At 47.8% G+C, this 71,780-nt stretch overlaps 2 protein-coding genes across 7 annotated transcripts in view; both read left to right on the forward strand.

Moving 5' to 3' along the window:
• Positions 1–10,578: 10,578 nt before the first annotated feature.
• Positions 10,579–43,842, forward strand: cngb1a (cyclic nucleotide gated channel subunit beta 1a; the record flags this gene model as incomplete). Its single annotated transcript, XM_079737034.1, has 35 exons — positions 10,579–10,659; positions 11,031–11,067; positions 11,158–11,197; positions 12,245–12,332; positions 12,450–12,469; positions 13,104–13,206; positions 13,316–13,340; positions 13,545–13,632; positions 14,036–14,136; positions 14,303–14,339; positions 14,742–14,802; positions 14,933–14,957; positions 16,373–16,470; positions 16,805–16,890; positions 17,264–17,404; positions 17,780–17,821; positions 32,915–33,062; positions 33,335–33,359; positions 34,389–34,482; positions 35,616–35,672; positions 35,760–35,899; positions 36,241–36,483; positions 36,746–36,954; positions 37,096–37,146; positions 37,226–37,312; positions 37,417–37,481; positions 37,876–37,998; positions 38,164–38,305; positions 38,420–38,579; positions 38,931–39,028; positions 39,318–39,401; positions 39,831–39,949; positions 40,775–40,921; positions 41,941–42,115; positions 43,660–43,842. The coding sequence occupies 35 exons, from the start codon at positions 10,579–10,581 to the stop codon at positions 43,840–43,842; spliced, it is 3,423 nt and encodes a 1,140-aa protein (XP_079593160.1).
• A 2,285-nt stretch (positions 43,843–46,127) lies between these two features.
• kifc3 (kinesin family member C3) overlaps positions 46,128–71,780 on the forward strand; it is a 28,698-nt gene continuing 3,045 nt past the window's right edge. For 2 of the 6 annotated variants that reach the window (XM_079736811.1, XM_079736812.1), the window contains exons 1-18: positions 46,128–46,250; positions 58,430–58,550; positions 60,036–60,178; positions 62,166–62,331; positions 62,834–62,937; positions 63,385–63,450; positions 64,031–64,177; positions 64,611–64,892; positions 65,914–66,087; positions 67,119–67,266; positions 67,548–67,678; positions 67,793–67,904; positions 68,331–68,512; positions 68,829–68,933; positions 69,343–69,473; positions 69,859–69,982; positions 70,420–70,549; positions 70,989–71,218. In XM_079736811.1, coding sequence (XP_079592937.1) covers positions 58,469–58,550; positions 60,036–60,178; positions 62,166–62,331; positions 62,834–62,937; positions 63,385–63,450; positions 64,031–64,177; positions 64,611–64,892; positions 65,914–66,087; positions 67,119–67,266; positions 67,548–67,678; positions 67,793–67,904; positions 68,331–68,512; positions 68,829–68,933; positions 69,343–69,473; positions 69,859–69,982; positions 70,420–70,549; positions 70,989–71,218 — 2,457 coding nt within the window. In that variant the 5' untranslated portion in view covers positions 46,128–46,250; positions 58,430–58,468. Of the gene's footprint in view, positions 46,251–58,429; positions 58,551–58,666; positions 58,903–59,067; positions 59,233–60,035; positions 60,179–62,165; positions 62,332–62,833; positions 62,938–63,384; positions 63,451–64,030; positions 64,178–64,610; positions 64,893–65,913; positions 66,088–67,118; positions 67,267–67,547; positions 67,679–67,792; positions 67,905–68,330; positions 68,513–68,828; positions 68,934–69,342; positions 69,474–69,858; positions 69,983–70,419; positions 70,550–70,988; positions 71,219–71,780 lie in introns of those variants that run through there. The other 4 variants (XM_079736816.1, XM_079736814.1, XM_079736815.1 and 1 more) reach the window with 4 other exon arrangements.

The raw sequence follows: 71,780 nt of genomic DNA on the forward strand, positions 1-71,780 counted from the left end.
GATCTCTCCCTTCTGGCCGTTGATTTGACTCATAAGCTCCTCAACTTGTGTTGTTGCAATATCATCTCATCCACTCGAATCCTCTCGCCCCTGTGAAATCTATGGATTTTCTGGGGGGGGGGGGGGCGTCGAACGCACCCAGACAGACAGACAGCCGCTGAGCTTGCCGGGTCCTTCTGTTGTCGTATTGATTTGAATTGTTATCCTCCCTCTGGATGAATATGTGATGGACGTGTGGTGGACATGGTGGATGAAGTCTTCCATCTGACCCAGAGGAGGACCGGTTACATTGGGACCTGAATGTTGTTTATTTACCGCGAGGACAACACGGTCAGATCCTCCGAGACGCTGTCAGAGTCTGACGATGAGGAGAGGGATGAAGTCCGAGGAGAAGTGAGAGTCACAAGAGGAGGCGGAGGGGAAAGAGGAGACGGGTGTTGGGCAGAGCGCATCAGGGAGGAGGGAGTCGCTGTTTTAGACCTTGTCGGCCGCTGCTCTGGGAGGCGGCGAAAGGAAGAGCATGTGTTGATTGCAAGTGCTTTGTGAAGCACCTCATGATTCACCTTTTAAACAGCCCTGAATGAGATCTGCCCTTGGCTTCGGAAAAAGGTTCCCACGAAGCCAATCAGGGGGAATGTCAGAGACCCTTCAGTCTATTTACCTCTTCTACTGCACATTTTGGCATCATCACAGTGGCCTGCAGTTCCATCACAGAGACACACAGTGAGAGAGAATTATACCTAATCAATTCCTCTTCACATAACAAAACCCTGAGCCCATGAGTCAAAGCACATTTTTGTTTACAACTTAAAGTTTACACGTTGCAAAGAAAACAGGCAAAAATAAAAAGATTATAAAAATGATTGCGGAAGAAGCTCGATTAGTGCCATAACAAAGAATCAAACTGCTATGAATGGCTGTGGTTGTGGCTGAGCATTCTACCCCAATACAAGCTAGCTCAATTATTTAGATGTTGCTGCTGCTCACCTGCCAGAGACTCAAACTAATGTATGCTAGCTTTGCACATACTGGCGCATAGCATCACAGTAGCACCAGAACACATGCTAGTTTGACCTCAAACCCCTGAACTCTCTCCACTCATGCATTTGTATGGGAAAATTGGCAGAATCTGCAAAACCCATTTGTTATTACCTCGGAAAAGGGACTTGGAGTTTCACTGGCCTTCAAACATGTTCAGTGTCGGTACCTTGAACATTGATAAAATGGACTGAGTTATTTAAAGACAGCTGATAACAAAAGTGTGCCGGCCTTGCAACCAATGATCATGTTATTATTGAAGATTATACAAAGAAATGGTATCGAATTGAAGACTTAACAGAATTGTAGTTTGTCATTTTGTGAGGCAAATAACCCATCCGTTTATTTTGAACCACGCTCACCTTGTAACTCAGCAAAACTCTGCCTGGTATTTCCGATTCTAAAGTTGCTATTTGCTCTGAAGAATGGAGATGGGAGAGAGGAAGAGGATGATCGATGGAGGGAGAGATAAAGAATCAGAGGCAAAGTGAGCCAGAGCTAGAGGATGACAGAGAGGGGAAGAGTAGGGGGGAAGAGCGAGTGAGGGAGCCTGGGAGATAAGGGAGAAATGGCAGGGATGCCGGGGTAGAATGGGACGTATGGGTAATGGGGGATGTGGACGTGCTGCCAGGACTCTGATCTCATTAAGAGAGCGAGCTTACGAGAGAAAGAGGTAGAACGGTACAACAAGTGTGAGAGAGAGGGTATGAGAGGGGGGGACAGAGAGGAGTGGTGATACACGAAACACAATTTTTTCAGATATTTTATAACAATTATAAATAACAGGGATAGAAGTAGATTTGAATAAATGAAAAACGCAATGTATGATCTACAGCCTAAGGGGCTTTTTTTTCTTTTCCTTTTCTTCAAAGTGAATCTGGCCTTCTTTTTCATGTACTTCAAGCATAACACAGCGACACGATGTGAACAAAATGATAAAAAAAGATTCCTCATCAATGATTCAAATCTATTAGTGGGGTTCAGGACAAGACTGAGCGTGGGGACTGGCTGATTGTGTCGGCCCGGGCTAATTCCAAGCCTGACATCTGAGAGATAGCGTGAAGCTCTTCTATCAGATCCCCCCCCCCCCCCCCACCCACCCACCCACACACGGCCCCGGGTGAGGTGATAAAAACCAGAGAAAATAACTCACTGAGTGGCAGAGGATAATATGATGGACAAGAGTGGACACTCAATACCTTTCACCGTGCGTGCTGCAGCAAGTGTGTGTGTGTGTGTGTGTGTGTGTGTGTGTGTGTGTGTGTGCTTGTGTGCGCGTGCATGTCTGTTTACGTGAAAACTTTGAGCATGTTAGCGCTCCAGGCTTCCCCGTTGATGAGAGAACGGGGGGGATGGACTGCTTGCGGTGTGTGGGGGGTGCGAGGTAACGACAGGATATGTCTTCCATTTCAGGAGAGCAAGAGTTTCAAAGGGGCTCTGCCTGGAGCGGGGATATTTATTTCCCAGCCATCATCCCCGGATCGATGCTGCCCTGCCTCCGTCTCTCTCACCGCGACATCATCCTTCTTCATATCAGCTTTTCTCTTTGTGTACCACAGCATGACAGTCGAGAAAACAGCAACTGCCCTCGTGTCAAACGCCGACCCTGGGATGGACGGCGGCAGGCGCTGGCACCGGGCCGCCCAGATTGTTTGCTCTTGGTTTGATTCGTCAAAGGGGGGCTGCCTGTAATCTCCGATTTGTCGCACACCTGTCCCCCCTTCCAGCCAAGGTCGGCCTCGCGGCTCTGCTCCTTGCCAAGACCGATCAGTCTCATTACCGGCCGCGGGTCCCCGGTGGGTTTCCGTCGATCCCTCAGCCCTGTCCCCGTCCGCTCGGCCCATCTATCGTGACATCCCCCTGCGGTCTGGGAACCGGAGATGTGGTCAAACGAAGGCAAAGGTGAAAGACGCCGGACAGAGCGGTCCGTCTGGTTTTGTGGTTTGTTTGAGTCGTTTTGGACCTCGATCGAAGAGCTTTACGGTCCGCTCCAGATTAATTTATGGTCCATTTTCATGTACGATGAGAGGTTTTTGCTTGGAAGACGTTACATAGGAACCCTGGATACCGAGTACCTACTCCTTAACATGCCGATATGAACACAGTGTTCATATACACGTTGCTGTTGAACGTCTAAATGTTTGCAATGGAATAAAAACTAGAAGGGTACTCAATTGTGGTCCAATTGGATGGGATTTAGTTTGAGGGGAAAAAGATTTCAAATTTCACTTAGCAAATGGAATGGAGAGGACATTGATGAGATGCAGTAGAGCGAGGAAGGTTACCACCTTAGTGACAGAGTTGTAATTGGATTCATGCTTTGTCTCCGAAATATCCCACTTTACCAAATAACTGTGTACAAACTTCTGTGACATAAGGTAATGTTTATGCACAAAAACACATTGAATACATATCTAATGCACCAAACCTTGATATGAAGGTGACCTTTCTATTTTGACTATTCTTTCAGAAAACATAGTAAACCAATATTGTGACATAACAAAGAAAACGTACAACCCACCATTGTCATTTTTTTCCATTACATAACTGACCAAGGTGCATCTTTTTTGTTTCAAGAGTACCAAAGAGAGTCTTTCACTACAGCCCTGACAAAAGAGCTATACAGCCACAGGAAAAGCAATACTGAGTCTACAGTCTCCCTAGTTTGTCAAGGCCATGTAGTTGCCACAAAGAAAGACACAAATTGTATAGCACTGCAGAAATAACTGCAACCATCCATTTAGTGGTCACAGCCATGGGCCCAGAGACATGAATCTGCTCTGTTTTTCCAGGTTCCATCGGTTATGTAATATAACAACCATCATTAGTTTGACATTATTTGGCTTTGGTTATGGGGTACTGATGCCTCCCGAGCAGTTTAGGGTAAATAAATCTGCCTTTTTACTTTTGCAGAAACACATGGGCCTGCAAACAGAGAGTGGTTGCCAAGATGGGTTGTATTTATCCCCCATTTCATCCACTTACATACAGGACATGAGGTAATGGTGGAGTGTGGGCCTCCTGACACCAGATCTGGATCAATAAAACAGGTAATTCCGTATATGTCTGTGTGGAAACACACCAAACTCAAGCGCAGTAAACCCATATTTTTCTGTATGTGGAGACAGCTTTTCACCTATGAGTTGTGTCACGGTTGTATCAATGCACCTGAATCTGTGAGAAACAGTTTAATTGAATCATTACTATTTATTCATGTTACATCTACTATATTACATAATAGACATAGTAGAAAGCACAGCCCAATGAAAACTAAAAAACTGGTTGGTTTAGGATTGGGAAAAAATACCAAATTTAAAGTACTACTAAATATGTGCATGACTACTGTACATTATTGATTTTATGAGAGCAATTTGATAAAACTAATATCTCTACTTCCTCTTAGAATACACCAAACTGATTAACAACTTTCATAACCATTCCAGACATGCTGCTTTTATCATTGTAGTTGAAAACTATCGTTGAGTTTAATGACATTCAAAACTATCTCTTCTAAAGTGTATTTGGAGAAGGAGGGAGTGACAGGAGAAACAGCTCTATATGAGGTGTGGACTATGATCTCCTTCATTAGAGACTGGTCGGCTAATTTAGTTCTACTTCTGAGGAGAATTACTTTTCTTTTTCTATAATTTCTGAAGATGAATAAATTACGTGTAGTCCCTAGTCAAGAGATTTATAAATTAGTCTAAGAATATTCAAATAAAACTGGTTCTCTTATTGGGACATCATATAGCAGTCATTTCAACACTTCCTTTGTGAACTCTTTCTTTTTTAGTTTCTTTGTTAATAAACAACTTCATGAAACGGATGATTGAATAATCATTCAGGCTCAATCTGAATCGATTTGTGTGAGTACTAGTTTTGCATACAAATAGCACTTACTGAATCACCATAAAGAACCTATGGTTTGAACATGTGGCATTGAAAGACCTTTCATGTCCATTCCTGATCTCCTCACAAGACAGTGGCCAGTGTTTCCCCCGGCACTGTATGGTTAAGGTGGCCGCTTTAACAACAATAGGGCCCCGCCTTGACTACCAATGTATAAAAAATATACATACATTTTTCTTTTTATTAATAAATACTGTTTAATTATTATGCATTAACAAAGTACAAAACTCTCGTAGGGAAAGAAAACATACTTCCATCAGGTACAAAATATAAAGATAAATAATGCATCGGTTATACTGTTCACAACAATAGTCCCCCCGACCACCTTGACTAAGATAATTTCTGGGGGAAACACTGGTGGCAGAGCCTCTCACTCAGTCTCAACACCAGCGAGGTACCGTCACCATTGCATCCACCACTGTAGGTTCCCGACAGCACAATAAGGGCTCTTCATCTGTGTACATCACGCTCTGGTTCCCTCTGACGGTGCCGCGCACACAGAGGCCTTCTCTTCCTCGCTCATCGCCGCGTGCGCGATCTATAGCTTCAGATTTAATTCAAGGACGTTCTCCCATCAGTGATGCAATAAGCCCGGGCTTGTCTTCAAGGAACATTGATATTCCGTAATGATCGTCGGATGACTTGGGGAAAGTCTGCCTCCTAAACAGGTGGTGATTAAGGCCAAAATGAGAAGCACATTAAATCCACGTGCCGCCGGCGATGGTGTGTCCTGTTTAAGAAACTCCCCGTTTCATTAAAGCTCTATTACGGCGTGTGCGGCTTGTTCATTAGCGGGGGGCTAATTTACCAAAGGCATTCCTATTATGAAGGGATAACTTCATAACGCCGCCCGACCGTCTCCACTCCTCCCTCCACCCCACCCACAGCACCATACCAGCTCCATCGTCCGGGGAGTAAGAGTCATTAAGAACAATACAACAAACATGGTTCTAGCAGGGGTCTCAAACTCAACTTACCTGGGGGCCGCCGGAGGAAGAGTCTGGGTCAGGCTGGGCCGCATCAAGTATTCCACAAAAAAAAGGAGCACAACTGACCCAATCTAAGTTAACAATCGGCCTATAATTTGATCACGTTGGCTATGTAATCGCTGACAACAGGACATTTCATAGCGGTTGGTGGAAACCGGGACATTCTAGCGTCCTTTGGCTTTTGTCGGGACTCAGGACACGCAATTCAAAATTGGGACTGTCCCGGCAAAACTGGGACATCTGGTCACCCTATCACAAGTGATAAAAAGGTGCGTGGCAAAAATGTGCGTTTCACAACAACGCGCGGGCCACACTAACACTAAACTTTGATGTCAAGTAGGGGGCCACAAAATATCATCCCGCGGGCCTCAATTGGACCCTGGGCCGCGAGTTGTAGACCCCTGTGAGGGTCTTACTCCTGCAGCCTCCTAGCCTGGGTAGCCCCGCCTATTCTGCCGGCGATTTGAGTCCGCCCTGCACAAGGGTCTGGAGAAGAGCAATACATTTCTTTCTGCTTCTGATACGTTTTTGCGGGAGCCAATCACCAAGCTGGCTTTGGCGCGCTATTGGCTGGTTTAACACAAGGACGACAGGGAAGCGACGGTAAGCAGCCAATCGCATACAGAGTCCTATGAACTGTGCTTGTGTGCGGGGCCACTCATATGGCTCCTTGATCACACCTCTTGTGCTGAGGAAAATGACAGCAGCTTCTCCAGACCAGCGTGCAATCTATGATTGATCTTGGTCTGGCAATAGCCAGACTAGCAGCGTCCCCCACCAGCCCACATAACACCTGTTATGCACCGGACAGGCCAAAGTTTTCTCCTTTGCCAAGAATAGTGCCACCGCCTTGTGCAATGTCCCCTGAACACGGGACATTAACCGGGATCTAAGGGGGGAAACGGCTGGTGCACGGAAAAAGCAGATAGTGAAGCCTCACAGCACGATATCTGTGGCGGTGATTCCTCTGTCAGCGCTGTGCTAACACAGAACAGGATCTGGTGATTCGGTGTAAATTGGTGTCATCACTATCCTGTCCCTGTTTCTCTGTCGTCTGCGTTTTCAGCGGATGTGTCTCCCGTGGCTCGTGTGAATTAGCATACCGCTCGGCTGGACAGAGGGGTATAATTAGCCTCTGTATCACTCAGTCACACCGCCGTGGATTGGCTAATACTTTTTTCGGGTATTAATGATGGATTTTCCTTCATTTTGTCTCGCCTCTCTGGCTCGTGGATGTGGAATCGAGGAGGAAGGCGGAGGCGACGACAAAGAGGACAGAAGAGTATAAAAGTTGGTGAAAGATGGGGATTCATTTTCTCAGGTGTCAAGCTTCTGGTAAAGATGATGTTTTAGTGAAGATAGCTTTGGTTATGGAAGACTTTTCGTGAAATCCAATGAAAAGTGGAGATGTTGAGAGCAGAAGGTGATTTATCAATAATGATCTAAATTTAGGAAATATAGCAACAAACTAAAGCACCTGCTGTTTTACTTTTGGGCAGATGTGTGTGTGTTGGGGGAGGGTGGGGTGTAGGTTTGTGTGTGTATTTGTGTGTGTGCGCGCGTGCGTTTGTGTTTGGGTTGCCAACTGTCCCGGTTCACCCGGGACGTCCCTTATATTGGGATGAATAATTGTTTCCCATACTGGATCTCCTTTGTCCCGTATGTTGACTCCTACTCTGCTCTGATCACCAGACGGCGCTCTTACAGGTACTAGAACTGCTGAACAGCAGAAGATCATGTGCTGATCACGCTACGGGTGAGCTCCTCTGTCATCCAATCACAGGCCTCCTACGCATCAGTTGTACGTGGAGCGTAAATGTGCCAATTCCTGCATGAATAGGTTTTGGTCATTTCTGCTGTTCGTCGGTTTGACATGTGTAAACTATGGACATACCTGCAAATACAGATTAAAAAAATGAATGAACAAGTGCTGTGTGTTCACACAACAACACACACCCACGCTACGGCATCGGGCTAGGACGCCACCTTCCACCCGCATTAGATGGTGAGAAAATGGGCAACCCTAGTGTGTGTGTGTGTGTGCATGTGCGAATTAACCCATCCGCCCTCCTAATAAATTACAGCACGGAGCTCAACCTTTCCACATCTGCATCGTCAACATCAGCCATGTAATCACATTCATCACATTGGCTTTGAGGCAGATGCGGTCCGACTTCATTTAAGGTGTAGACACAAAACACGTATATATATTCTAGCATCGTATCCAACCGTTATTCTGTCATATTAATAGAGCTACTCTAAATAGATACTTAGTGCCATCTACTGGGGACACAGTGAGACATCACTGGGATCTCTTCTACACACTGAAAGTGGACCAGAAACTGAACTGGGAACAGCTGTAAAGTTCCTCGCTATTTTTCTTTTCCTCCAGGTCATTTTAAACTGACTAAGCACTCCAGAAAAATGGCAACCCACGTCATTCCATTCATTTTGTCGCTGAAGAAACCATTTTGTTCCAGCGAAACTGTTGCAAGACATTATATAAAGTTCAATACTTACTATTCGATTTGTGCCCACCAATCTGGGTTTTTATTGTGGATCTGCTGGAGGAGAAACAAGGAGTGCAATCCTCTGCTGACGCTGAGGTTAACCTTGTTAGCAGCTAATCCTGCTAAAGGCCAGTGAGCAGCTTTCTATCGGGAGCTGCCGCGGTACAACTGCAGTCTGCATATTCAACCGCAGGTGGACATGTAAGGCGGAATGCTTGTGTTCTTTCTCGGTAAAATCGAGTACAATGACTGAATAGTCCAAACGTATGTGAAAACCCGTATGGAGACACGATCCCAAAACAAACAAGCATCATCCGTCTCTCCATCCATCTTTCATCCCAAAAAATCTGTCCAAACTCTGTATTGATCTTTTCCAAGAGCTATACAAAGGACTGTTTCATGTTTCCATCCAATTCTGAAACCGACCGAATATGTCTCTGCGGCCCAATGTTGTTATCTTTGTCCTTGATGTTCTTGTGTTTTTCGTATTGTATTTGTGCAAAGTGAGCAGCAACTAGACTCAAGAGTGCAGAGGAAATTGCAAGCTGCACCTATAGGTTGGTCAGCGTGTTTACATCGGATGGGTATTATGTTAGATCAGAGGTTGTCCATTAATGGACACACACCTGTCCATCCCCCCCTAATGCTATGACTGGATGACGCATATTGAGGGAGAGGGGTCAACAAAACAACAATTTTTTGTTTGATTGCTGATGATCTCTGCATCAACAAGACCGTAGTACGGTTCAGTCAACACAGAACCTTGTCGAAATGCAAATCACTCTCACTTTTTAAATTAATGGACTGAGGAGGTTTGTCTTCCATCGAAGCCACTGTAGTTCTCATGCTTATACGAAACAGCATGTCAATCCGCAAAATCTACATGATAACTATTTCAAATGAACTTATTATCAAAGCACAAATCCTTCCCATACTCCAAGGAGTTCCATGAAAACTGGGTGAGGTTGAGCGTGACGCTCTGTGGAAACGGCTGCTGCCTTCAGGTTTTCCCCCCATGAAGCAGCTTCTTCAGATGCTGCGACACTAATCTAAGCTTCCTTCCTGGCCTGCTCTGTCCTTCAGCGGCTAATCCTGTTAGCAGGAGCCAGTGCGTTATAATCCTCCCACATTGCCCAGATCCTTCGTGGCTCATAGTCTCGCAGCCTCTGTGATGCTGGACCCCTACTGAAGCCCACAGGTAAGCTTAGACCCCCCCTAGAGAGAGAGAGAGAGCTAGAGAGACACCCCACTACTTTGTAGGCTCGTAGCTACAACCGCCGTCCACTAACCTTCCATATTATCTTATTTCCCATGCTAATTAACAGCCAGCTCCGCTGCTTCCCACAGGCCATGTAAAAAAGTTTCACGCTGTTTGGAAAAATACGCTCAAGGGAAAATATTCAGGTCTTTTGTGGTGCATGGGGGGAGAGTTGGCCTACTGCGTAGACTGTGGTTTTGCTGTCAAATGCTTAGCTCTCAGCTTGTAATGTGCGCTGGCTATAGGAATTAAGCGATTGCCACTGGCTACGGTGCTTAGGTATAGGTGAGCAGGGAGCATAAGGGTTACGAGCAGGCAGCTGCAGGAGGAGGACTATCTGCTCTATCTGTTGAGTTGGCTCTCAATCTTGCTTCCTAAAAAAAGGAAAGCATCCCAGGAATAATGTGGATGTTGTCTGCAGGTTATTGATCTGTTCAAAACGCGAGGATTATTTTTGAACTGCAAGCTTTTTTGTAGCGGGCAGATTTAGAACTGAAATCTGCTGCCTCTACTGTGAGCAGTCGATGGCGACAGAAGCCCTAGGAGGTGTTCTCCATGTGTGTGTTCACACCGTACCTGAGTGGTGTGATCGAGGTTACAGAAGCTCAGCATTAATTGAGAGTGACACTTAGCGACACAAAATCCCAGCCACGCGTTGTGCGTAGCCCAGGGGCTCAAATAGTGTGTGCGTTCCGTTATAAAGTGGTTTTGTATTCGTGATTTCTTCTCTTCTTTTTATTAAAACATGAGTGGCAGAGTTTGGTGCTGCTGCATTTAGACAGCGTAATGTATTTTAAGTGCAGTGATTATGTGAGTGTGTAAAACCCCAACGTTGCGCTGGCATAAAAGGAATGTGTTTTGGGGTGCTTTCAGGATGTTAAGCTGGGTGGGTAAAGTGGTTCCCCAGCCCCCAGAGGCCTCCGAGGAGAAACCAGAAGCACAGCCTTCTGCAGCTGTAAGTACTCAGTCCACATCCTATCTGTGTGTGTGTGCACACGCGCGCGTATGTATTTGTCTGGGAAATATTAATCGTAATGATATACAAATTACATAAGCCTTGTTTATATAACTACTAGCCACTTGAAAAGGCATTTGTACACCTTCTCCTTGCACTAACAGATGTCCCCCTTCCTCTCTATAATTGAAATGTGTTCAGGTAGTCTGCATTTTGTTTGTGACCGTAGCCATGAAGTCTGATGCTGAGGCCAATCTCCTGACTTCTGTGATGTGTAGACTCCTTTAGCTGTCTTGCAGCCTTGAAGACATGTCCACTTCCCCTCATAGTGTTTTACAAAAACAATTTATTTTGTATTTTTTAATCAACAGGAGAAGAAGGTGACATTCAAGGAAGAAAGCAAAAAAGGTGCAGAAATAATATATATTTAATCTTTTCTCCTCTCATATGGCAGACTAGGGAAAATAACTCAAATAAATCATGTGTTGCCTTTGACAGCGGTGACACTAAAAGAAGAGGAGGCGTGTGAGGACAGCAGGTGAGTCTTAATAAATATTAATTAAAGAGATAGTCCCCAGTATTTAGCATCTTGCTGAATGTGCACAAAGTGTGAACTGCCGTGCATGCATGAGTTAACTTCCTTGGCAGAGGCGGCCTCGCTCATGAGTCCAACAAGAATCCACTGACGTTTCCACTTAGATTCCCTCGACAGGCCAAACAGAGAACAAGTGTTATGAGTATTTTTTTGTCCTTTCTTTATTATGTCGACTTATTTTACCTCAGCAATTTCAATGGTTGAGCACCCATTGAGACCCATTGGACTCTCAAACCCAGGCATACAAAACCATTACGGGGTTTTTAAACAATAGCGTCACTGAAATGGCTGCTACCCTGTGGACTATCTGCTCCCGGCCTTCATGCACACTTAGAGGGATTTCCAGGACAAACGGTCTCCCTGTGATAGGATCAGGAGCAGGGAAGTCTGACTCTGCACAAATTAAAAGACAGGGCTTTTTTTGCCGTCATTAGCTCAAAGTCAGTCTGGCTAATCTGCCAGGAAACTTGAGATGGTGTGGTGGTGTTTGGGCCGTGCAAAGTGTCCCCACATCTGGAGAACTGTATGTTCTGAGCTTGAGACGCGTTTTGAACACGTTGAGAAATAGCTTCAGCTTTGCGATGGCAAACAAAGTAAAGATCAGATCGCTTTTTTTATTCTGTAGGCTGCACACAAATTACTTATTTGGGAAAACGATCACCCAGGGTATAATAAAAAATAAACAATGAGGCAATAAAAATTAATACTTAACATTAGTGTTTCATTTCTGATTCGGGTGCTTTTATGGTAAATGCGCGCCACGATCTCTTGAGCGCAAACATTTTTCATCAAATAGCTTGAATCCTTCACGCAAAAAAACATAATTATTAAAGAGGCGTTTTAACACCACTTCTGAGAGTGTGTGCACCTGATAAGGCACTTAATGCTGCAGTGCATTTGTTTTCAAATAATTAAAAGAATACGTGTTATGCGATATTGATTTGCTCAGCTCTACTATGTTAAAGGAAGATGTGCTCCTTCCCATCCTAGTGCCCAGCCCAGAGTTCTGACATGGATCTCCCACAGCCTGGCCAGTGCTCTGCCCCAGCCAGCAGGACTCGCCAAGCCTGATAACAAGGTGCGTTCAGCCACCACGGCTCAAGGTGTTGGAGTGTTGCACTGTACTAGCTGAGAGAGAGAGAGATTTGCAATTCCAACTGTGACAATGATATCATGTTTCTTTCTTTATGTTCAGGAAGAAAATGAGACAATCAGGTAACATTCCTGTTTTTGTATGTGTGTGTGTGTGTCATTAGCCTACTTTTGTCAGTTGTGTGTACATCTAAACATAGTCAATGTGATTATTAGTACAGTCCGTGATATCTCTGTATGAGTTACATGTCTTTTATCTCTGGAAAAACAGCAGTCCGGAGTCAAAGTAAGTAATCATGCGGAGCAAAAGCTTTTACATTAGCGCTGTAGTATACCACGCAAAACTATAGGTCTAAATAGCAGAGCCGTTCAGAAATCCAAGCAATCATCAATCACAATGATACATAATGTAAAAAAAGTAAGTCTAAACACTCAGTGAATGTAAGCAAACCATTGTTACATTATTGGTGCTTTCGGCTTTTAGTGTCAGCATAGGGGCAATCCTTTCTCCTTAGGCCAATGTCCATAATAGGCAATACTATGGGGAGGGTTTGTATTTTGGCACTCTCCCTTATTCCTTGTTTGTTTTGGGGGCTCAAATTCACACAGAATCACATAGGCTTCACGTTTGGCTACTAAGCTTTTTTCACTAATGCCACTACTGCTTTTGCTTGACCCTACAGCGCCCTCTAGTGTACAGCATCTGAGGGATTCGTGTTCATCCCGGAAATGTTGTTGGTAATCCGTTTTTTTACAGTCAAGGTGTGATGGGCTGGATTGTCCAAGGGATTGAAAAAGTGGTGCCGCAGCCAGATGACAAATACAAGAAGCAGCCAGAGCCAGAGGACGATGTGACGGAGGTAATGAAGGAAAACCTCAAGATTCATGGACTAAATAATGCACCACTTCTTTAAATGTTTTCTCCAAAGTGACTCATCTTGATTTTTAAAGTGGTTGCTTCTCCTTTAGGTGCATTACGTCACAGATGTACCAGGTGAGAAGAACATGCATCCATCATGTGCAAATAACTCTCACTGAAGGTAAATATTGGCTGTAAACACTCTCTCTCTCTCTGTCTCTCTCTCTCTCTCTCTCTCTCTACCTCCCTTCCCCTATTCCTCTCTCTCTCTCTTCCCCTATCCTTCTCTTTCTCTCGCTCTCTCTCTCTCTTTCTCCCCTTCCCAATCCCTCTCTCTAGATGCTGAGCCCCTCGCCCACATCCCCGTGGTGGAGGTGGAATCGGAGCCGGAGGAAGAGGAGGAAAAGCCTCTCCAACTGCAGCCCAGGTCAGTATCTAAGCTGGGAGAGGTGGAGGGGACAGTGCTGTCTGACCCTCCTCAAGAGATGGGACAGTGGGGATAATGCATACTTAAACACTTTCTATGCATAGTGTATACTATGGAGGTATGTGTGTGATCAATTCTTATGGTCATAGCACAAACAGTTTGTGAATCGGTTTGTGTGCGTGTTTGTACATGCATGTGTGTGATCGTTTGTGTGTGTATGTGCATCGGTGTGTGTGTGGGTACGTGCATCTGTGTTTGTACATGTGCGTGCGAGCGTGCATGTGAGTGTGCGCGTGCGTGTTCGGCTGTGTGTGTGTGTGTGTGTGTGTGTGTGTATGTGCGTGCGTGTATATATGGGCATGTGTATACGTGCATGTGAACGTGCACATGTGCGTCCCAACAGGATGATGGAGTGGCTGAAGCAAGGCATTGAGAAGGTGGTTCCCCGGCCAGAGATCTACATCCACGTCCCCCACGAAGGAGCGGCCCAGAGTCAAAAGAAAGGTACACAGCCAGAACCTCTCTTCTCCGGGGTGTTACCTGATCCTGTAGCTTCAGCCCCCATGAGCAATGTGGCCATAGTGGCTCCTAAGCAAAAAGCGGGCAACGTTAATGAGTCAAGGGCGGCGGGCCGTTACTAAGACAAAGTGTCTCCCCTTCTTCTCCCCAGCTGAGGAGGCTCCAGCTCCGGTGGGCGACACTGAGAAGTAAGCACCACCGCATTCTGCTCATGAGTGATTTCAACTTTTGTGGTAAAGTAGACATACATCTCGCTTTATTTCTCTTCAGAATCCGAGTAAGTGAGCGGTTCGTTGATGGAAACCGATGGTTTTATAGGAGACATGATGGCATGTGTTAGACCGAGCGCCTTCTTCTAAACTTTAGTGTACAACAAGGTGCTTTATTTCAGTTTAACTGCCGTGTTGTAACAGCTAAGCACAAAATAATACTCTAAAACCCTGTTTCCAACGAGCAAGATGTTAAGCTAGTTCAGCTAAATGGGGTTGGATGCACTCCCGCCCTGCATGTTTAAAGTTCAACTCTTCCAGAGGGAGCATGTGTCCTTAACCACTATACCAGACATTGTCTAATGTTGACCTTCCCTCCAGTGTGGTAGGCTGGATCGTTGGAGGCATCGGTCGCATGCTGCCCCAACCTGTGCTGAAGAAGGTACGTCCATCATGTGGATGCGTTACAAAATGACAATAAGTAATGTCCATCGTTTTCCGCTTTGTAACGATTCATCCGGATTCATTTATGAGCATTCCTGTGTTAATGTACCGTTTGTCTTCTGTTGCAGGACAACAACGACGAAGTGGAGAACAGTGAGTACAACGCTGCTGGCTAATGTTCAGACACACTAGCACCACAGTCAGTACCAAAAAGCCTCTACCACTTCATAAAATAGGACTCGGGCGAGGCATGTTCGATATTAATCAATCTAAAAGAGAATTGAAAAGCTTCAGAAGCGGAGGTGACTGATTGGCTGACGGGTTTGTTGCCGGTGCATAAACAGGGAAGGTCTTAGCAGTCAAGCAGTGAGGACAACTCTAACCCAGGCTCCTCTTCTCATTCTGTTTCAGGAGCCATGAGAGCCCCTTAAATTAAAGGAGAAGACAGGGTTGGACAGAGTCCTTCACTCAGAAACAGATGCACTTTAGCAAAGCAAGCAAGACAATCGCACAATGGAGCCAGTTTCTGCAGACACCTGCACCCTCTATACTAAGCAGTTATTTACTCTTATTTGCCATAGTAAATTACTCTGTTAGGCTATAATGGTTTAAAATACGCCCATAGCTAAGTATATCCTGTATGATGTTTATGTACATTATGTAATACGATAGTGACCAAGATAATCCACTGTGATGTCTTCAGATCGAGATACAGTTGCAATAGGACATGCTAATGTTCGAGAAAAAATCTAAATACACTATTTAATATGTCCCTCTTTATTTAGTTATTACAAATTGTAATCTTTTTGAGCTAATTGATGTCAATGATGATCAAGTGTAAGAAATACGCAATGTAAAGTTACTTTACATACCAGGCAGCTCATATTGATGTATGAATTTATAAATTATTTTTTTTGCACCTTTCTAGTAATCAACCCATCAGTCAATCAATCAATACATTGAACTGTCCCTTCTAATACATTACACTGCACTACTTAGAAAGAATATATATCAAAATTCTAAAGATTCAGACACATCATAATGAAGACATCGTAGTCAACTGTTCAGAAATATTTAAAATGTCATTTTGAAATGTTGTTACATTGAACTTCATCGCACTATTTTCAATCACATGCCTGAAAAATGTTTACTGCAAATAATGCTCTGTGAGAATGTGTTTACTGTCATTCTCTCCAATTAAAAGCTGTGTACTACAAGCTCGCACTGCTGACTTACTGACTCTAGCTGTTGTTGAGTTTATGTAACAAGTACGCTATTCTGGCTAAATGTTCTGAAAGCATATTTCATTTTAGCGTTTGGAAGACCAAGAGGGCTTTAGGCCTATGACTCAATCACAGATGCCATAGCGGAGCTTTTGCTCATAACCATACCACATATTAGAAGCACACACGCACACACACACACACACACCGTGCAGACACACACACATACTGTGCACACACACGCAAAAACGAACCTGCACATACACACTGCACAGACAGACACCACACACACAGATTGCAACATTCAAAGACACAGTATAATCCTGCCTCCTGTGTGATGTGCAGTCATCATAGTTCAGGACCCATCAGACATGGTCCTGGAGGAGGTGGACCCTGACTGGGACCAGAAGGAGCAGGCCAAGCAGCCCCCCATGAAGAACCAGGTACGACCACAGGGCATGCCTCTGATGAACTGTCCCAGAGAGAGAGAGAGAGAGAGAGAGAGAGAGAGAGAGAGGCAGGGCAGAGAGAGAGAGAGAGAAAGAGAGACAGAGACAGAGACACAGAGAGAGAGACTGAGGCAGGGCAGAGAGAGAGAGAGAGAGAGAGAGAGAGAGAGAGAGAGAGAGAGAGAGAGAGAGAGAGCGAGAGAGACTGAGGCAGGGCAGAGAGAGAGACAGACAGACAGAGAGAGAGAAACATGTAGGACTTGTAAATTGTATTTTTTCCTCTTAAAAAATGTATATAAATATTTAAAGTTGCGTTGCTATTTGGAAGGAGTTGCCGGCGGAAGATGCGGGGACACAGACTGGCACCATCAAGGGCCAGGGGGAGCAGTCCATGTTGGCCCAGATGGAGGAGCGGTGAGGGGCTGCTAATAACACCAATCAGCCGCTGTAATCCAGTCTCATCATATCTCAACACTGCTGTCCTTCCCTTCCCCTGCATGAATTATTCATGCTATTAGTGAGGTGTCCTCCTCCTTCTCCTTTTTTACAAGACAGGATAATACGTTATCGATCCTAGATGTACAAATGGGTGTTGAAGCTCTGGAAACGTGACCTAGGTGCCACGCATCAGCCCATTTCAGAACACAGATTTATTATGAATAAGGAGGATAAAAAAAACCCACAAAAGCTGCTAAGACCTCCACAGCAGTGTTGAGCCTCACGGTATTCAAAGCGAAGAGGCACCTCCATGGCCCCTGACCCCCTGCGCTGACCCCCTGACCCCCAGGCTGCAGCGGGAGCGCCTGGAGGCGGCCCGCATGGCGGAGGACATGGCCTGGAGGGCGGCCGAGGCGGCGGTGAGACAGCTGGAGGAGGAGCAGCGCACCGCCATCATCGTGGAGGACCCGCCTCCGGAGGCCGGCGAACAGTAAGCCGCGCCTTCCTCTGAACGCTTTCACTACAGCCACAAGCCCAGGCTGCTGCTCCGTGTAGGTCCGTGTGATGGATGTGATCGCTGTACTGATGGGAGGGGTGATGGTGGTGGTGATGAGGATGGTGATGAGGATGGAGGTGGAGAATGAGGATGATGATGGTGGGGTGGGCTGTAAACAAAAGCGCTACGTAGGAATGTTGGGTTGCTGCACGCACACACACACACACACACACACAAAGACATATACACACATAGTGCTAACACAAAGGGAAACTCATGTTCACATTCACACCCTCTGTGATGCCACAGAGTTCAGGGTCAACACCTTCCGGTGCGACTCCTATAATTCTGCCTGTTTGTTTTGAAAAGACTGCCCAACATCCTGGAAGAGGAGAACGAAGATGAACCAGAGTAAGTCCGATTTTCCTTCATTAGCCTAAGCCTCACGCCCTGCCCCTACCCGTTGTCTTCCCTGGGCTAAAAGCTGGCCCACCTCTTCCAAGAGGCACCGATGTAAACACAGCCAATGCAACTCCCTGCAATCACTTGTTAAACCGATGCTATTCGTCCAGCTTTCTAGGGCCCGGGGCTGTGTTCTGCTTGGCCGCGTAGTGATAGGCTCGTACTGGAATCAATTACACCAAACACAGCAAGCCAAGTACTATTAATAACTGTTCACCAAATCGTGTTTATAATCAACGTTTGTGCACCATGCTGTTAGAGAACCGTACACATCCAGTTTTTAAAAGGCATAAATCGCTGCCGCATTCCCCTGTGACCGTTAGTCTTTCGCCTCCCCCATAGAGAGGCAGTAAAGGGTGCCAGCGAGCTCCACAGAGAGCCAGTACAGAGAGCCAGAAAGATATAAACATGGTGGAGATTAGCAGGACACCGATGGCCTAAGAGCACCGCTATTGGGCGCCACTGGGTCGAACCTGAATTTAATGGTGGTTACGGTTGATTAGTGACTGGTGATAGAAGAGAGAAAGCTATTTGTAGAGGCTAGCAGCGACAAAGAGAAATGAGGCAACTCAAATCAGTTTCAACGGAAATAGACCCATTGCAAAAACTCCCTCTTTCCCATGCATTAGCAGTTTTAACAAAGGCCATTGTGCACCTCACTTCTCGCCTAAAGCTATGCCAAGCAACTGTATCCGCCCCTTACATGGTCATGAAAGAATATGAAATTATGAAATTCAAAGAGGAAGTTCCCGTAGGGACTGAACGATTAGGATATTCAAAGTTAAGTCTCTTGTAACAATAGGATAAATACTGTATCACCTTACATTTCTCATGGATTTCAGTCATTTTTACACTCATATTTAAACACATCTTATACTCCACGTACATCATGATCGTTTAAAATTGTAACTTAATGAATGAGAAAAGTAAAAATAGTGGGATGGGAGGAGTAGAAAGGTTAGGCTAGAGGGTAGGAGGGATAAAGTAGAGCGGACGTTAAGCTGAGGGTAGAGGGGAGCGGAAGATAGGATAGAGGGGATCTTAAGGTTAGGGGAGAGGGTGGTTAAGATAGAGGTGAGGGGCAGTTTAAGATGAGGGCAGGTTAAAGTAGAGAAGAGGTTAGGATAGAGGAGTTTAGGGAGAAGGGAGGTAAAGATAAGGGTAGATAGGAGACGGGGGACATTAAGGTAAGGTTAAAGGGGACATATACCACCAGATGTGAGTGTGATTAGCCTTACAAGCCGTGGATAGCTGAGCAACGTTTACTTCATTCCACTGGGTAGGCTGGTAGACTGATCTATGCAGCACAGATCTAGGTGGACACGCCCACTAGTGATGTCATATGGGGCAGATTTTTTTAAACTGCTTGTAAGGCTAATCACACTCACACCTGATGGTATATGTCCCCTTTAAGGTTAGAGCAGTGGGGATCTCTTTGCTAATTCAAGGGAGTTTTCTTGCCCTTGTGGGGGCTTGGGTAAAGGGAGGTGTCATAAATATTTGGCCTGTTCAGCCCTTTGAGACTGTTATGGTGATTAGGGCTATACAAATAAAATCGTATTGGGGAAATTAAGGTTAGAGAAAATTGTTTAATGGTAATAAAAAAGCCACAGAAACAGACAGGATTTATCACAATTTATTTTATAAACACACTTACTATACATTTTATGCATGTTTATGTGAGTGTTTGCACATTGCAACATTTTGGCAAAGCGTTGCATCCAAACACAATCTGAAAAACCATCAGAGCGGTTCAACGTGAACCAGCCAGGACTCAACCATCTCTCCCTAACACTGTCCCTAGCACTGAACCCTAACTCCTCGAAGGACAAGGAACACTCCCACTGTGGGAAGGGAGGAACCCTTGGTGGAAGACGTTGGCATCCTAATGTGCAACAGATGGTGACAAAGTCACGTTGTGTGAGAGTAGGAGATGAATCCACAGGCCAGCGATGTTGAGCTGTGATGAGGCACCATTTCAGTTGGTCACTGAAATGTTGCCAGAGAAAAAGATGCAGTGTCACGTTAAACAGGTTATTACAACTGTAGTTAATTAACACATTATCCTAGCTCATGTAATCTTCAGCAGAGGACTACTGACCTGAAGGGCTTCAGCTGTTTAGAGATGCAGGTGTGAAACAGCTCAGGTGTGTCCTTCCCAGACTGAACACAGCACTTCAACCGCGCCTTGCAAAAATGGATGACATCAATCACTGTCATTATTCAAAATGAGGCAACATTCAGTTATTTAGCAGACCCTCTTATCCAAAGAGACTTGTAATGACATGCATTCTGACACATGTCTTTACATGTATTCTGACTTGGGGTTGGAACCCAGTACCATCTGATGGACAGCCCAACGCCCCATCCTGCCCAGTATCAGTACCATCAGTAGCAGATTCCCCTTCAGGATGCACAGCTCCAGCTCTCTCTCCTCCGTGGTCATCCCTGTAGAGTTGGGTGTCACTCGCCCCACCAGCAGGGAGGTCCTCCAGCCATCAGCTTCCCTCCTCGTGGAAGTCTGGGCGTAACAAACAGCGGTAGTTTGGCCTCAATGTCTGGCAACCGTCACAGTGGTAGTTTTTCTGCTCTGGTAACATGTGTCAGCACTTGGCTGGTAATAGCAGTGGTTTGAGTGTTCTGGTATCAGTGCTAGTTTGATGGTCTGATAACACAGCACTAGTATGGGCGGTATGATATCAAGTGGTAGTTTGATGGTCTGGTAAGACACAGCACCGGTATGGGCAGTCTGGTATCAGTGGAAGTAGACTACAGTTTATGCCAACTTACGAGTAATACTTGGCAGGTAGCCTCATGGTGTTCCTCCAGATGCATGGCTCCTCCTTCAGGTTTCAGGCAAGGTTCCTGGTCTGGTCAACACCATTAGCTGAGGCATGGGTGGGTGGTCTTCATTCTTTGGAAGGCATTCTGAACGGAAGTGCTGGATGGAGTGTAAAAGATGAGGAAAGATTAAAAGAGATTTGTTTTAATATTTGAAACCTGTGTAGGACCAAGCATCTTCAGTAATTTGTATCTCAGAAATCTAGAAGTGTGAATTCAAGAGTGTACTTCTGGTTGTCACATGACGAGATTGAGAATTCAATGTTGACCAACAGCTGTCATTTACCTTCCAAAGACCTTAAGCAGTCCCATTGTTGTCCTCCAAGGGGATCCTGGTGGGTCCTCTGCCGCCTTCACATCTGGAGCAGAAATTACTTGGAGACTAAATAAAAATGTAAACCTAGGGTATGTTCTCAAAATAATTCTTGTCAAAAGGATGGCTGAAGAGACAGATGTAGGAGAGGTTAAATGGCTTGTTTAGCGGAAGTAGCAGTAGTACTCTATATTATATTGAGGTGAGTGTGATAATCTCCTCGGAGACGGATGTCTTTACCCCACGAGGGATGTCCTTCCCCAGCAGGTCCTCCAGCACTGATCGCCATTAGCTGCCCTCCACCACGGGTCCTATTCTGGACAACAAACAGGTGGTTTCACCACAATGTCTGGTAACAGTGATACCTCAGTCAAACATCTGGTAACAAAGGTTACCAGATGCACTTGTAAAGCGGTAACAAATATCCAACTTTAAGTCTACATGTCAACGTATTGAGTAATGTATAAACTATAGTAGCAGCAGCAATAGGGGCAAAATTAGCTCACTACTCTGATGACCCAAGATATTAACTCAAATTACAGAATGAAAATCAGAACTACTGATAAGGAAAAAAAAAACTAAGAACTAAAAAAAATCTCTGGCCTTTGGCGTTGCAGAACAGCTTGGTGATCAGCCTCGGTCCTTCCTGGTGCCCCATGCCTTGCCCAAGAGATCCTGTGAAGTCAGACAGCATCTTTATAAAAACGTTCACAGCCGTCTTGTTTCATACAGGACGTACATGTGATTCAATCTCAGAAGACAACGTGCTATAACTAAATAGCTGTGCTATAACTTCCTAGCTTTATTTATTAACTAGGGACATACAGGTTGGCCGTCTTAAGAAAGGCAAACTTCCACACAATGAAGGTACTGTACCAATCACAATTGCATCATACAGGTTCAAGCAGGCAAGTACTGGAGTTGCCCCCCCCCACACAGTAGACCAACAGCTGTCATTTACCTTCCAAAGACCTTAAGCAGTCCCATTGTTGTCCTCCAAGGGGATCCTGGTGGGTCCTCTGCCGCCTTCACATCTGGAGCAGAAATTACTTGGAGGCTAAATAAAAATGTAAACCTAGGGAATGTTCTCAAAATAATTCTTGTCAAATGGATGGGTTGAGAGGTTAGGTTAAATGGCTTGTTTAGCGGAAGTAGCAGTAGTACTCTATATTATATTGAGGTGAGTGTGATAATCACCTCAGAGACGGATGTCTTTACCCCACGAGGGATGTCCTTCCCCAGCAGGTCCTCCAGCACTGATCGCCATTAGCTGCCCTCCACCACGGGTCCTATTCTGGACAACAAACAGGTGGTTTCACCACAATGTCTGGTAACAGTGATACCTCAGTCAAACATCTGGTAACAAAAACCCTTGCACTTGTAAAGCGGTAACAAATATCCAACTTTAAGTCTACATGTCAACGTATTGAGTAATGTATAAACTATAGTAGCAGCAGCAATAGGGGCAAAATTAGCTCACTACTCTGATGACCCAAGATATTAACTCAAATTACAGAATGAAAATCAGAACTACTGATAAGGAAAAAAAAAACTAAGAACTAAAAAAATCTCTGGCCTTTGGCGTTGCAGAACAGCTTGGTGATCAGCCTCGGTCCTTCCTGGTGCCCCATGCCTTGCCCAAGAGATCCTGTGAAGTCAGACAGCATCTTTATAAAAACGTTCACAGCCGTCTTGTTTCATACAGGACGTACATGTGATTCAATCTCAGAAGACAACGTGCTATAACTAAATAGCTGTGCTATAACTTCCTAGCTTTATTTATTAACTAGGGACATACAGGTTGGCCGTCTTAAGAAAGGCAAACTTCCACACAATGAAGGTACTGTACCAATCACAATTGCATCATACAGGTTCAAGCAGGCAAGTACTGGAGTTGCCCCCCCCCCACACAGTAGACCAACAGCTGTCATTTACCTTCCAAAGACCTTAAAGCAGTCCCATTGTTGTCCTCCAAGGGGATCCTGGTGGGTCCTCTGCCGCCTTCACATCTAGAGCAGAAATTACTTGGAGGCTAAATAAAAATGTAAACCTAGGGAATGTTCTCAAAATAATTCTTATCAAAAGGATGGCTGAAGAGACAGATGTAGGAAAGGTTAAATGGCTTGTTTAGCGGAAGTAGTAGTAGTACTCTATATTATATTGAGGTGAGTGTGATAATCACCTCGGAGACGGATGTCTTTACCCCACGAGGGATGTCCTTCCCCAGCAGGTCCTCCAGCGCTGATCGCCATTAGCTGCCCTCCACCACGGGTCCTATTCTGGACAACAAACAGGTGGTTTCACCACAATGTCTGGTAACAGTGATAGCTCGGTCAAACATCTGGTAACAAAAACCCTTGCAAAGCGGTAACAAATATCCAACTTTAAGTTTACATGTCAACGTATTGAGTAATGTATAAACTATAGTAGCAGCAGCAATAGGGGCAAAAATAGCTCACTACTCTGATGACCCAAGATATTAACTCAAATTACAGAATGAAAATCAGAACTACTGATGGTTCAGAACTACTAATGGTTCCACATGCTTGGTTGATGGTTGATTTTAGCTGTTGATTAATTTCGGAAGGTGACTATTCTCCACAAAAGTATCGTAAAAAAGTAATTCCTTGCACATTGGTAGGGTTTAACTGACGCTCACATCCAAGATATTTACCTCACTAGCAGTATCAATAGTTAGTATAATAGGAAAATGATACTTAGCCACATTCAGCTGCTGGGATGATCGTCCTCCATAGTATGAAAATGCCAAATTTGCTCCGATCTTATTAGCGACTCAAAAATGTGCGCGCAAGAGTATTTCAGTATGCAGTTGACTCAAAAGTATAGCGCAGTTAGCCAAGTCGTCGGTAAAATTATAAACGCACAGAAATTCGTCAACTAATGTAAGGTTTTAGAATTACGCCCTACCTAAAACACAAGACAAAGATGCCAGATGGTTACAGATAGAAATCGGATTCTGCCAGAGGACCCAATAGTGTAAACACATTGGTGATGAGGTTACACAAATGCCAATCCTGATCGTACTGCCAGATGACACAATAGGGTACCCTCGTTAGTGATGAGGTTACGCAAATGCCAATCCTACTCACTGCCAGATCACCCAATATTGTAAACTCATTAGTGATGAGGTAATGCAAATCCTGCTCATAATGCCAGTTCCCCTGATCAGGTGACTCAACATCCAACCATCTGATTTTGGCGCTAGAATGTTTTATGAAATCAATGCCAACCATAAGGAAACCAAATAAAGCGCCCATATTGGCCTCTTATGTTCTGCACTACACCTCTTGCTCAAACGATACAGCAAGCTCATACACCGCACTGCAGCATTAAAGGGTCACAAACTGCACACACCTAACAGACCTCTGCAGAAAGCTCCACACCTTCCAACTGTAATACCAACATTCCACTACAAACCAAACCAGCAATAAGTAACGTAACCAGCACCTCACCTTGAGCTGACTGAGGATGAAGATCTTGGGATCCATCGTCTCATTTCAAAATACAGCCAACAGACTTACCTTGAGTCGATCTAGTAGTTTGTTGCCGTTGGTTTATGTACAGAACTAATAATTTTAACTACACATCTAACAAATTGACTAGCAATAAACAAGGCTTAGAACTGTACAATAATCGTATAACCATCATGTTTGGTAACAACATTTAACCTGAATATCTTTAACTGATATCCCTTATCTCAGACCACTTTTGTAAATTATGTAAATATTTACAGGTATAAAGTGTATTTTTTAGAGAAACTAAAATAAACCATTAATCTTCCCTCCCCTTGACAGAGCTACAGACATGAGATGCTCTTACACCTTTTGTCCACTTCCTTGCTACTCTCCAAACGTTGCATTCACATTGCATGATTGCTGCCTTACTGATCTGGGTGTGGTGTTGATGACCAGAGATGCATGCTAGGATAACATGCCGTCTGAAGAACACAGTTCTGTAGATGTACCCCCTCAGAAGAAACCAAGTGCTCAAAAGGCTGTCGTAGCATCAGTTACACAAACTGGAACATCCTTCAGGACCGTGACAGGGACTCCCCAAAGAGAGACGCCAAGTGTAGGATGTGAAGGCTCCAACAGTTAGCGACTAGAACATAACCTAGCTCCTACTTGAGAGAAGCATGAAGCAATTTTCAATGTTCCTCTTCGTAGATCTTGAAGCCCCAGTGAGAGTTTCTTTACCTCCTCATCTGAAGAATAGCATAACTGCAGATGGAAGAGGGCCCTGGTTGGGATGTTTCCAAGATGTTTTCTGAAATCAAGTGGACCTATAAATTATAACTCTGCCTGAGAAAGGCTTTCATCTCAGCACATAAGTCTTGATCCACAGGGCCCGCCAGCCATCAACCTCCAGGGTTAGGAAGGGCAGCCACGTCGTGGACTGCCATGCTTAAGTTAACTATTTACAAAGCTCTTCTGGCTCATTTTCAAACTTGTCCAATTCTGTCCAGCCGGAGGCCATCATCCATTGTTGCAGGCATCCATTGCTCCTTCCCATCGTAGACCTTGTTTGTTGTGATGATCTGAAGCTCTTGGCCTTAATCAGTCAGTGCCTGTACCATTCACTTTGTTTCCGTGGTGATTTGGTCCAAGGGCCGAACTCATCCAGAAACGTAGCTGAAAAGTCAAAACATAAAATGGACCTCCATCTAAAACAAAACGGTTTAAATCTTGAGGGGACCAGAACCCTGGACACACTCACACATGTAGAACCCCATGCCAGTTAAAAGCTGACCACTCAGAAGTACCATTTGCCAGGTTTAGAGCTGACTACGCACACGAAGAACCATTTGTCAGGTTAAGAGCTGACCACGCACACGAAGAACCATTTGTCAGGTTAAGAGCTGACCACGCACACGAAGAACCATTTGTCAGGTTAAGAGCTGACCACTCACACGAAGAACCATTTGTCAGGTTAAGAGCTGACCACTCACACGAAGAACCATTTGTCAGGTTAAGAGCTGACCACTCACACGAAGAACCATTTGTCAGGTTAAGAGCTGACCACTCACACGAAGAACCATTTGTCAGGTTAAAAGCTGACCACTCATGAAAAACCCAATGTCAGTTAAAAAGCTGACCTTGCTCTTATGAAAAAAACGATGTCAGGTTAAAAGCTGACCACTCATACATGAAGAACCCAATTTCAGGTTAAAAGCTGACCCCGCACACAAAGAACCATTTGTCAGGTTAAGAGCTGACCACGCACACGAAGAACCGTTTGTCAGGTTAAGAGCTGACCACTCACATGAAGAACCATTTGTCAGGTTAAGAGCTGACCACGCACACGAAGAACCATTTGTCAGGTTAAGAGCTGACCACACAAATGAAAAACCCAATATCAGGTTAAAAGCTGACCACTCACATGAAGAACTCCATGCATGGTCAAACTCTGACCAGGCACACACGTGTGAAAGAAATACAAATTAAAAACTTTATAAAGTAGTATAAACAAACTATTATTTTCATTAACATTTAGGACATTTGGCATTTAACACAGTTCAGGTTAGGTGTCCTGCTCAAGGAAAAGTCTGCACTACACTAGGAGCAGCCGGACATCGAACTAGCAACCGTCCGGTTACAAGTCAACCCCCACTACCTCCTGAGCCAAGCCGTACCCGTTAACATACTCATTGTTCAACATTGTTCAGTACGGTCCGCAGTGATGTTCACGTACAAAAGGTGCCGCTTAATGAGCCCGAGGGTAGGGACAGGATTTGATGGAAGGGGTGAGGTAGGTGGTCTGTTGAGAAGGACCACCCAGTGGAGGGGTGGTGGGTCTTGAGCAGCAGGATCCTCTTCATCCCATCCGAGCAGCAGGCCGATGAGCCCTCTGCTTGCTCAGATGCAAGTCGTTCTCAGGCTGTACTGCAGAGTAATGGGCGAGGCCAACTGGGCCTGGAAGATGGGTCCCCTCAAATCAGAAACCAACCTGGAAAGACCCCAACAAGGACCTATTCTGAACTGCAATTGTGCTCTCCTCCAGCTGTGGAGGTAGAGAAACCGTCACTACGGCTTCAAGATGTATGGAGGGGAACGTTGAAATGTGCTCCATGGTTCTCAGGTGCAGGAACCAAGTTGGGTTCTAGTTGCTGAGAGGAGGAGCCCTCACATCTTGCCCCATGTGTTTCTCCGCAGGGGAGTCCCCGTCACCATCTTGAAGGACATTCCCGTTCACGTAACTGACGTTACGAAGGCCTCTTAAACACTTGGTTTCCCCTGAGGGGGCACGTCTACAGAACTGTAGACTTCAGACGGCACAGTACCCTAGTATGCATCTCTGATCACTCAGACCAGACCCCAATCAGTAAGACAACACACACGCGAAGTGATGCAAGGTTCAGGAAAGTAGAGGCGAAGTGGGCAGAATTTTTTTTTTATTTTATAGCTTTACCCACAGAAAGCCAACTAGTCGTACACCATTTACTTAGAACCTATACTGCACTACTTTTAACTATATCAATCTTCGCCCATTAACCCTAACCATTCAGACCAAACAGGAGGCCAGAATTATACCCGAAAAAGGAAAAATCTGGACTTACAGTTCGCAGTTTCTTCTTCATCGTTCAATTGGGATACTCACAGAATCTGTTTATTCTTCTTGACCTGTGAAGCAGTGCAACAAGCTGAGAGTATGAATGAAGGACTGAACAGTGCTGCTTCTTTGAACTATTCATTCGTTCCTCTTTGGCAACCATCTACTCCCACATTTCTAGAGTTGCCTACTCAAAAATATTATTTATTATATATTAGATTATTATTATTATTATTATTATTATTATTATTATTATTATTATTATTATTATTAAGCTTTTGATATTTTCCATTAACTTTGTTACCATGGAAGTCAGTGGGCTTCAATCTTCAAATTTATTCTAGTTAGATTTCATTAAAAATTGAAACCAATAAATTTTTTACTTAACAAAAATCCCAAAATAACCATTGATGCAAACATTAAGGGTTCAATAAATACATGACTTTACCAACGCATTGACTCTGAACCTCTAAAATCAGCCACACAACCCACATGAACACATCCACTTAAACCACCCGAATAGTCCAATATCCCCGATGAAACACTCATTTAAAACAGTTCACCTCCAATTACACCCAGAACTAACAGTATTAAACATATCAAGTCGGCCTCGTAGAAAATAAACTACTCACAGCTGCTCCAGATCTTGCGGTCCATTTTACTTCGAAAAGTGTTCGTGACCTCGCGGTTCACCTGGAGAACAGAAGAACAGATCTATCATCAGTCACTCATTACCGGTAACCGGAAGATTCCCACCACGTTATGGTTCAAGGACTTAACCATTATTAAGATTACCGTATATTGGAGACATTAGACTGATAACGGTTGGGGAAACCAAAATATCATTGGTTTACTGAACGAGACTCAGCAGCAGATGGATCAACGCAAACAGCGCGAGCTGCCACAGGTGACCTCATTTAACACCAAGCGGGGACCTGATTTAATTAGTGCATCATCTAATGAAAATGAGAATCATGTAAAAAGCCAGATATATTCTGTCCCATTTAACTTCAAAGATTGCTCTTCCACAACCCTCAATTGACTTCCATGTGAATAGCTTATTAGAGACTTATTTGTCACATTAAAGTCAATTCAGTTCTGTCTCTCTGCCGTCTAGACAGACAGAGGCATTGTACACCGTCATTTTCCCGCTTACGTTTACCCTCTTATGATGACGGCCATTTTAAAGTTTGATTGACGTCTCGTGCTTCCATGAGTTTCTGCTGAGTCAGACTGGGGCGTCTTCCAAAACTAACATAATTCCTTCAATGCAATCATTTCAATGCAAACAGGTATCCAAATCAATAAGCCAATATTATAGGTCATAGGCTTCATACATTATTTTCAATAAGCTGAGGAATAGAAGACATCATATTTTGATTCAAATACTAAATCAAAAATCCTTTAAAAAAGGCAAAACCCCAACCACTAAAACCATGAAGGGTTTAATTAAAATAACATATCTGATACCTTGACTTTGCCAAGGTATCAGACATAACAGACTCATATCCACAAGGAAACACTCAATATAAAACAGTTCATCTCCAATTAAATCCAGAACTAACATTATTAAACATATGCAGGGCAGTTTCAAGGAATTTGGGGGTCCCAAGCAAGACTTCCGAGCCGGGAAATTGGGGGTCCCGAGCAAGACTTCGAGAAGCAGCAACATATAGATTGATCAAAGCAAACAGAGCGCGAGCCGCAACAGGTGACCTCATTACCACGAAACAAATACAGCTTAACTTTATCGCTTAAAGGTTCGTGTGTCGGAACAGACTTGATATAAATTGTATGCGATATTCATAAGTGTGTTTTAATTAGTACATCAGAGAAAGACAAGATCATGTGAAAAAGTTATTATTTTCCATTTAAATTCACCGATTACTATTCCACAATCCCCAATTTATTTCCATACGAATTGTGTCACCGTCAAACCTATTAGTTTTAGTCTATGCACATGAGATAATAAGTATATAAGTTGTTTATCTTTATTAACTGTAAAAATAAGAAACCAAAATGTATCAGTAGGCGATTCCTCAACTCTCCTATTTACTTAGTTTTTTAACTAGCCTTTAAAACAGCATCATATAATTCCTTAAAGCCATATGGACCAGACCCTAGCTCTCTGTTGGTTGCTATGCTTCAGAATATGCACTTTTCTGAGGCTTCGGATTCTCCTGCCTCCTTTTGCCTGATTTTAGGTTTAGGGCAAGGGTTAGGCTATTTTTTGAATTTATCTATTTCTTGAATCGATTGAGTCTGTCAACCACTCCACATTAGTTGACAGATGTGATCAGTATTAAAGTTAAATGTATACATTTCATTAAAAATTGAAACCAATAAATTTTTTACTTAACAAAAATCCCAAAACAACCATTGATACAACCATTAAGGGTTCAATAAATACATGACTTTACCAACGCATTGACTCTGAACCTCTAAAATCAGTCACACAACCCACATGAACACATCCACTTAAACCACCCGAATAGTCCAATATCCCCGATGAAACACTCATTTAAAACAGTTCACCTCCAATTACACCCAGAACTAACAGTATTAAACATATCAAGTCGGCCTCGTAGAAAATAAACTACTCACAGCTGCTCCAGATCTTGCGGTCCGTTTTACTTCGAAAAGTGTTCGTGACCTCGCGGTTCACCTGGAGAACAGAAAACAGATCTATCATCAGTCACTCATTACCGGTAACCGGAAGATTCCCACCACGTTATGGTTTAAGGACTTAACCATTATTAAGATTACCGTATATTGGAGACATTAGACTGATAACGGTTGGGGAAACCAAAATATAATCTGTTTACTGAACGAGACTCAGCAGCAGATGGATCAACGCAAACAGCGCGAGCCGCCACAGGTGAACTCATTTAACACCAAGCGAGGACCTGATTTAATTAGTGCATCATCCAATGAAAATGAGAATCATGTAAAAAGCCGGATATATTCTGTCCCATTTAACTTCAATGATTGCTCTTCCACAACCCTCAATTGACTTCCATGTGAATAGCTTATTAGAGACTTATTTGTCACATTCAAGTCAATTCAGTTCTGTCTCTCTGCCGTCTAGACAGACAGACAGAGGCATTGTACGCCGTAATTTTCCCGCTTACGTTTACCCTCTTATGATGACGGCCATTTCAAAGTTTGATTGATGTCTCGTGCTTCCATGAGTTTCTGCTGAGTCAGATTGCGGCGTCTTCCAAAACTAACATAATTCCTTCAATGCAATCATTTCAATGCAAACAGGTATCCAAATCAATGAGCCAATATTATAGGTCATAGGCTTCATACATTATTTTCAAAAAGCTGAGGAATGGAAGACATAATATTTTGATTCAAATACTAAATCAAAAATCCTTTAAAAAAGGCAAAACCCCAACCACTAAAACCATGAAGGGTTTAATTAAAATAATATATCTGATACCTGGACTTTGCCAAGGTGTCAGACATAACAGACTCATATCCACAAGGAAACACTCAATATAAAACAGTTAATCTCCAATTAAATCCAGAACTAACATTATTAAACATATGCAGGGCCGTTTCAAGGAATTTGGGGGCCCCAAGCAAGACTTCCGAGCCGGGAATTTGGGGGCCCCGAGCAAGACTTCCGAGCAGGGGTGTGGTGGGAGAGTGCGTACTACAGTGAGAGTTTCAATGCGCGCTATCAATTAATCGCCTGTCCCCTCCCTTGTCGTTCCATTTGGGAACATGTTTGGTAAGCATTTTTTATTTCGCTTGTTTCATATAATTTAATTAATTAATGACGCCTCCAGAGGGCGCCCTCAACACATTTGCCCCCCTAGGACTAGGTTGCCTATGCTGATCGCCGGTCAGTTTGTTGTTGCATTTTATTCATAACCAGTGGTTGTCTTGCTGCCCCAGGCCATCTCGGTGCCCCAAGCAATTGCTTGGTTTGCTTGCCTTCTCGCGACGGGCTTGAACATATCAAGTCGGCTTCCTAGATAATAAAGTAGCCTACTCACAGGTGCTCCAGATCTTATGGTCGGTTTTACTTCAAAAAGTGTTCGTGACCTCGCGGTTCACCTGGAGAACAGAAGAACAGATCTATCATCAGTCAGTCATAACCGTTAACCGGAACATTCACACCACGCTATGATTCAAATTAATAACCATTATTAAGATTACCGTATATTGAGACCTTAAACTGATGAACGGTTGGGGAGGCCAACCGTTTAAGTCTAACGAGACGCAGCAACAGATAGATTGATCAAAGCAAACAGAGCGCGAGCCGCAACAGGTGACCTCATTACCACGAAGCAAATAGTTTTACTTTATCGCTTAAAGGTTCGTGTGTCGGAACAGACTTGATATAAATTGTAAGCGATATTCATAAGTGTGTTTTAATTAGTACATTATCAGAGAAAAACAAGATCATGTAAAAAAGTTATTATTTTCCATTTAAATTCACCGATTATTTTTATTTCCATACGAATTGTGTCACCGTCAAACCTATTAGTTTTAGTCTATGCACATGAGATAATAAGTATATAAGTTGTTTATCTTTATTAACTGTAAAAATAAGAAACCAAAATGTATCAGTAAGCGATTCCTCAACTCTCCTATTTACTTAGTTTTTAACTAGCCTTTAAAACAGCATCATATAATTCCTTAAAGCCTTATGGACCAGCCCCTTGCTCTCTGTAGTCGGTTCCTATACTCTACTGCCTCCTTTTGCCTGATTTTAGGTTTAGGGTAAGGGTTAGGCTATTTTTTGAATTTATCTATTTCTTGAATCGATTAAGTCTGTCAACCACTCCACATTAGTTGACAGATGTGATCAGTATTTAATCAATGGCATCAATGCGGGCCTTCTTGTTTCTGTCAGTTTTCCGATTAGAGTTTGATATATATACGCTGTGTGTCAAGACAAAGAACAACTGTGTCTCTCTCCACCAATCAATGGCATTGATTGATTGTGTGTCAAACTCTAGTAGGCCGTGCTGCAAAGGTTGACGAGTGCTATACGAATCTGTTCTCGCTATTCAGAATAACAAGCTCATTTGGCCTCTGACTGCCAGTTATATCATCACATACTCACGTTGAACACATTTTTTTGAATAGGTTAATTGTGATTTGATTGAAAACTCTTTTAAACTGTATGTATATTGCTATTAATATGAAACGCTTAAAACAAGATGGGGAGAATTCATCAGTTTGTCGAAATCCTAGACTGCTCCTATCGTACGGCTGCTGACTTCAGTAACGACACCCGATGCCGTGTCCCCTGAGATCCTTTGACGAGCTTCCTGTCCTCCTCGACACCCCCTCTCCAGGTGCTCGCCCCCCACCGAAGCCCCATGCGTGGGCCCCCCAGCGCCCACCCCATCTGTGAAGAAGGAAACCGTGGTAGAGAAGAGCGACAGCATGAGTCAGGTCGCCCCCGCCGCCACCACCCAGCCCGACTCAGGACCGGCAGATCAGGTGCAGGAAATGAGCTGCAGACACTGATCGATTATTACATTACGATGATTAAAGAGAACGATGGATGGTTTAGGAACGCATGGGGAACGTATGATACGGATGCATGCATATATAAAAATCATGACAACATATATTGTCTCTCCTTCTTCTGACAAATTAGCTTATTGTATGTCGCTTTGGATTAAAGCGTCTGCTAAATGCCCTGAATGTAAATGTTGCAATGGATGCCATTCAGAAAATGCTTATGGGAACTGCCATTGTTCTCGTTTCAGGTCTCCGAGGTCGTGGCTGAAATAGGTAGGTGTGGTCAGACGGCATGAATCTTTAAATACCCATCTCATTCAAAGAAATGTATAATTCATCCGTCTATATCTCTACCCAGAGCCCACCAGCTGTGCTGCAGTAAAGCGCTTCGTGCTTCAGATCCCCTACGTCGCAGAATGCCTGGACAGCTGCCGAACGCTTCTGCACGACAATAACCTTGATCTCCCTAACCTGTCCCTGCCCCCCATCCCCTCCCTGGCCCCCTTCTCCTCCCTACCCCCCCTGCCAACCATACCTCCCCTACCGACCCTACCTTCCCTACCACCCTTACCCTCCCTGCCACCCCTACCCTCCTTACCACCCCTGCCCAAAGAGCTTCCCAACATCACAGAGGCACTGTCCCGGGTCTCCAGCCTCGCCGAGCGGTGCTTCTGCAGTATTGCGAACCGCTTCCGCAGCCTTAACTCCATCTCCCAGACTCCCCCTCAGCAGCCATAACTCTAGTCCTCTACCCCCAGACATACGGATAGAACTGGACTAGTTTGGTTTGTTTTGTTTCTGCATCTGTAGAAAGAGCCGTAACACGAGTGTCTGACAAACAGAGATCCCCTCACTCCACCCCGAAGCTAGGACCATCTAGCATCACCTAGCCCACCCACTGCCTCCCCCTTTAGACCAAGCCTCGTTACCTTCTCCAGAGCAGCTCTGCATCATGCTGAAATGCCAACTCACTCCGTCTCAGGTGACCTCGATGTGCTGTGCTGTGCCCTGCCATGCCGTGCTTGCGTTGTGGTGTGTTGAAGTACGTCAGTGTTTGTGCCAAAGCAGGATGAACCGAACTGCACTCGCTCTTTCAGCCGTCGACCAACCTCCATCATGCTTGGTGTCCAATTTGCCCTTCAAAACGTCTGTAGTGATTGCTGAATTAATACCACAGCCGCCCTGTCACCGCCGATACATTTGAGATAGTTGTTTCTAGTCTCAGTTTCGTCCTCCTTTAAGTGAAAGGGTTGGTTGAGTTCACTGAGGTGATTTTGGAAAATCTCTGGGTGTGTTTTTCAGAGCGTCTCCAGAAGAGCTCTGGTGGCTGTGCTCCTCCAACACTCACAGTGGAGGATATAGTTGAGGATGAAGAGACCATCCTAGCAAGGCTCAGGTCAGTCTTCATATAGACCAGGGGTCGGCAACCCTAGGCAACGTGCTACCACTGGCACGGGGCAGCATAATCATTTGCACACTTGGAAAAGAACACAAAAACAAAAACCTTTTTTTTTTCCTTTTTATTATTATTATTAATTGAAAATTCACAGCACAATGCGGCAGCATAACCATTGCTACCATTTTTTTTTTGCATTTTATTCTGCTTTGGGCATTTCCTCCCAGTGCAAATATATTTAAATCAGTTACAGAAAGCAGTGTTCTGAAATGGGTCAATTAATAGTTTTTAAACCTATGTTATGAGTAATAGAGAACAAAATATTTAAAATATTGTTGCAAGTGGCCTGTATGCCTTGCCTTCACAAGGTTTTGCAAAGCTGTACATGTCTTAAAGATATTGATGTGGATGGTTCCAACATTCTCATATATTCTCGTTTTTTACATTTCTCACAGTCCAAATATGTTTTTGAATGAGTTTCTGAATGTTTCTGATATTTAAATATAATTTGTAAGCCCATGTTGCAAATATAACAACCCAAAAAACATTTAAAATGTTGATGCATGATTGTGGACTATATGGAAATAGTACAATTCCAGGTCTTCTGGAAATGTTTTTGGTCGCTGTGTCATAATTCAGCTTAATTTTTAATATATTGTTGCTTAAGGCACACTCATTAACGAGAAAATGTCAAACTGGCACTGCATGTTGAAAAGGTTGCTGACCCTTGATATAGACGTGCAATCACACAATCAACATTTTACATCAGATTTTACATTTAGCTGACGCTTTTATCCAAAGCGACTTACAACCATTCATACACACATTCACACACCGACGGCAGAGCCGACCACACAAGGCGACAGCCAGCTCGTTGGGAGCAGTCAGGGTGAGGTGTCTTGCTCAGGGACACGTGACACTCTAGGCTAGGAGAAGCCGGGATCGAACTAGCAACCTTCTGGTCGACCCGCTCTACCTGCTGAGCTACTGGCGCCTATACCATCGTCAATATCATTGTCGGTTCTGTTTTAAGAAGAATAATAACAGCGGAATGAAAGATTTGCATACAAATGCTTAGCAAAAGAGCTAATAAAAGTCTTATACAAAAAGCATCACACGTTTTGTTCTTCCAGTGGCGCTTATCAAGACGGAGCGGACGACAAGATGACCCACCTGACGGCTGAGGACGAGTGAGTGGGCGTTGACGTTGTCTCAACACACACACGCCCAAACCAAGGGCCGCACTCTGTACTGAAGCCCCCTGTGTTGACCTCCAGGGGCCGTCCTACGTCCGCCGCCAGCCTGGCCAGCGTGATGGTCACCGAGCGGCTGTCGGAGCTGGTGCTGCTCTTCAAAGGCAGGACGGAGTTCCGCAGGGAACGGCTGGTGGATCCGGACGAGTCGGATGAAGAGGATAGTGAGTACTGCTGCTCTAGACTTCATTATGGTTGATGAGGATCACTGTTAATGGCATTGGCTAGCTTGCCTCCTTTTTCTTTTATGACTTTTATAAAATCGCTTTTTTTTTCTAAATGTTTGAAGTTGAAATTTTGACGATTTACGGGCGGAATAGTCGTGGCTAGTTTGTTGGACCCCAGAGTCCACATTCTACCTGTCGGCAACAATCAGCAAGAGGCCGAGGAGTTAGGGGTTAGGTCGTAAAACCTGTATCTTAAAACCAATTATAAAAGTGTCTGCTAGTTAGCAACACATGTGTTTTATCAGACAACATCTAACCAGAGCATCTGATCTCTTCAGTGCCCGTCGCAGCTCCTCCTCCTCCGCCTCCTCCACCCCCGGAGGACGTGAAGAAGGACGCCCCCGCAGAGGGAGGCGGGGAAGAGGAGGAGGAAAAGGAGGAGCTGGAGATATACTATGACTTCTTCGGGTACCCCATCAAGCTCCCTGCACTGCCCAAGCTGCCCAAGCTGCCCCCCATGCCTGACTGGCTCCAAGTCGTCTTTGACTACCGCTTCCCCTCCAGCATCGACCCGTACACCGGTAGGTGGAGCGCTGGCCTTTGAAGGGAACGCAACTAAACTTAATACCTGTCACGTTGGATTCAGTGCCATCCGTCACAATCACAATCACAACCAAACCTATTCCCATAGACTAGAGGCTAGGGATAGCTCCCCAAAAACCTGGTGAGAAAGTATAAGATTAGAGAAGAAAATAAATGAATGGAAACCCATAAAAAAGTCAGAAGATTGCTCCGGCTAAATTGTGCGTCGTGCGAACTGATTGTCTGTCTCTTGCTCTGCAGACTTTCTGTATGTGATGTGGCTGTTATGCGTGGTCATGGCGTGGAACTGGAACCTGTGGCTGATCCCTGTACGCTGGGCCTTCCCATACCAGACGCCTGAGAACGTCCACCTCTGGCTCCTCATGGATTACACCTGCGACCTCATCTACATCACCGACATGGTCGTCTTCCAAACCAGGCTGGAGTTCGTTCGTGGTGGAGACATTGTGGTCAGTGGAAGATGGCTTTTATCTTTGGTTCTGATCATGCACGCCTTCTTATCAGGTTATTGCAGAGGATATGCATTACAGTTCAGAAAAGAAAATACATCACTTAACGCCTTGGTTTTCATCTGTGTCTTTCTACTGCAGTGTGATAAAAAGGACATGAGAGACCACTACATGACCACAGAGAGATTCAAGGTAAGTGGTCAGACCTGCAGAGATGTGCCGAATCTGTCCCTTCCTGAACACCTCTGCAGTGAAACGTTGTGTCTTCCAGATGGACATGATCTGCCTGTTTCCCATGGAGGTGTTTTACTACTTCACTGGAGTCAACTCTCTTCTGCGGTTCCCCCGACTGCTCAAGGTGAGTGTGTGTGCCTGCGTCATGAGGAACGTGTGGAAGGGTGGCTCTACAGAGTGGTGAATATGAAACAGCCCAACTCTGACCGGACTGGCTCTGTCTTCCAGTACATGGTCTTCAACGAGTTCAACGACCGAGTGGAGGCAGTGATGAAGAAGGCTTACATCTGGAGGTAAGGACACCAAGGAATCTACAAAGTCCAACCACACAGCCAAACAACCAACATCAGGATCATCTGCGTTTAGGTCAATATCCCACCCGCCTTGTAAAAGGGCTGCACTATAATGACAAAAATGAAAATTGCAATAATTGATGGCGAATTATCGATTAACCATTTAATGATCCATTCAATTAATATCATGTGGCCCCTACTGCATATAAAACAATAATAAAGCAATTGCTGAGAGGTAATCGTTTGTAATTTGACATGACGAAAATCTGATTTATTAAATGGTTTCCTTTTTTTTAAATTCAATTCAACCTTAGATTTTGGTTAATATGCCGTTCATTGTGCGGCTTTGTACATTGTACATAACCAGTTTTGAACCCATGTTCCCTCCTTCCAGGGTCATGCGCACCACGGCCTACCTGCTGTACTCCCTGCACATCAACGCATGTCTCTTCTACTGGGGCTCCGACTACGAGGGACTAGGGTCGACCAAATGGGTCTACAACGGCAAAGGCAACGCGTAAGGATCCATGACCCCCTCAGATGCATACTAACCTTGAGATTTGTATTTGCAATGCATTTACTATGAAATTTACATTACAATGAATTGAAATTATGATATTAAGTATGACATGAGTGTTTTGATTGTCCCACGAGATAAAGCGTACCCTCCTCTGATGCGTAGGTATATCCGGTGCTACTACTTTGCCGTGAAGACGTTAATCACCATCGGAGGGCTGCCCGACCCCACCACTGTCTTCGAAATCGTCTTCCAGCTCCTGAACTATTTCACGGGCGTCTTTGCCTTCTCCATCATGATTGGTCAGGTCAGACCGCTTCTAAATCCTAAGCCTGGGCATGTATTGTTTTCGGTCTGCCAGCCTAAAGCTGACCTCCCCGCTCCTTACCGACTGGTTTGCCCCAACCTTCTGGTGTCCTAGATGAGAGATGTGGTGGGGGCTGCCACAGCGGGCGAGAACTACTACCGAGCGTGCATGGACAGCACCGTCAAGTACATGACCTCCTACCACATCCCCCGGGATGTCCAGAACCGGATCAAGACCTGGTACGACTACACCTGGAAGATCCAGGGCATGCTGGGTAAGTCACACGGACAGGGATGCTGTTGCTAGGAGACTCAAACAGATGCACTGCTTAATACCGCGGCGAGGAAAAGTCACGTTGTAAAATGTATTTTGTTTTTGTTTCGTTTAATCATGGTGACACACAAGTCACAATGTTTTGACCATCCTGTTTGTCCTGTCTATGTGTCTGTCTGTCTGTCTGTCTGTCGTCTTTCTATGTGTCTGTCTGTCTGTCTGTCTGTCTGTCTATGTGTCTGTCTGTCTGTCTGTCTGTCTGTCTGTCGTCTGTCTATTTGTCTGTCTGTCTGTCTGTCTGTCTGTCTGTCTGTCTGTCTGTCTGTCTGTCTGTTTGTCTCTCTGTCTCCAGACGAACAAGAGTTGCTGGTCCAGCTCCCTGATAAGATGAGGCTGGACATGGCCGTGGACGTCAACTACTCCATCGTCAGTAAAGTAGCTTTGTTCCAGGTCAGAGGGCGATGCGAAATACACACACAACTATTGCTATGACGTCATCCTATCATACGACTGCCTTTACCTTCTCAATACACACTTGGTTTTACCCTAACAATTGTTAATGCTTGGCACTTGCTTCTTTGAACATCCTTACTGTACCGATAGCGATATATAGTTTATCTTTCTACTGATGAATGTACTTATTGTAAGTTGCTAAATGCCTTTAATGTAAATGTTTATGTAAATGGTTTTATAATCAACTTAATGCTTTGTCTCCCTCTGTCTATCTGTCCCTCCTCAGGGATGCGACAGACAGATGGTCTTTGACATGCTGACAAGACTCAAGTCTGTTGTCTACCTCCCCGGAGACTTTGTCTGCAAAAAGGTACCAAATAAAACCACAACAAGAACCACTCTGCCACAGCGTGTGCTGTACTCAGACAGTCTTAACTGTCTGTCTGAGCACAACAAGCATGAGGGTGACAAACACAAACAGCAGTAGCTCAGGAGGTAGAGCGGGTTGTCTGGTAACCAGAAGGCTGCTGGATCGATCCCCGGCTCCTACTAGCTGAGTGTCCTTGAGCAAGGCAACTCACCGTAACTCGTCCCGACGAGCTGGCGGTCGCCTTGCACGGCTGACTCCGCCGTCGGTGTGTGAATGTGTACGTGAATGGTGATTGTGAGGCAGTATCGTATAGTGCTTTGGGCGGCCCTTGGTTAGGAAAGCGCTGTATAAATGCAGCCCATTTACCTGCAAACGTGTGAATCACTCGCATGGGCAGGATGCTAACGGCTCGTGTCCTGGTGGTCGCAGGGCGAGATCGGCAGGGAGATGTACATCATCAAGCAGGGCGAGGTCCAGGTGGTGGGGGGTCCGGACCTGCAGACCGTCTTCGTCACCATCCGAGCCGGCTCCGTGTTCGGGGAGATCAGGTCAGGGTCTGTGGGTCGAATCCATGAACCGCAGTGTGAACTAGGACTGGGCGATGGACCAAATTTTGATCGCGATTTCGATTTCAAACGATCACAAAGCTAATATAATCAAGTTTTTTTCGTTTTAGTTTTATAGAAAGGGCACGACAGCTGGATACATATCTGTACATTTTCTATTTGACCATTTTGTGTATGTTTTTAAGTTTTTTTTTAAGTTTTCAGTTAGAAAGTGATTTTTGGGAGAGACATGCTGAATAAACACATCATGTTTTCAAACTCAAGGATATTCGTTTGAATAATCGTGATTTCAATATTGACCGAAATAATCGTGATTATGATCTTCCCATAATCGAGCAGCTCTAGTGTGAACCGAGTGCGTGGGCACAACATTAACAGCGACGGGGTCTTTTCAGGATTCAGGAAGACCGATGGAGGGAGTGTGCAGCGCTGTGTGTGTGTGCAGGCAGAAACACTAACATCATTTTGATTTACATTTACATTCAAGGCATTAAGCAAACGCTTTAATCCAAAGCCACTTACACTAAGTACATTTGTCGAAAGAAAGAGAAACAACGATATATATCGCTGTCGGGACAGTAAGGATGTTCACAAGAGCAAGTGCCAAGCACTAACGATCACTATGTAAACCCATTCCCCGCATACAATAGAGATAGCTATGGTAAGACGCTACACAATGCTAAGTACTATTTTTAAGTGCAAGGACTTACAACATACAAGTGTGTATGATAAGTTCCAGGATGTACAACATACACATAAACAGCTGACACAGCCTCGTGGTATTGATTGTATTCTGTTTACGTTCAGCTTGCTGGCCGGAGGCGGGGGCAACAGGCGCACGGCCAACGTTAAAGCCCACGGATTCGTCAACGTCTTCATCCTGGATAAGAAGGACCTGGCCGAGATCCTCGTGCACTACCCTGAGTCCCAGAAGCTGCTCAGGAAGAAGGCCAAGTGAGGGCAGAGCCCCCGTGCTTGATCCACAGCGTCGGAAGATGCTCGCTTGTTGGCTTGCCTGTGTGGCCGTTTGCTGCCACCACTCCCACCGCCACCAGCGACACCGCTGAGGCCTCGTCAGAGGGCGACAAACACAAACGCTGGGAATGCTCGCACCGCACACAACCACATTCACCCATTCATCGTCAACCCCTACATAGCGCTTTGGTTTAAAGTCCGGTGAAGGGGATTGCGGAGGGGCCGGTTGATTCGGGTTCCCCACGTCTCCCTGTCTCCCGGAACCTGTTGTTCGCTCTGTAGCGGGTCGCTGGTCTCTTCCTGGGTTCAGGGGGAGACGCCGTGTAAGCTCGTGATTGAGGCCGGAGTAGCTGCTGATTGTGTTATCAGGCCAGTAGGCGGGTAATTAGCCACGATAATCCCAGTCCCGTGACCCTCCCACGGCCCGGCCTGGGGTCCCTGCAGCGTCTCAGGCAGAACACCATGTTGGCGTTTAGCTTGTTAGTTGCAGGAATGTGTGTGTGTGTGTGTGTGTGTGTGTGTGTGTGTGTGTGTGTGTGTGTGTGTGTGTGTGTGTGTGTGTGGGTGGGTGTGTGTTTGCGTGTGCTTGAGTGCGTGATTGTGTGTGTGCCCGTACTCTGAGCAGGAGGGGTTTGAAAAGGATATGAATGAAAGGAAAATATTTAATAAGAAAGAAAAAAGAAGTAAAGCAATACCAAGAACAACCTTTAGAAATGCTTTGTGTGTGTGTGTGTGTGTGTGTGTGTGTGTGTGTGTGTGCGTGTGTGTGTGTGTGTAATTGGGTGGAAAAAAAAAAAAAAGTTGGGTGGGTGTTTCCGTGGGCGCACGAGTTTCCTTCCTCCACGCACAGCTTCATGCCGCCCCCCCCCCCCCCCCCCCCCCACACACACACACACACACACACACACACACACACAGGCACTGTGTGTGTGCGTGTGTGTGTCTCCCTTAACACACACTCACACGCACACTGCTTGTGTTTCTCCCTCTCGCTGCAGGACGATGCTGACCAAGGACAAGAAGACGGACGCCAAGGTGGACAAGGGGACGGTGGAGGTGATCGCCATGCGGCCTCCGACCCCTGAGCTCTTCAAGGCAGCGCTGCAGGTCACCGAGGAGGCGGGGCTTGAGGGAACCTTCGCCAAGCTGAAGAAGACCTACATGGCCACCGAGGTACTCGCTATGTCGCCCTGAAGAGCAACATGTGTGTTGCACGTCCTGGCACTTAATGTACGCACTTATTGTATGTTGCACGTCCCGGCAATTAATGTACGCACTTATTGTATGTTGCACGTCCTGGCACATTTTGTACACACTCATTATGTGTTGTACGCCCTTGCACTTAAAAATAGTACTCAGCGTTGTGTAGCGCCTTATCCTAGTTGTCTTTGGTTTTTATGGGGAATGGGTTTCATTTATCGTTTCATTTTTTTTTATTATATTACTTTCTTCTGACAAATGTACTTATTGTAAGTTGCTATGGATAAAAGCATCTGCTACATGCCCTAAATATAAATTTAAATGAAGAAGCGCTACATGTCTAGAGAGGGGCTCGCTATGTCGCTAGGAAGTGTAAAGAATGAAACACCAAACATCCAACCTTGGAGGCATTGCCGTCTCACACGGTCAATGAAACGGTGTAATTTTCCCGAAACACACTTTTTCACAGCAGCGTCGTCACTGGACAATCACAGGCGTTGCTCACACCACTAGTTATGGGTCTGCTAAAGGGCGCGGGTAGTAGACTAAACCAGGGAGGATAAGTCTGGCAACCGCGCCCCGATAGGCCGACATCAAAGGTGCAGGCCCGTAATCAGCGATATGAGCGACACCTGAGTTGCTCTTACAACTACACCTCCGTGAAAGGGGCTCACTTGTGAGACACTTTCACACTTTTACTATTTAAAAAATGATTAGCTGCTGGTTCTTTTCATGGCATGGGTATCTAATTCTTCCACGTTTTTTTTCTTCTATGTATTGGGTTATTCAAAATAAAAAATGCCTTTATTACAGAATGACTGTTTTGAAATAAAACCAAAGCCTTGTTTGGTTAGATGGTCTTCTAAAATATAAGGTCTCCTTTGAACAGTTTCATAGTGTGACCTGGCACGTTTTGCATTCCCTACTAAGGTCCATGTTTTTTTGTTCGCGCTTCAGCATTAGCTCCCGTTCCTCCCCTTCCTCCCAGCCCCGTAGTCCACTGACCGCTAACAGGACTCAACTGACCCCCTCCCTCCCTCCCCCTCTCTCCCTCCCTCTCTCCCTCTCTCCCTCCCCCTCTATCTCCCTCCCTCTCTCCCTCTCTCCCTCTCTCCCTCCCCCTCTATCTCCCTCCCCCTCTCCCTCTCCCCCTCTCTCCCTCCCCCTATCTCCCTCCCTCTCTCCATCTCTCCCTCTCTCTCTCTCTCCCTCCCCCTCTCCCTCTCTCCTCTGTCCCTCTCCTCTCTCCCACTCTCCTCTCTCTCTCCCCCTCGCTCCCTCTCTCTCTCCCCCCCTCCCTCCCCCTCTCCCTCTCTCCTCTGTCCCTCTCCCCCTCTCTCCCTCCCTCTCTCTCCCCCTCTCTCCCTCTCCCTCTCCCTCTCTCTCTCTCTCCTCTCCTCTCTCCAACTCTCCTCCCTCTCCCCCTCCCCCTCTCTCGCTCTCCCCCTCTCTCCCCCCCCTCTCTCCTGCTCCCTCCCTCGCTCCCTCTCCCCCTCTCTCTCCCCCTCTCCCTCCAGGGCGACGTCCCTCCTCCCTCTCCGATGCGCCGCCGCTCCCCCATCCCCCGGGCCGCGGCCCCCGGGGACGAGGACGCGGTCTCCGAGACCACCGACGGCTCGCTGGTGATCCGCATGACCCCCCGGGTCGGGGGGGAGGAGCTACTCAGCGTGGAGCGGGGCGGCAAGGCCAAGGAGGAGTAGACACCGACGGGGAGAGGAGGAGGAGGAGGAGTAGACACCGACGGGGAGAAGAGGAAGAGGAGTAGACACCGACGGGGAGAGGAGGAGGAGGAGGAGTAGACACCGACGGGGAGAAGAGGAGGAGGAGTAGACACCGACGGGGAGAGGAGGAGGAGGAGGAGTAGACACCGACGGGGAGAAGAGGAGGAGGAGGAGGAGTAGACACCGATGGGGAGAAGAGGAGGAGGAGTAGACACCGACGGGGAGAAGAGGAGGAGGAGGAGGAGGAGGAGTAGACACCGACGGGGAGAAGAGGAGGAGGAGGAGTAGACACCGACGGGGAGAGGAGGAGGAGGAGTAGACACCGACGGGAGAACAGGAGGAGGAGGAGGAGGAGTAAACACCGACGGGGAGAAGAGGAGGAGGAGGAGTAGACACCGACGGGGAGAAGAGGAGGAGGAGGAGGAGTAGACACCGATGGGGAGAAGAGGAGGAGGAGTAGACACCGACGGGGAGAGGAGGAGGAGGAGGAGTAGACACCGACGGGGAGAGGAGGAGGAGGAGGAGGAGTAGACACTGACAGGGAGAAGAGGAGGAGGAGGAGGAGTAGACACTGACGGGGAGAAGAGGAGGAGGAGGAAGAGGAGTAGACACTGAAGGGGAGAAGAGGAGGAGGAGGAGGAGTAGACACCGACGGGGAGAGGAGGAGGAGGAAGAGGAGTAGACACTGAAGGGGAGAGGAGGAGGAGGAGGAGGAGTAGACACCGACGGGGAGAGGAGGAGGAGGAGGAGGAGGAGGAGGAGGAGGAGGAGGAGGGACATCAGGGGGTGAGGTCCTGGTGTAGGACCTGGTTAGGTCTGGATGTGGTGAGCCACTTTGAACCGTGGGATAACGTCACGTGTTCCTCCCCCTGAGGTCTGGTGGCTGTCAGGTCTGGTGGCTGTCAGGTCTGGTGGCTGTCAGGTCTGGTGGCTGTCAGGTCTGGTGGCTGTCAGGTCTGGTGGTAGACCGCAGTAGGAAGTAGGCCAGATGTTTGTTGAAGGCCAATTCTAGGACACCAGACCGATCCATCAATTCAATAAACCCAGGATAGGTTTGTAGACCGTACTGATGGATCCCTACTTTTGTATGATTAGATTCCTGACTATGGCCACGCTACAACACACATTGATACAGAGATACACAGGCACACTGACTCCCCACAATATCTCAGTCCTTATCTCTGGTTTGCTGCTGATTCAAGCTTTTCGTTATTGCCATTGTCCCTGTTGTGGTACATTACTATCCCTTTGTGACAAACTATGGCCTTCACTATGCTAAACTGTGCTAAGCAAATTCTCTTAATTTTATAGATGCAATAACTGCTTTTGGTAGCGTGATCCTTTATTTGTTCCATCTTCTATCTATCTAGCTGATGTTTTTAAACTACTCTATAGCACTGTGTGTGTGTGTGTGTGTGTGTGTGTGTGTGTGTGTGTGTGTGTGTGTGTGTGTGTGTGTGTGTGTGTGTCTGTGTGTGTGTGTGTGTGTGTCTGTGTGTGTGTGTGTGAAGGAAATGCTTCCAGGAAGCTATGGAAGTGCTCATTGTGTCCAGAGTCTGTCTATCATGAATGAAAAAATAACAACGTGAATGCGGGAACGAAGTAAAGAATTTTCATTCATATCTTCTAGAACAATCTCTCCTAGAAATGCTTATGTACAATATAATGGTTCGCACAACGTTTGAGAAACCACGTTTGACGTGGTTCATCAGGTGCTTGTTAGATGATTTAATAGTATTTTTCTGACTGTGTGTTTCCCAAACGACTTGAAACAAACGTAGTCCATTTTTTTGTAGTCATATAGAACAATGCTCAGGGATTTAATTTTCGATTATGACCAATAAAATAAGCGCTGTTTGGTGAAAATGTTATTTTATAAATACAATTATGTGAACAAAATGTCGTTTTGTTTGTGAATTATTTAGAAATAGGTCGAATAAGAAGGACCTTCAGACCTATGTGTCGAGAAGGGGGTGGCTGGTGACTTTAAGGGGAAATGATGCAACAATATGGCATTCAGCTTGAGTATATGGTATCTCCTGATGTAAAACTTATCTCAGAATAATTATAAGGGCGCTTGTCACTTTGATAAACCAAACGATGCATATGGTTATTACGAGTCCATGCGGACAGACAGACAGCGGTTTCCCTGCTCTGTGATTGATTTGCCGGCTGACGTCACACGTCACCACCCTCAGCTGTTCAGAGCGCAGCTGCATTCAGAAGAGCAGAGGAGGAACTCTGGTCTCGGCAGACGACGAGCAGCTCCTCCAAAGAACCGCCTCATCTCAGGAGAGGACACTCAGAACCAGGGTCCCCCCAACACTATCGGAATAAAGAGAACCACACGAGGGGAAGAGGAGGAGGTTTTGCGCTCAGGACCGGAGGTAGGTTCGAAATAAAAATCCAACGCAAACAGAAAAACCTTTTGGATGAATTAATTGGGCACAGATTGGATGTGGCTAGGGCTTGATGTTTTCGTGACAGACACCAAACTGTTGGGTTCTAAAGACTTTCGTGCAGAGGCCGGTTGGCTGCAGTACAGGCTGAACTCACTTCGAGACTTTAACTGATGGAACAGTGAAAGTTTCTACGCGCGAACAAAACTCGACGTTCCAAACTTTCCTCGAACTTTTTCCCGAACTTTTACGTCGTGGTGAGATGCGCGCGCAGCCCTGTCATCTCTCCGCCACACAGGCGCGTCTTGTTTTCTCCAGGATCCTCCACGCATCCTCCAATAAGGAGAAGCACATGGAGGCGGTTAAGTTAAGTCCTACCCCTGCAGGGTGTGTCTGGAGAAACAAACGGTTCCATCTATAAATACACCGCTTCGTCAGGGACTCACCGAACGAACAACACTGTGAAGTCTCGGACCTATTTCGGACAATCAGTCAATCACAACACTGTAGAGATTATTTAGGACTGCGCTCTGAGCATGTGGGAGCCATACCCGGTTATAAGTGCCCGCGGTTGTGCGCGTAATGCTGTGTTACGCGCCTCAAGGGACTGACTTGAGAACGCATTTTGTTCCATGATGGCCCTCTGCTCCTCACGCGTCATCCTCAGAGCATTCCAGAGGCCGTGGTCACAGGAGCTCTGTCAGAAGAACCGCTGTGGACTGCTGGGCGTAGGGAGGCGGTGGCGGGGCACCAACCCGCAGGGCGTAGTAGACTACACCTCCCTGGTTTATATTTTATATGCAGGCCTGTTTATTTGCGGTCAAACTGTTGCTTATAGACATGCGGCAAGCTTCCTATTGCGTTAGACATCGTTATTGTCAGCTCAAGTCGAAACTCGCATTGTGCGTCAAAGATAACAGGTTACTAATAAAATGCTCGGGTGAAAGTGCAAATAGAGATTGTAAATGCAGCCTGCAAGCATCGTCAAATCCAGTCCTTAGTTAATGTGGTTGCCTGAGTCTTGTCCAGAAGTTAAGTGCAGTCTGATGACCCGGCCCTGGGAGGCCCTCAGAAGAGACGTTAAACTGAAGGACTGCCCAGGCCTCTTATGTTCAGGATCCCCGGCATACTCTCCCTGAGAGCTCTTGGCACGTTTATCCAGAGAACTGGAAGCAGGTTATGCATAAGGATGAATCATGTCTTTTCCCTAGATGATGTGGGAGTGGACCATATACATAATCTATCGCTGTATGTCTAGATGGGTTTGACTCGACGTGCGGCGTTAAAATAAAACGGTCATTTTATGTTTGGTCATTGACGCCCCAGTGTGGAGTATAACCAAATAGACCACCAGAGGGTGCTGTCTGGCTGAGTCATTAAAGGGACTGTTGATGCATACTGACACATAAGCGACCAAAGCACGTTTAACAAAGTCACTTTGTTTAGGGAAATGTTCAAACAATTAAACTGCTGGTTCTTTTCATCGGTATCTATTTCTTTCTTTTTCTTTTCATTGGCTTATGCACAATATAAATGCCTTTACTTCAGAATGACTGTGTTGAAGTAAAACTAAAGCCTTGTTTGGTTAGATGGTCTTCTAAAATAAGATGTATTGGCTCGGATAAACTCTCTATTGAACACCAAATGCTACGGCTGTACAGGGAAAGACTGAATGTGTTGCTGTTTGGTATGGACTACTTGATGTTACGGGAATGGTTTGGACAGCAAAAAGGCCTCTAGGATGAGATGGGAAACACATCAGTGTGCGACCACTGAATGTTTCTCTTAACGAATGGCCATAGGCAAAATAAGGACATTCTCTTAAGGACGTCAAGATGTTATCTACGGCCTTTTATTGCAGTAGAAAGTCTTCCTTCCTAAGCATTCTTGGTGTGGGTGTGTGTCACAGCTTTGTTTTATATTCAGAGATGTATAGATCATGTGTATAGTAGAGAAGTTACTTCCTGTGACAAATGTTTCTCGTATTTGTTCACATCTATAAAATGGATGTCACAAAAACGTCAGGAATTCTTGTAAGCAAGAAAGGGGGTTCTTTCTGACAAGTTAAACAGTACAACGTCATTCCTTTGTGGATTAGAGTAACATTGCAGTCATTTCACTTTTCCTTGTGGGGGCATCCTGAGAAAGCCGCTCTGGCCTGACTTTGTTTCTTCAGGGTTTAACTCTAATGATCTCTCCATGTCCGTGTCTGAGTCCCGGGGTGGGAACACAACTTGCTGATCCTCGAGGTAACACAGGAAGAGGGGGAGGAAACATAGCTAAGAGCTCCCGCTTGGGGGATTCACTTTCTTGTTTTCCTTACTTTCCTTCCTTACTCCCGGAATGCTCCTTGTGTTGTGAACCAGTCTGTCTTTCATATTCAAGCAGAGGAAGTCAGCAGAAAAACCACCAGAAGCCTCAATGTAATCATAAATCCCTTTTCCGTCCCAAAATGCATTGCGCTCATCCGCCCTCCCTCTCATCTGCGCTATTTCTGTGTAAATTACACAGTGACCCAACTGGGTGGAAACTCTCTCCTTCTCTCTCCCTCCGTCTTGTCTGCTCTCGCTGGCGGAGTTTCAGCAGTGTCTGAACCAGAAGTCGGCTAAAGACCTTCATGTTATTACTGTTAGATGAGGAGCCTTGAACCCCTCTTTGACATGAACCCCGCTCTTGACATGAAGGGGAGGCAGGATTCTAGCGTAAGCTGCTTAGACCCAGGTGGTCTGGCCTGCAGTGCACGTGCACATACCTGTCGTGCCCGTTGACATGCACACCCCTTCACCTCCTGACCTGTTTGGATCCTGGACGAACCCGAGGCCGCAGAGATTACAGTCCTAAAGGGAAACATCGGGGCATTATTCATTTGTGCTGTAGCTCGGTTTTCTTTGCATTCAGACTATGATGTTCTTCAACCCTATCGACTGGCAGCTTCTTAAAGACATATTTATGAATCTGTTCTTGACAGATGAATTAATATGCTGATAAGCAAGCGGGTGCGTGCTAATAGATAATCTGGTCAGCGACACGCACGGCACGTACCTTTCTTTGGCTCTAAGAGTGTTGTATATATGAAGTTGCCTCAGTACTATTGTAGCTATTTCATGTAGCTTGTTGACTTGTTGACTAGCTTGAGTGGCGTTATGCCCGCCTGTATGAATGACCCATGGACACCAGTGTCTAATTGTGACCACAGGTCCGAGCCCGCCCGGCCATCGTGGGCTAGCCCGGTTCCAGGAGAGGTGACCTCCTTTCAGTGGGTGCCTGGGAGTTTGTTTTCGGTTCAGCAATTGGACATTTACATTACATTACATTTAGGGCATTTAGCAGACGCTTTTATCCAAAGCGACTTTTAATGAGTACATTTGTCATAAGAAGTGAGACAATATATCGCTGTCAGTACAGTAAAGATGTTCATAGAACCAAGTGCAAGTATTACAATCGCTAGGTTAACCCATTCCCCGTGTACAGCAGTGATAGAAGCTACCGCAGATGCTACACAATTAAGTAATATGAATAAGTGCAATGTAGATTAAGTGCGTACATTAAGTGCCAGGACGTACAACATACAATGGTGGCCGGAATTGTAGACATGTGAAGTGCATTGATTGTGTTATTGTATACTATTCCAGCAAGTTATTCTTATTTCCAAGTAGGAAATTTAAAGAACTGGATGTGGCTGTAGTTATGATCTCTTCATGGTTTCTTGTTTATGATTTAATGGTTTGATGCTTTCATTTGATTCTCGTTGTTGTAGTTAATTGCTGTTCAATAAACTTGGCTTAGTGAATGTTCCTTCCGTAGTCATGCCCTTTTTAGATTCCGGTGTATTTCAACTTGAACTCTAGAACCATGGCACGTGGGTGAACTGGATAAGCTCTGCTCTCTTCATGGTCCCACCCCTCCAATTAAGACGCTGAAAGTGATCACTCGGGTGGAAACTGTGCTGCTCTCCCTTTTGTTCTCAAGACTGTCCTTTAGTCTTTTAACAGCAGGGTGATTGGCCGGCCACAGAGGGAGCAGTGTCCTGGCTGATCACTCGAGGCGGGCGTCACAACGCAGACCTTTGATTCACAGTGTCAGGTCCCACGCTGTGATGGGAGCCTCACGGTCTTATCTGCTTCCCCTGACCAACGGCGGGCCAGCGAGGTCGCCTCCTCCACCAATGGGATGCCAGAGTTCTGCTTCGATGGTGCATCTATCGACTGTTGGAATGAGTGTCTGTGTGAAAAAAAAAAGAGAATCCTGAATCCTAGGAATCCTCAGGCAGACTCAATCATGTTACATCACCGGCGGTTGCTCTGCCCCGTCCCAGTGTTTATGTGTTTATCCCGGGGCGGCAGATGGCCAGAGGGCGGGGTGGGGTGGAGGGATCTGGGCATGGAGGCACGTTGGAGAGAGGGACAGTGACTGGAGGATTCAGGCTGGCTCGGTGCAGCGAGGTGAAGCGCTAACCTGTGAGGGCGCTAATCTTCAGCAGGGAGGCGAGGGGTGAGTGAGTGTCTCCGGTAAAGTACAAACCCCCATCATCCCCGGCCCCGTCCCATCCCCGCCAGTACTGCAACCCTTCCCAGCGAGGACGGACCGGACTGGACTCTCTCCGGCTCCCGGTTCTACCACACCGGGACTTTGCCACTAACCCCCGCAGGAGGTGAGGCGCAACACGAGGGGGACCGGAGACGGCGTGACCCACCTTCGGCTCCAGAGGAGACGGAGGCTCCCCTCTTTGGGGTGCATTGAAGGCAACGTGTTGGGAGTTCCCAGCTGCTTTTTGAGTACACTGCCGACTTCTCCGCTCCGCGGTTTCCTGGTGCTTTGCAGGCAAATTTGTCCCTCCGCTTTGCGTGTCTAAAGTGAGGAGGCAAATGAGGACCGGGCTTCTTGAGTTACATCGACACCGAGCTGCTGAAGCCTTGGGTTACCTGGGCTGTGCACCTGGCGAGGTGAAGTAAAGAAAACGTAAAGCTATGAAGATTGAACAAGGTCCACTTTTTTAATCTAATCTGCATGGGACTTGCGTACAGAGGTGGAACAGGTGAGATAACGCCAGTAGGTGTGAGTCTTGTTTGTGGGCGAGGCTGGAATGAGGAGACGAGCGGATTATAACGATTTGCAATTCAGCATCACAGGGTATTTCCGAGCGACGACTGAGGGAAGAGAGATCTGGGATTAAGACTTGGGAGAGTTTGCGCCTTGCCCGTGTAAAACGGATCCAGAAATACCTGTTGTCATTCAGCTCGCCTATTGGATTCAAAACAAACAAACGTCAGTTGGACTTTAAAGCAACCCTATTGGACCCATTATCCTGCCTGAATGGAAAGTTGAGGTCATGACGTCTCATGACGACGGACTTTGATCCATCGATCACTCGGACCTTGTCGACGTACGGGAAGTTGAGATGCCCGACCCTTGAGCATTTTGACACGTCCGACTGGAGGGTGCGAGTGCGACTCTGTTGAACCTTAACGTGATTACCGACCGGGAAGGGGAGCTAGCCCTCTGCTAGGGCCCTCCACCCACTCAGCCGGGGGCGGGGGGTAGGAGGGATCATGTATGTCCTCTGTACCCTGGTGGTCCTCACCCTCCACAGCCTGATCAAGAGCTACTACAAGGCCCTGGAGGCGAAGGCCAGCCCCGACGCTGAGCTGGGGAGGAAGGGAGGCGCCTCAGACCCCGAGCCCTCAGGCGAAGCCCCTGCAGGGGGTACGTCTGGGGATGGGAGCGGCCAGCGAAAGGCCCTGAACCGTCTGGAGCTGGCCCACTGCAGACTGGAGTCACAGCCTGGGAGAGCAGGCCGCCTGTACTACGTTCCAAACAGAAGGAAGCTTTTAAAGGTGAGGTGATCGGGGGAGGACAGCGTTATGGTGGCGATGATCTGAGAGGAAGTTATGCCAAGAGTAGACTTATGGTCTGGAGAGGACAGCGTTATGGCGGTGATGATAGCAGAGTAATTCATGCCAAGAGAAGCCTTATGATTTGGATCATGGCTCAGTGGAAATCTTCTTCCAATTTTCCTTCTTCAAATTTTCCAATCTAAAATAAATCAACCTTTTAATACGTCACTGTATCCTGGGACTGTGTGTTCCCCTTTTTAGGGGATGAAGGCAGCGGCATGGAAAGCATTCCTTTAGAGCAGAAGGAGTTGGCATTTGTCTGTGTCACTCCCTTTCTCCTAAAACTGCAGGTATTTTTATTGTCTCACATTTATGACTCAGATTAAAGTCAAATTAAAGTTCAACAATTGTAGAATCCAATGCTCATGTGAGCTGAACTGAAGTCGGTGGGATGCGGATCAAACCTTATGTAACCAAAGATGCTTCTAATCTGGCCATGATGTTATAGTTTCAGTAATTTAGGGCTTAATCCCCACAGATGGTTATGTTGTGTTTTTTAAAACGTGTAATTTTGTACCAGACCAGTGAAGGCAACCACATGCCTTCAGACTTTGTTTAGAAAGCATGGCGAGTCAATTCAATAGCTATTCATCCATGTGCGTGTCTTCCGGATTAGAAAGCACCGTTGCTTGGCTGCGCATAACTAAATAGAGAGCAGCTAGCAAGCCTTTATCTACAGAGCAGTGACTGGGTGAAGGTTGGTCTTATTGTTGTGTCATTATGTAGTCGTAATTATTGTGTTTATAAGGAGGATATGTTAGACTGGGCAATGTTTCTATTAGTCACAGCCATTCAATTACTTTGCACAGGTTTGTGTCTCATTTATAATTGACTTGTCTCTTCAGTGACTTTAGGCGAGTTGCTTTGTCTATGTAAGCCTATCTTGGAACAACAAAAGGACCCACGGACAGAGACAGACACACACTTGTGTATAATGGCACTGAAAGGAATAGCTGTGTGTAAATACTCACAAACCAAAGGAAAAACTCCATTACCCATCATCCCCATCAGCGAGCGACAGGGAGGGGAGGGGATTTAGTGTGTGTAAATTGTGTTTACTGGACAACCTTAATACAGAATAACATACCGGCTCCAATGGAATGATCACGCAAACATTCCTATGTATAAATAAATATTTTGTTTCTCTTGTGCTTCACTGCATTGGGGGATCCTTGCCTCATCATGTAAATGTGATGCACAAGTACGATTTTATACATTTATCACTAGAACTGGACAAAAGCGTTCCTTCGTCGACTGGAGAAACGTTGTCTTTGTACACTCGCGACAGCGCGCACGCGCACGTTTAATATTTCAGCAGGCAGTGTGGAAGGGGAGCTTAGCAACGGCATTCTTCATTTAGAGCTGAAATATTTATTCCTCCCGAGCAAGGATGGATGGCGGAGGGGAGAGAGAGGAGGAGGAGGAGAGAGAGAGAGAGAGAGAGAGAGGGAGGAGGGGGAGGGGTCTACCAGTGGGGTAGTGGGGGGTGTCCGCGGCATACATGATTCTGGCTCAGATCCCCCCGTTACCAGGGAACAGGAGGCGGAGGCAGTGTGTCAGTGTGTGCGCGCTGGAGTCAGCCGCCGATAGTAAAGCCAGGGGAGGGGACTGGCTCTCGGCCGCTCTAAAACGGATCTGACACCAGCCGTGTGTCGGGGGGGGGGGGGGGGGCGTGTGTCTTTCTGCACCAGTTCTGCGGGAGGAAGCGGCAGTGATGCAGGGATGATCAGGACAGCGAGGCTGCGGGGAAGGTGGTGAGTACAGGGAGGATGTCAAGGAGGGAGGTGGGGGGGTAAGATGGAGGTGTGAGGGCCTGCATGAGGATGGAGAACATGAATGGGAATTCACTGGCGATCGATTGGGGATTGAGATGGAGAAGGAAATGGAGGGGGAGAAGGCGGGGGAAAACGGGACATGGGGAAGCGAAGGGGGGCTTATATGTGGAGATGTTGGCTGGAGGTGGGGGGGGAGGAAATTGCTGGAGTAGAGATGCATGAAATGTAATTTAATCAGCCAGAAGTGTTGCGTTTCCCCTGTTGAATATCTGCCTGTGGAGCTCTGTGCATGCTTGACTTGTGCCTTCCCTTCCCTTCCCTCTTTAATGTCCTTAATCCTTCTATGTATATTTATTGCTCATCAATGTGTGTTTCATCCATGTGTGCCCAGCATTGTGTCTCTTGTGGGCGTGGCTGGTACAGCAGAACATTTGGGCACCTCATTCTCGTATTACGTGTGCAGTCTGGTTGGCAGCAGACATTTTTGACGTCTGCAGTCTGGTGGAGAGCAGACATGTTCTCACTCTAAGCGCGCGGTGACTGGGTGAGCAGTCACTGGTTTGACCCACTTTAGGCAGAGGAGGGGTGTGTGTCTATGCGGTGGGGGACGGGCGGCGTCTCGTCGGTGAGTGAGTGAGGAGGATCAGAGAGGAGCGACGTAAGCCAACAGCAAGCCGTCCTTGTCCTTATCAGATGGTGTGCCTGTGCTCTGAGCAGCACCCATTGTAATTAAGGCGTTGTTAATGTTCGATAGCGTCATACCCCCAATGTTTGCACTGCTGCAGACACACGCTGCCTAGTTTTGGCCCAGGTTGTGGTATTACTCTCTGAGTGAGGGGGAGAGGGAAGGACATGCTGTTGCTGTTTTCTTCCTGTGAGCTGTGCTCTCAGCACAGCTATGGACTAGAACCATAAATACTGACAGTTGTATAGACACCCCCCCACACACACACACACACACAATGATCTGGCCTCCCACAGCCTTTGCCGTCACCAGGGAAGGATAAAAATAGACTTTATTGTGGCTGTGACTCGCTGAAAACACGATCAAAAGAAGGAACTCGATGCGTAGAGCGACAAAACGTGTCGTCGACCACAATTGTCCTGCTCCAGTCAGAGCTCCGAACCGAGGTCTGCAGCGCGGAGGCCTTGAACAGGGCTTTGGTGTCGGCGACTGACGGGCCTAATAGTCCTTTTGATGTTCTCATGGGCGTGTGCTTATTGGAGTCTGCCATCATGCCCATGTGGTCCGTCAACATCACTCTCAATCCATAGAGCCGTAATCCACCCCACTTGCACTGTGCACGGTCAGCACCTCATAACGCATAATAACCTCGTCCATAAGCTTAAGCTATCAGATGCATGTGTAGGCAAGGGGACGGGATTGGCTGACGACGTACTCACTTCAGTAGTGTGTGTGTGTGTGTGTGTGTGTGTGTGTGTGTGTGTGTGTGTGTGTGTGTGTGTGTGCGCCTTCAGGCCTAGGAGATGGACATTTAAGATACTGCTGTGTTTGTAGTAGATAGGAATTGAGACGCCGTGTGTTGGTAGGATATTGTGGTTTTACGGGCGTGGAAGCATTGCTGGGAGAGGGCTAAGGGATTTAAGAAGGTGCAAGTGTGTGTGTGTGTGTGGAGGGAGGGGAGAAGGCTGATCCCTATTTGAATGTGAAAATCCTCATCACAAACCTTATTGGATCACAGCAGGAGTCCTCTGCAGAGTCGCAGTGTGATGCATAACAAACAACACAGCCGACCAGATTAGATTTGTGTGGTCTGACGATTGTTTTCGAGCCAGACTTTAAAACGTGCCACAAAGCAAACAAAGAGCCGCCCCAGATAGTGAGAGGGCCGGGAGCTCCTCCTCTAGTGAGGAGGAGAAAGGTACGACACACGGCTCCTCTGTGCGAGGAGAACAGGTGGTGACTGCCACTCCGTGTCTGTCTGATTGAGGAAGCACAGGGGGGGGGGGGGGCACTGTCTGTCTGCCACCTTCTGGGGATTCTTGGCTGTCTGTCCGCCACTCATAATTGCTCATATCCTCTCTTCCCAATTATTAAACATTTGAACATGGTGCGGAAATGGACTACATTTATACAGCGCTTCTCTAACCGGTGGCCACTCTAAGCGCTTTACACTAGAGCCTAACATTCACTCATTCATATACACACATTCACACACCGACAGCGGTGTCAGCCACGCACGGCCGGGGTTTGAACCCGCATCCTTTCGGTTACCAGCCAACCCGCTCTACCTCCGGAGCCACATGCCGGCCGACACGATGCACAATGCGATGTTAAGAAATTAAATATTTAAGGCCCACTAGAGGTGGAAAAATGGAGGCTGTGGTGCAATGGTGTGTTCCCTTTCATTCTCACGTTTTTGTCCTTTTTTAAGATGGAGGGCGTGTCCTCGTGGGGTTTCAAAGATTACACCAAATGTTCCCTAAGGGGAGACGCTGCTTCACTTACTGGACCACAGTCAGACTGTGAAGGGCTCCTCAGAGGGACTAGAGTACAGATGGCTGGCCCCAGGTCAGATCTCAGCGGGGTTTGTAGTTGGGGGAATATGATCTGCAACCGCCGGTGTGGGACTGTTTTACTGAAGGTGGCAGTTCACAGCGGAGGGGGCTGGCTGAAAGAACACCTGGGTCTTGCTGGGTTTTCTCCGGTCAGACCAATGTGTACCTCCACCCAGTCGTCTCTTCTAGATAAGGTGTGCGTGTGCGTGCGTGCGTGCGTGCGTGCGTGCGTGCGTGCGTGCGTGCGTGCGTGCGTGCGTGCGTGCGTGCGTGCGTGCGTGCGTGCATTCCTTTTGGACCACAAAGTCAAGTAGGGTTGCGGTGATGGAACAGCTGACTTCTGAGACCTTTTTAAAATAGATTTTTCTTTTATTGAATGTCATTAGATAATGGATCTGGATCCAGTGTTCTGAGAGTGACCTGTGATATAATTAGCCAGCAGAAGCAAAGGTCAGGTGTTTTCCCTTTCTTTTTTTCTTTCTATGGACTAGTTACACCCCAGCTTGTTGCAAGCCTTTGTGGTTTGTATTGTATGCGTGTATTGTACAACACAGGTCTATTCTAGTCAGCACAATAGACCTGGTCTGTGTGGTTCCACTCGGATCTCCGTTAAACGATTAGAAAATCCTTCCACAAGGGAAGAGATCATTTCATAATATTGCTGGTCTAACAACTGTTAAATTGTCTGCATTTATGTCGCGCTATTCTAACCGGTGGCCACTCAAAGAGGTTTACAATACTGCCTAACATGCACACATTGCACACATTCACACACTGACGGCGGGGTCAACCATGCAAGGCGACAGCCAGCTCGTCAGGTGCAGTTAGGGTTAAGGTGTCTCGTTCAGGGACACTTCGAAACTAGGAGGAGCAGGGGATTGAACTAGCAACCTTCCGGTTACCAGCCAACCAACTCTACCTCCTGAGCCATAGGTCACCCAACAAATGCATGTGAATGCCTTACCTTCATTGGCCCTCATTGTACCACAGAACCTACTGGGTACTGGAGGGACCTCGTGGCCGCCCAGGTCGATATGCTACAGTCTGTCTGTCTGTTGGCCATTCGGCTGTGGGATTAGACCGCGCACAGAGGCGGCCGAGTCAACTGCAGGTCAAGTTCAGCACGTGGGAACCCAGTGCTCCCAGCGGACCGTAGCGGAACGTCTGTGACTCTGGGAGTTAAACCTCCTCACCCACGTTTGAGTCCGGTGTCACTGAACCTCTTACACTCTTGACACTCTGAGTGGATGCACGGCTTTGAACCGGAAGGCGCTGTGCCCGTGAGGTGAATTGAATAATTTGGGGGGGATTCAGTGGAGCTGGGGTTTGGTTAAGGTTGAATATATATATCAGTATATGTGGCACAGGTTGAAACTGGGTGTTTGGGAGCACCGTTGCCACTGGTTACCTCTTGGATTGGTTACGGGCCGAAGGATGGAAAAGTAACATTTGCATGATGAGGTTGTTGTGCGACGCTGGTGTTGCTTGGTAACACTCCTACCAAAAGTCAGATGAAGTGGACTGGACCCCCACCTGGATTCAATGTGTGTGTGATACCGTAGCTGAACGGAGTTCACCCCTGCTGGTAAACAGACTGCTGGCTCTAGTGTGGCTGGGCCAACGTTATGGCATCGCTCGGGGAGGCCCGGACAGCACTGAGAGCAGGGTGTTTTGTTTATCCCAGAGTTGAAAGCTGTCACATTGGGACAATGGAAAGCCAACACCGTGCCGCACACATCTGATGCGTTGTCTAAAACACAAAGCCTGACGGTGCTAGTAGCGAGTGCCCAGATTTGACTCATCATGTCCATGTCAAAACAAGTCATGTCTAAAAAACGAGTCCTGCCGTCAGAGAGCGGGTCTGCGGCGCCAGTAGCCGCCGTTTCCCCCCTGTCTCGGCGCGGGGTTCTATAAGGGGGGTGTCGGTACACAAAGGCTAACGGTGCTGTCGATGTGGTTCCCCTGTCGCCCCCATCAGCCGGTCCAGCGGCCCAACGCTCTGCTCTCCCCTGCGGTCATGTTTGGAACCAGAAAGACCTGGGACCTCGGCGACGCCCCCTGCCTTCAGGAGCTCTGGAAGAAAGACCTCTCATTGGACGGTGAGTCCCTCTCCCTCCTCTCTCTCACACTCACTCATGCGGAGGAAGGCGGGGCCCTCCACAAGAAACCGGTGTGGCAACATTTCTGAATCGTGACGGATAAGTAGGAGCTGGAGGCTGTTGTGGGGCCGTGTGCGTATCGCATGCCGCTGGTCCGAGAGAGAGGGGAATGGAATGGTGAAGTGATAAGGTGCGAGTGGTTCCCTGCAGGTAGAAGGGGCAACGCGGGGCCACAGAGGTGGCTGAGGTATAGCGGCCAGGAGCACTTTTATAGTCGGGTGGAATCACGCGGTCGGGACTTGACAGCTGTCGTCCTGGTTTGAAAGTCAAACGAGCAGGTGTGAGCAGTTCTGTGAGTTATTCCACCGTCGTCTCTTGCTCTCTCTCTCTCTCTCTCTCGCTCTCTCTGTCTGTCTCTCTCGTCGCTCTCTGAAACGGTGTGTCCCACAGCAGGGAGCCGGAGGAGTGAAAGAGTAGCAGAGGGCTGATTGTGTCCAGGTGGAATAGTGAGGGGACATCCAGATGGATTTCAGAGCAGAGAAAGAGGGGCAGGGAGTCCAAAGGGAGAGCAGAAAGGAGCTTTGTTGAATGTAACTGAGAGGGTGAACTGGAACAGGCAAAGGACTTAACAGTTTTTTGCCAGGCATGGAATGCTGGCATTATGATTATGGGCCGTTGACAGGTGAGAGCCACAACTCCAGGGAATGTCAGTGTGTGTGTGTGCCCTGTGCGTCATTGTTCCCACTATGTGTGTGTTGGCAACTGTCAACGGTGACAGTTTTGTGTTTGTGTCATCAGAAAAAAACGGAATGGTTGCACAGCCTTTTCCTGTGTTTAACCTATCCTGTCATTTAAATCGTGCCTCATAACGTAGGGAAGCAGGTTGAAGTGAAAGGTTGAACAAGTGTAATGTCGTTTGGTCTTGGTGTGGTTCTGTGAAGCCTTCTTGCGTGCTTACGTAAACGGCTGCTTGGGAACCTGTTTGCTAATTCTTCTTAATGCTGTGGAGATTCCTGCTGGTACAGACCGCTGATTGTTCCCTTTGCGATAAGACCCCCCCCCCCCCGCATCCCCCTCCATACACATGTTGCCAAGGTGTGAGTTTGATTTGTGTGCTGCCGGTTAATGTGTTGCAGGCCAGTATCGGCCAATATTTGGGTTTCCATGTTTCCCCCTCTGACTGCTCATTGGTTGAATCGCATGCAGGAAGTACAGATGTAGAAAAATACGACGGAATGGAACGATAAAATGTTAAACTTAAAAGCTAAATTGTCACAAAACAAGAGATGGTGTTATCTTTAGCCGACAAACCTCTTCATGGTTGAAACCTTTTCCAAAAAAGAAGAGACCACACTTATACATTTCCGTTGTGTTAAATTAGAATGTTCAAATGTAGGAGATGCACATGGAAAGTGGAGCAGACCAATGCCTCAGGGTCCCTGATGTGCTAATAAGGTGTGTGTGTGTGTGTGTGTCTGTCCGCAGCCAGCTCAGTGGACTTCTTGATGAGTGATGGTGAGGACGAGGGTTCCTTCCTGTCTCTGCCCGCCTCCGCCTTCTCGCAGCGCCCCTCTCTGACCCCCGACTTCTCTGAGGCCCACCTTCCCAGCCAGCAGCTTCTCATCCAGGTGAGCCCCCCGTGACGGACGCAGGACATACCGGGTTAGGTTCTTTAATGTCCCCAAGGGGATAATTGTTTTCCCACGGTCAAGTTGGTTTCAGGGCAGCATACATTTAAAATAAAGTGTAGCAACACTGTGTAGCACGCAGATAACAAATAAACTCTCTTCCCACACATACAACAGATAACAGATAAACCTGCTCCCAACATATACCACAGAAAAACATATAAAAACATGTATACAGCAGCAATCATGACATCAATCCATGATGATGGCGATGTTGAGGTTCCACACAGCGTTGGAGTACCGTCTCTGTGCCGGTGTGCACGGGTTTCCCTTCGTCGGGACACCCGTTCTTTTTGTGACGTTGACGTGCGTTTTATGAAAGTCGAGGAACAGGACTTGGGTTCGGAGTGTAGATGAACGTTCACACACTGGTTGGCAGAAACTGTCATTTGCTAACCTCTTAGAATACGGGCTATGAGCTAACTCTAGCTTCAGCAGAAACAACCTTGGACTGAAGGCAGTGCGTTTCTCAGGCTGGGCAGCCAGAGCATAGAGGCTTGGTCAATTGGATAAACATAGGTTGTTATAAACCACTGACTGTCAAGGTCAGAGGGTGTTTAGTCGAGCACAGCTGAACTTGAGGGTTGTAATTGTTTCTGATACGATGATTGTTTGTGAGCGTTATATCCATTTATTCACTCTGTTGCCAGGAGAGTGCCGTCCCATGGGCTGAATAATACATGTCGTATATTGAAATCAGTTGTCATTATATTATTAGTATTCATTATTAGTCATATCATTAGACGGTACGTAGTTGTGTTGCCACATTAGTATAACAAGTATTTCCTTCATGTATTACTTATCTAAGAGTATTTCAGTAACACTATCAGATTGGCTCTGTACTGACATAGGCGGCTAACAAAGTGGATCATACCAAATCCGTTTACATTTCTACCAATGTATGTAAGCCATGCTGCGGCCACATGCAGTGCATTCCCCTGGGGTTAGATTCAGACTGATGGAGTCAGCAAAGCGCGTTCCCTTTCCTCGTACAAAGTCGTGACCCGTACAGGTACAGGTCCCCGGGGCGCTCAACAGAACCCTGCCCGGGCCAGCCGCTCCCTGTTGACTGCGGGCCGCGGCGCTGCAGTGAAGGCAGAGGGGCTGCTGACTCATTCCATGACATTGACACAGCTGCACTCACACAGCAGCTGACTGGAGCGGCCCCCCGGGGCTCCCACTGGCACTTTTGTCTGCCGTTTACACCGTGGCTGACTGTCTGACCGACTGACTGTGTGCGTGTTTAAACAGTCAGTATATTTGACTGACTGAAACACATGCACACGGTATTTCAGTCAGTCAACGGCAGTCAGTCAGTCAGTGTTCCCGACTCTCAGTCTCTCCTGGTCTCTCCTCTATGGTTCACCGGGTTGTTTAATGTTGCTCGGTCATCTCTCCTCTAGTCGAGTCTCACTGCCTCATCGTCCCTCTCTCTGTTTTTGTGTCTCTCCCTCGCTCCTTCCTCTGCAGAAGGTCTCCTGGTTCTACTGCTGGACGCCTAACGATGTAACGCTCTCCACACTCTTACTTAGTGGTGACTCATTAGCGTGTCCCGTCCTGTTTGAAGCTGTCATGTCGTAGACTAATCTGCGCTAGGGCTAGGCTCCCTTCGTTAGCGCTGTACCAGTTTTTTTTCCTCGGTTCTGTTGCTTAGGGCTTGGGTCTTGTCTTCATCGCCGCTTCAGCTAGAGCTGGCTTAGCGTGTTACACTAGAGACTAGATGCGCTGTGGATGTCGATGCGCTCGATCCGTCACGTGATGCTTTGAAGTAGTGCAAGGCCATGTGGGCTAGCGCTTCTTTTGAACACGATCGAATCCATGACATTCCTGTGTGTGTGTGTGTCTGTGTGTGTGTGCCTGCGTGTGTGTCTGTGCCTGCGTGTGTGTGTGTGCCTGTGTGCCTGTGTGTGTGTGCCCCTGTTGGCAGACCCTGCAGGAGAAGGTGTGTGAGATCCAGGCCCGGCTGCACAGCGAGGAGCGTTCCCGCCAGCTGCAGCTGCAGAGGCTGCAGCAGAGCCACGAGCAGAGCGTTCTGGAGAACACCAGCATCATCCGCACACTGCAGGAGGAGCTGCTCTCCACCCAGCCCAGTGGTGAGAGCAGGTGTACGGGGAGACGAGATACTCCAGAGCTGCTCTCGTCGTGGAAAAATACCCACGGTCTAATACTCTTAACAAATTACATGAGGTCGAGAAGAACTAGGATTGAATGATCAAGGCTTTATTGTCACCGCAGAGGGTAACACCATTACCTGAGTTCTTTGCAAACAAACTCGGGTGTTGTTGTTACTATCTGTGGTGACAATAAAGCCTTGATCATTCAAACCAAGTCCTTCTCGACCTCTTGTAATTTGTATTAGGTATTAGGCAGTATTACACACACTGCAGACACACACTGCAGACACACACTGCAGACAGACGTTTTCCACGACACTTTCCACCCAGCCCGGCGCTGAGAGCAAGTGTACGGGGAGACGAGGTACGTTACTCTGCCCAGCGCAACGCTAGCTGGTCTAGGGACGAGAGAGACGGTCCTATTCAAGGCCGTTTGAGCTCTTAAAAATAAAAGAACCACCATCCGTCCCTCTGAACACAGCACCGGCTGAACCGCAGGGAGAGAGGCAGCAGCAGCAGAAACCCACAGAGACCCAGCCCAGCGGTCCAGAGAGAGAGCAGCTCGTAGCACAGCTGCGCACACAGGTACGTCCGCCTGGCACTGGACTCCAGCCTGATCAGCAGTCACATGACACCGGTCACATGACCCCCCCCCCCCCCCCAGCTGTACTGGAGCAGAAAGCCTCTGGATGATCCCCGCTATTAGCTGAATACAAAACGAGAACACTGCTCGTTATTCAGAACGGCTTTTCATACTTGTGTCCTAGTATTTGATGTACTGACGCTGCCTTTTACACACGAATATTGGGAAAGACCTCATCAAAATTGTCACGTATTGGCTGTCAAAGTGTTCTGTGAATCTGTGAACCCCTTTTTAAAAGAAACCTTAAAACATACCTATTTAATTCAGCTTCCTCTTAATCCCTTTTATTCTTTTTTGTTTATTTTCATTGTGTTGTCAAGCACATTGTATCGCAATTTTGTGCGAACGGCGCTCTGTCAATAAAGTTTGTTTTGATGCGGTGCCGGCAGGTGGAGGAGCTGGAGGTGAAGCTGTTGGACCAGACCCAGGAGGTGGGGAGGCTGCGCTCTGAGCTGGTGAGGACAAAGGGTGGAGGGATAAAGAACGAGGGCAGTAAAAAAACTAGGAGGGGAAACTCGCTGGCTGGGCCGCCGAGCAGGCTCACATTCCTGGGTCTGCCGCGGGAAGACAACCTCCGTTTGGTCCCGCGAACGCCGTGGGGAAAACAGCCCTCTGAACGGGGTCTGGGTCGCCCTGTTTAGTGCAAGATTATTTACATTTAGCAGACTCTTTTACCCAAAGCGACTAACAATAAGTACATCAGTCAGAAGAAAGACAAACAACAATATATCGCTGTCGGTACAGTAAGGATGTTCTGAGAACCAAGTGCCAAGCACTAACAATCAATAATAACCCGAATAACACAAAGACAGCTTGGATAAGATGCTACACAATGCTACAATGCTAAGTGCAAGGACGTACAACATACAATAAGTGCAAAAGAGAGGGATGTGGGGGGAGGCTATGCAGAAGTGAACTCTGAACAAGATGGATGGAAGGATATGCATACGATTTTTTCTCTGCGGTTCACTGCGGGTTGGTTCCCACTCTAACCAGTCTTCCTTGCCATCTGCGTTGTGTCCTCCCGGGCTCCAGGGGGCGACAGATCTGGAGAAGCACCTGGAGCTTCTGGTGGTCGAGAATGAGCGGCTGAAGCAGGAGCTGAAGGCGTGCCGGACGTCTGCGCCCCCAGCTCCGGCCCTCCCGGCGGCCTCCGCCTGCCCCGCCTGCCCCCACGGACAGGTGAGTGTTGAGCGGGACGACGGCCAGGTGTGTGGGCACCGGGTTTGACAGGCCGTGCTGAAGCACACCAGGGAGGCGTTCCCAAACGGTCCCGATACGAGCCCTTAAAACCTCTGAATGTTTCCTGCAGTCACTATTGTGTTTTATTTAAATTACCCTTCTGCTCTTTTAAAAGTATTTATCCACAAAACCCAAAGCGTGTGTGTGTGCGTGTGCGTGCGTGCGTGTGTGTGTTCAAGAAACATTTTTGAAAAACATGAAGGCATGAAACCCAGAAGCAAAGCGACACCATTGAACTGGAAACCCCCTGTTGTAACGCGTGTGTGTGCGTGTGCGTGTGTGTGTGTGTGTGTGTGACCCCCTGTCGTACCATGTGTGTGTGTGTGCGTGCGTAACCCCCTGTCGTACCGTGTGTGTGTGCTCGGCCCCCCAGGATGCCGAGGCCCTGCGAGGCGAGGTGTCCCGCTGGGAGGGCCAGGCGCGGCAGCGGGAGCGGCGGCTGGCCGAGGTGGAGCGCGAGCTGCTGCAGAGCCACGCCCAGCGCACGGAGCTGCAGGCCGCGCTGGACCAGAGCCACGCCCAGCTGGAGCAGGGCCACGCCCAGCTGGACGAGAGCCTTCGGCGGCGGGGCGACGCGGAGCAGCGGCTCGGGCTCCGCCTCCAGGAGTGTGAGGTGGAGCTGGCCCGCCAGGCCGCCGCGCCGACGCCCGTCAAGGTGGGGCGCCAGAGAGGGGTGAAACGCACGGAGTCAGCGGCCGGTTAGACCCGGTCGCTGGGGTGACGCACACGCACACACACACTGCGGACACACACACTGCGGACACACACGCTGCGGACACACACACTGCGGACACACACGCTGCGGACACACACACTGCAGACACACACACTGCGGACACACACACGCTGCGGACACACACACTGCAGACACACACACTGCAGACACACACACTGCGGACACACACACACTGCAGACACACACACTGCGGACACACACACACTGCAGACGCACACACTGCGGACACACACACTGCGGACACACACACTGCAGGCACACACACACACTAGACACACAAACACACTGCAGACACACACACTGCAGACACACACACTGCAGACACACACACTGCGGACACACACACTGCAGGCACACACACACACTAGACACACAAACACACTGCAGACACACACACTGCGGACATACACACTGCGGACACACACACTGCGGACACACACACTGCAGGCACACACACTGCAGACACACACTGCAGACACACACTGCAGACACACACATTGCAGACACACACACACTGCACACACACACACTGCAGACACACACTGCAGACACACACACACACTTCAGGCACACACTGCAGACACACACACACACTGCAGACACACACACACACTGCAGACACACACACTGCAGACACAAACACTGCAGACACACACACTGCAGACACACACACTGCAGACACACACACTGCAGACACACACACTGCAGGCATACACTGCAGACACACACTGCAGACACACTGCAGACACACTGCAGACCCAGTTGGGGAACAGGACGCTCTCTTGTAGAAACCCTTTGTGAGGCCTCTCCTGGCCGATAAATCACAAAGAAACCGTGTCGTGAACTCGGCTCGCTTCCAGGAATGTAAAACACGACTCCCAGTAACCGTGCTCCCCTCCTGTCCCTCCCAGTAACCGTGCTCCCCTCCTGTCCCTCCCAGTACGTGACCCAGACGGTGGAGGTGGAGAACGCCGAGACGGGCCGGGCGCTGGCGGAGGCGAGGGCGCAGAGCGGCGCCCTGACGGAGCAGCTGCTGGTGCAGAGGCAGCTGCTGCGGGAGCTGGAGACGCAGCTGCACGACTCCCAGAGGAGCTGCGCCCAGCTGCGCACCCAGGTAGACCCTGCGGGGACCCTCCCCCCCACCCCGCTGACGGCCCTCCCCGGCCCCTCCATGGTCCTCTCTCCGTCGGGGCGGATGGACCGTGGGGGTGTCCGTCAGGGCCGAGGCGCCCTCTGACCTCCGACCACTCGAGTTGGAGTTAATAGGAAACTAAAGCGAAAGTCCCGCCCCCGGCAGCGTCTGAGGTCCCGCCCCCCTCTCCTCCCCGTCACTGGCCCTGTAGTTCACCCCGTCTCTCTCCGTGCGTTTGGTTGCAGCTGCTCTCGGACAGAGGCCGCCTCTGTGGCCTGCTCTCCGTGGCCGTTGGGACGGACAATGGGGAGGTCATTCGCAGGTTGTCCAAGGTTTGACCCATACCCCCCCCCCCCCCCCCCCCCCCCCCCCCCCCCGAACCCAACCCCTGCTCCCCTGCTACCTGTGGTCCACCTGAACCCCCAGGAGACGTCCTCCATACTATTAGTCTTGCCTTTGTGAGCTTGCAGGTTCCAAAGCTGCCATGTACTGAAAAACCAACCACTGAATGATCTGGTTTGAGATGGGGGGGGGGGGGAGAGCTTGGGTTTAAAACGGCTAGCGATGTCAGTCGAGTGCGTTTGGAACCTGTGCGCTTGTAGTCGTCTCCCAGTAAGCTGTCCCTCTAGGTCTCTCTCCCAGTCAGCTGTCCCAGTAGGTGCTCCCTGGGTCCTCCTGGACGTCCCCCGGTGTGTGCTCCCAGCTCCCAGCAGTAAACGTTCCCAGCCTGTCCTCCTGTGTTTTGTATCTTTTTTTTTTTTCATAGAGCAGTGATGTCGTAGCGACCTGCAGACCACGGGGCTTTGCGTCGCCCTCGGTTTGCGGATGGCTTTGCTGTGTGTGGCTGTAGCCCTTAAGCCTAGTGTGTGGCTGACAGTAGCCCTTGAGCCGAGTGTGTGTGTGTGTGTGTGTGTGTCGTAGCACGTGCTCCGGTAGCTAGCCGTGGGGCTCGGCCCCTGGCTGCTCTCCCGTGAGACGCGGCCCCCCTCCTGACGCTGTGTGTGGGGGGGCAGATTCTGGTGTACGAGGGGGAGATGGAGAGGGCCCAGGGGCAGCTGGAGGTGGAGATGCAGAGCCTGGAGGAGGAGAAGAACCGCGTGATCGAGGAGGCCTTCGTGAGGGCCGAGAGCGAGATGAAGGCGGTCCACGAGAACCTGGCAGGTGGGTGACTGGGAGGTGGGCTCGCCTCATCGCGACGTGTTGTGTTTGTTCTTCCAAACCCATATTGACACCCGTAGGCAAAATTATTTCCTATTTATTGTATTTTTTTAATATCTAGTTTTTGGGGGGTTTAAGGTGTCTTGTAGGGGTCATTTTTCTATAAATTTAGCTCGTCCAGAATCCAGTAAATAAGCTCCATTCCAAAAAAAAAAAAAAGCAGCCTGGCTACGGCACTATTGACACTCTCTCGTCCACCCTCCCCCCGTCGCCCCCCTGTGCAGGTGTCCGTATGAACCTGCTGACCCTGCAGCCCGCCCTGCGCACTCTGACCTGCGACTACAACCTGCTCAAGAGGCAGGTGCAGGAGTTCCCCTACATGCTGGACAAGGCCATCGTAGAGGCCAAGCAGGAGGTGAGCAACCACGGCGTCGCTGCCGGCTGTACAAACATCCTGCCTGTGTGTGTGTCTGTGTGTGTCTGTGTGTGTGTGTGTATTGAGCCGTGGCCGTGCTGTCACTCTCTGCAGATCTGCCAGGTGATCAACGAGGTGAGCGCAGCCAACCAGGAGCTGCTGAGGAAATACAAGCGGGAGATGAACCTGAGGAAGAAGTGTCACAACGAGCTGGTGCGCCTCAAAGGTAACGGTTGACGTTAACAGGCCTTAATATGAGGGCGCAGCAAAGAGTTAAAGGCCATATGCAGTTGAAGTAACAGTTCCAGACCAGTCTGTAACAAACCATATATTTACGTTTTCCATCGTCACATTTTCCATCATAAAATCGACTCAAAATAAAGCAAGTTTTGTTTGCGTCCATTAAGAAAACAATTTCTATGCTTACATTTACCTATAGGGCATTTGGCAGATGCTATTATTCAAAGCGACGTACAATAAGTATCCGGTACCGTAAGGGTGTTCATAGAACCAAGTGCCAAGCACCTATGCTAGGTCGTAACACTGGCGCTGTAGGCGACATAGCGATGTGTGAAACCAACATGTGTTTACTTCCTGCGGTGTCGCCCTACTGATCCCACATGTAACCGAGGCCGTGTTTCCCCTTCCCCAGGCAACATCCGGGTGTTCTGCCGGGTGCGGCCGGTCAGCCACGAGGAGCACGTCTCCGCCGAGTCCCGGAACATGGTCAGCTTCGACTCGGACGATGACGCGGTCCTCTACCTCTCCAACAAGGGCAAGACCATGACCTTCGACCTCGACAAGGTCTTCCCACCGCAAGCCACGCAGGAAGAGGTCAGTCTGTCCCTGGGACCATCGTGTGCACGTCTGTGTGCCATCAACGGCATGTGGCTCAGGTGGTGGCGCGGGTTGGCTGGTAACCGGAAGGTTGCTGGTTCGATCCCCGAATCCTCCTAGCTGAGTATCGAGGTGTCCCCTGTGCCTTGCATGACTCCACCCGTCAGTGTGTGAATCTGTGCATGAGTGAGTGAATGTTAGGTCGTATTGTAAAGTGCTTTGAGTGGCCACTGGATAGAAATGTTTAAATGCAGTCCATTTACCTTTTACCATCGCCAGTAAACCAGTCAAATCAATCCTTTTCCGTCCCCAGGTGTTCCAGGAGGTCCAGTCGCTGGTGACCTCGTGCATCGACGGCTTCAACGTCTGCATCTTCGCCTACGGACAGACGGGCTCAGGAAAGACCTACACCATGGAGGTGAGTCGGCTCATTCACCTTCCTCGGAACTCTTGACATCATAGAACCAGCCAGGGAACGCCAGCTGGTGTCAACGCCACGCGTTTGGACACTAGAACGAGGTTAGGGTTTAGCCGGTGGTTCACCGGGTAGAGCGCGTACCATTAAGGGTTCGGGTTCGATTCCTGCCCGTGGTCCTTTGCTGCATGTCTTCCCGTCTCTCTCTCTCTCTCTCTGTCTCTCTGTCTCTCTGTCTCTCTCTCTCTCTTTCCCCCCCACCCCATACCTTCCTGTCCGACTCTTCATGAATATAGAAAGAAAAAAATCATACAAATATACCCATCACTCTCTCACTTGCTCTTGACTGGAGCTGCTGGGTCTGAGCAGTGTCTGATGGTCGTACGCCCCTCTCTCTCTGCCCCCCACCCAGGGCGCGGGCCAGAACCCGGGCATCAACCAGCGGGCGCTCCGGCTCCTCTTCTCCGAGGTCATGGAGAAGAAGCCCGACTGGGACTACAGGATCACCGTCAGCATGGTGGAGATCTACAACGAGACCCTGAGGTGTGTGTGTGTGTGTGTGTGTGTGTGTGTGTGTGTGTGTGTGTTAGAGAGATCACATCACAGCCCCGGAACTTCGGCACGAGATTAAAAGCATGTGGTCAGCACTTTGTTCTCCTTTAATTCAAGTATCATGTGCTTCAACGCAAACAGTCATAACGACTTAATGTGTTTACTGTACAAACAGATCTGGTGACTCAAAACGGCTCAGATTTTATTACATTACTCGGACGTCATAAAACATCCAAGTAATGTTAAATGGAAGAAATCAGGCCTGGACTTTTCCAGCGCGTTGTGGTCCAGGGCTTTGGGCGTCCCCCTCAGGGCGGTGTCCCAGTCTGTGGGCACTCTCCATGCAGAACCTGACCCCCGGTGTGTTCCCCTCCAGGAACCTCCTGGGAGACAACCCCAGCGAGAAGCTGGACATCAAGATGAACCCGGACGGCAGCGGGCAGCTCTACGTCCCTGGCCTCACCCAGATCGCGGTGCAGTGCCCGGAGGACATCAACAGGGTCAGCTGCTCCCCTCTCTCTGACCACTCTGACCGCTCTGCATCGTTCATTAGGCCCTCGGGTTCATAGTAGCTCTACGACAAACGCATCGGCCACGAGTGGTCCAACCTCGCTGTACGATACAGTAGTTTATACTGTTGTATAGTGCGTGCATATAACCGGATAATGGATACAGCGAATGCCATGAGACCCATGACTGCCTGTTCATGTTGAGTTGATGGAATGTCCACAGGAAGGGATTTGCGTCTGCCCCGTCGGATTAGGCCTATGTATTAATGTATCAACGATGACATTGTTCACCGGCTTGTTTACGCGCGCATGTACACTTCCCCCACTGTGCGTTTGTGTAACTGAACTCTGCATTAAGGTCAGGCATCCATAAAGCTCTGACCCTCGTCCTCCTCCTCCTCCTCCTCCTCCTCCTCCTCCTCCTCCAGGTGTTTGAGCTCGGCCACATGAACCGGGCGACCGCCTGCACCAACCTCAACGAGCACAGCTCCCGCTCCCACGCGCTGCTCGTCATCACGGTGGCCGGCTTCAACTCGGCCACCGGGAACCGCACTCAAGGTACAACACAACACCAACACCAGCCACACCAACCACAACAACACCAACATCAACCACCAACCAACACCAGCCACACCAACCAACATCCACAACAACCACACCAACAACAACACCAGCCACCACCACCACACCAACGGCATCAACCACTATATCCAGAACTACCACACCAACAACCATCAACACCACTAACCACCACCCCCACTACATACACAACAACCACCACCACCACAACATCCACCAGCATCACAACAACAACAACCAGTAACCACAACAACAACAACCAGCATCACAACAACAACAACCAGTAACCACAACAACAACAACCAGCACCACAACCACCACAACACCACCACACCAACCACAAGTTTAGGTGCGACCGCATGTGTGCGTTTGTGTGTAAGGGAACTCGGTAAACACGCGCTGTCTTCCTCCCGCGCAGGTAAGCTGAACCTGGTGGACCTGGCGGGCTCGGAGCGCATCGCCAAGTCGGGCGCGGAGGGCAGCCGGCTGCGGGAGGCGCAGTGCATCAACAAGTCTCTGTCGGCGCTGGGCGACGTCATCAACGCGCTGCGCTGCCGCCACTCCCACGTGCCCTTCAGGAACTCACGGCTCACCTACCTGCTGCAGGACTCGCTGAGCGGGGACAGCAAGACCCTCATGATGGTGCAGGTGAGGGGATCCGACTAGCGACCTCCGGGTTACCAGCCAGCCGCTCTAGCTCCTGAGCAACATGGCGCCGCACTGGTTCTCCTCACCGTGTGTGTTGAAGTGATGATACTGAGATGCCGTAGACCTCACCCCTGTCCCTCCCTCTGTGTGTCTCTCTGTCTCTCTGTGTCTCTCGCTCTGTGTGTCTCTCTGTGTCTCTGTCTCTCTGTGTCTCTCCCTATGTGTCTCTCTGTGTCTCTGTCTCTCTGTGTCTCTCCCTCTGTGTGTCTCTCTGTGTCTCTGTCGCTCTGTGTCTCTCCCTCTGTGTGTCTCTCTGTGTCTCTGTCGCTCTGTGTCTCTCCCTCTGTGTGTCTCTCTGTGTCTCTCTCTCTGCGTGAGTCTTTCTCTCTCTGTCTCTCTGTGTCTCTCTCTCTCTCTGTGGGTCTGTCCCTGCGTGTGTCTCTCTCTCTCTCTGTCTGTCCCTCTGTGTGTCTCTCTCTCTCTGTCTGTCCCTGCGTGTCTCTCTCTCTCTCTGTCTGTCCCTCTGTGTGTCTCTCTCTCTCTGTGTGTCTCTCTCTCTCTC

The sequence above is a fragment of the Pollachius pollachius genome (genome assembly GCF_949987615.1).
Source record: "Pollachius pollachius genome assembly, chromosome: 5".
NCBI classification, from domain to species: domain Eukaryota; kingdom Metazoa; phylum Chordata; class Actinopteri; order Gadiformes; family Gadidae; genus Pollachius; species Pollachius pollachius.